Genomic DNA, 72,089 nt, shown 5'->3' with positions numbered 1-72,089 from the left:
AGAACGTGCCGACGATGCAGTTCTCAGCTGACGACGCAACACTCGAACGGCTGCCACTCTCAACGGCAACCGGCGATGGTCAAAAGCACAGAAATATTCACGTTTTCGGCACTGCGCATGGCGAAGAAAACGGAACCACGCAACTACGAGCAGACGAGCTGTCGGTGAGACCGGAAGTGCTAATATTAATGTTTGTTCGGTGTTTTTAACGCGATAACAGAATATAAACATACATATTATCTACTTATTGAACTCAAAATTAACAACGAAAGTAATAATGAGGGTGTTATCGTGATTATAACATCAGCCAATGGTGGAACTGCCGACAATCGCGTCATATTTTGCGGACTAATACATCATTTGTCGAGAGAAGAGGGAGCGATTTTCAGCTGACTTTGAGAATTTATTGTAAATTCCAGGCCGTGCACATCGCTATAATATTTGGCTCGCGTGTTCTCGGGAGCCTCGACTACCGATCGGCAGCGCTTTTTGAGCATGCTCAAAAAGTGTTGCAGGGCCCCTTTAAGTTGGGGAAGGTCATGCATAAGAAAAACCAGTCAGTGCTATAGGAATAGAGCCAGGCAACGCCTCCTCCGTGTTAAAAAGTGATTGGACAGCCTCATGGCAACGCATTCTGTGGTCTGTGGATTCTGCCCAGGTTTAGTGAATCGAAGTGGTTAGGGAGAGTTAGAGAAAAAACGGACAGAGAACTCGTAATAGGGTTTTACGTGCAGGCTTCAGCAAGTGTAGTCTCGCCGTGGTCCAGGAAATATGAACCGGACCAATTAGAACAGTGCCCTCCGTCTTATCTCAATGCTTGCGACAGGTCCTAGCAAGCCTCGCACGAAGGTTAAGAAAGCGTATACAAGCGCTGTGCGTCTCGGGGCTTCTCAATCATGACCAAGCGCTCAGGCTTAGAAACTTCAGGCATTTTAAAGTAAATTATGGTTGGAATTTACTGTTTTTCCGTAGAATGAATACAAGCCTTCTCACTTGGAGCAACGAGGATCACAACGCTGATCAGCGCTGCAAGGAAGGCGACGATTCCCAAGATGCATCCCACGATACACACCAACTGGTCCTGTTGGCTTTGGCTGCAAATCGAAGACAATGGATTGTGTGAGGCCAGGCCATTTCGCCGGGTAACTCCTAATTCTTTGTCGTGTCTGTATACGATGTTTTCTACGTTGGTACGCTACCATAGCTAATCGGAAGATCATAACATAGGTGAAGAGGCTTCAATGGAAAGTAGATATTTACAGAAGCGCATATTAGTACGCATTTATGTCTAAATCACATCAGATTCAACTGCCTACACTATCCAATGTAGGAAACACCCATCTGCAGCGACCCGGCGCAATTAGATGCAGTGATATTTTTTGTCGACACAGAAAGCAAATTACTTGCTGCGCATTGCTCCCAGGGCAGAAAAACTAGAAATCAGGCAAGAACTAAGGAGACAATACGCGCAACTTTCGCGAGAACCCTTCTTTGTATAGAATGAGGATGCTTTGTTTCAAGAAGTATATCTGGAAGGTTATCAGCTTTAGACATGCGATTCTCTTTCATAAGAATGTTAAGACTATCTTAAAGGCGTGCGTGTGGTATATTCGTTTGCGTACGTCGAACTGTGAATGTGGGCTAATACCAAGGAGGTTTAAAACATTTGCTGTGGACGGTGTGCCTCAAGTGCAAAGACCCCCCTCCCCTTTTTATGGCTGGCGCGGCAGCAGCAGCCATATCACGGGGGGGGGGGGGGGGGGGGTGATGAAACGTTAGCGTATGGCGAAGATAAAAAAATAAATGTGCCCGCCAAACGCCCGACATGCTTGATGTGGCAGAACCCTTCTATAACGCCAATTTATTGTGCACTAACCTTTTCGATGATTCCACTGCAAAAAAAAATAAAAATAAATAAATAATGAATAAGAGTTAATCAGCATTTTCCACAAGTATGAAACCAAAAATAGACTAGATGATCTTACACTCCTTTGTTGCAATCGAAGACGGTCCTGTTATGAGAAAAAAAAACGAAAAAAAAAGTAAATAAAACAAAAATAAAAACAGACATATGCATCAGTACACGTGTTCGCGATGCACCTATGAGATATTCGGCAGCAATACTATAAGTAGTGGATCGCCAATAACGAGTGTTTAGGGACTGCTTTACGCGTGGCTTTAGGTGCCGCCATATTGGGCTATTTAACCTTGCTCTTTTGTATTGTTAACAACTAAACGAATACTGCTACGGCAGACGTATACACATGGAAACGTTTGTGGTGGTGCATTCGACGTTTCATGACGTTATCAAATCACGTCACGATTTAGAAAAATACAACAAATATCCGTCCAGCAGCCCAAGGTCGCGGCACCCGTATGTTTTAGCTAAAATCGTCTGTAGCAGACTATCATCACACAGGCACATTGCCATAACGTGAGTGTTGTGAAGCACGTTGTGCCAACACATGTTTCCCACACCGGCGGTAAATCGGGCTAGGTGGTTGTTCATGATCAGCGCTCGTTTGCCTCTGTGTGTTCGTTCGTCCTTTTCTGTGCTGTTATTTCACGAACATGTTTCTCCAAGCCGGTAGGTTTCGGACTTCACTCTTATGGCGCATTCACACTTCAGAAGCGAAGAGAAAGCGAAAACGCCACAAGGGCCGCAAAACTCTGTTCGCACACGTCGAAACTGTTCGGCCCATCCGGCATATCGTCTCGCCGCCGCCTTCGCCACTTCGAGGATTCATTCTATTTTGCCCGTTTGCTGAGCACTTAAATTCTTACCGTATTCAAGAAATGCATGCAAAACACGGAAAAGAAATAGCTTTCACGTTTTCAAACCCTTGTTTCCGGAGATACACCAGCAGAAATTGCATAAGCGGGCACGCCAGCATCGGCGGCGGCGGCGGATTCACCCGGCTGTGCTAAAGACAGATACGTTGGGGCACACCGACTCGCCGGTGCTTTACCTTCTGCGAATTGCAGTCTTCTCGGGAATCTTAATCCAAAATGGCTCTCGAGGAACGCGTCCTCTTCGACGCTATAAGTTTTGTCGTGTTGCTCGGGTACTTTGCAGCTGAGCCGATGCGAGCCACCGCCGACGCCCTGGCCGCCATTTTGAATTTGCGGCCGGCCGCTGTTTACATCACGTGGTTTAAGCTATTGAAGCCAAAGCACGGCTTTCTGTGAAGCGAATAGGCGATAACGTTTCGCGTGGTGGAAAAATCGGTCTCGGACTAATTTCTTCGCGTCTGGCTGACCACCTGGTTTTCGAGGCGCTTAGGCGGCGAAGCGAGCAAATTTCCGGTGAGTTCTGCCGCTTTCGCCCCCTTCGAGGCCAAGTGTGAACGCGTCTTTACAATTGGCAGACCAGTAATAGGACCTCTCCCTGTCAGCGATGAAGACGCCCAGGACACACGCCTTCACAGTTTTGGAAGATTACGCTCCATGATAGACGCTATTTGGATTTCACACAACACAGCGTTCGTCCCATTCCCTGCAAGCATCTCAATTTTTTTCAAATGTAACCAAAGCATATTTAGTTACATTCGCGTTTGCTGCTAACAGTGCAATGTGCACTGCAGTGACGCAATGCTCCCTCCGAAGTTTTCCTTCCTTCATGCTGGGAATGGGGCCTTCATCCACGTGCTCAGCAGCGCGACACGTCAGTTGCTACAGGCAACAACGAGGATAACGCGTTCATATCCAGGCAACAATGAATGTGCTAACCGGAAATCACTAGTTACATCGACAAAAATTCATATTTGCATATCAGAAACGGCCGATCGCCGAGAAACTCCTGACCTGAGGAGCGTCAGTTATTGGAAAACGGTGCCTACAAGTGCAGACATCACTGGCGCACTTTCCAGGGCCGCCTTCTTGTGCTCTCCGGCGTGAAGTTTTGCGCGTACGACGCTGCAGCTAAAATCTATGGGTTAAAAAAGCTTGAATAGATTTCATTTCACTCACCCGCAAGAATTGACTCGGCAGACAATTCTTCATAGGAGGGCCTGCTTCCTAAGAAAAACATGAAGAAAACAAAATAAACGCGTTTTAGGTGCGTGCGTGTCCTTATATGGCGGTAGCAGAAGTGGCCAAAAAAAAAATGTTGCAGTGGCTTAGCTCGGCTATGCCAGGATATACGTAGCGTTAGTAAAGGTTCAGCTGATTATTCTTAGCTTTTCGTGTCTCCGCAGCACGTTTAGCCTTCTTATGTTCATTCTTCCTACGCTAAACCGCTAATTGTCAGGAAACTACTTCGGGATCCGATAAGTTAAGCTTCTCCGCTCTTCTGCGCCGTTGAGCAGCACTTGCGCTGTTCTTTTCCATGGCTATAACACACTGGCAAACGCCAGTCAGAGGCACTATCAAGCGGCTCTAGCGCAGTGTCAGACGGCGATTGCACAGCGAAGCCAAATAGCTGCGCGCGCGCCGGCGCCAGTGCGTCTGCCACGGCTATGACGTCACTGTCTCTGGAATGCGCAGACCGGCGGCGGCGGAGTGCGCGAGAGGTGCCGGCTCCGGTGCGCCAGCTGCGTGACATCACTGTCCTCGCGCATGCGCAACAGGGCTCTTGAGGAGGCGCGCTAAACTGGCTCGGCTAGGCCAGTGTAGCTAACAATACAATATTGGTTACTATAACCGTCATAACGCATTATCGCACTGAGATTTCAAACCGTTTGTCTGCTAATATCATGATATTGGTTTATATTCTCAAATTTACTGGAACTATCTTTCCTTCTTCACTTCCTCGCGCAAACATACAGGGACGAGAAGAGCCTTACGAAGACAGGCGCGACAAGGCCTTGCTCGTGGCATGGTTGACGTCCTTTACGCCGCGTCCACTGGCATTACCGTCATTTACAAGCATCTACATATCCCCAGCTAACCCCTGCCTGTACAGCTGCTTCTCCCGGCACCTTCGATTTTGGGCTTACGAGCTACCCAGTTGTCGAATCGATCAATCAATCGCTCTGTTTACACCAATCAATATTACAAAACTACAAGTAGACGTTGATTGTCAACAACGGATAATATAACATCAAGCTGAGTGGCCCCGTTAGGCTTATCTGTCGCTGCGTCGTCTTACCCACAGCATCACATACCGATTCAATGTACGCGTCCGGCGGAGCAGATTCTCAAGGCCCATGTAATACTTACGCCCAAGGGGAGACCCGACGCTGAGGATCGAGGGTGGGGAGAGCACCGGCGGGCTGGCCATAGTTCTTCCGTTGTTCTGGACACTGTGTCTGATCGTGCAACGTTCACACGAGAGCTCGGCACGCGGCAATGGCCATTGCCCACTACAGTTTATACTACCCGTTTAAGGTAAGCCATTTCATAAACTCCGGACGCCTCACTAAAACCACCGTTGTGTTGGTACATCACTTTATATTAAGATGAAAGCGTTAGATCCCTCATCAAACACGAAAATTGACCGTCGGCGTCATCGTCGCACGGTGTCGGAGATATATATATATATATATATATATGTTTTAATGAAAAGCTGGAGATGTTTGCCTGGCTATTTGCTGACATGCTACTCCAGGTGCTGGATGATGATCATGATATATACACTGATAACCACAGACACATACATAGACTACACTGTTCACAAAGTTTCGGTCAGGCTTGTGGCCCGCAAGAAAGTCAGCAGCGCTTTCGTGGCGCGTAACGCACAGGTATACTGTTTTGCCATGAGCCCAGTATGTGGCGCAGTTCTAAACACGAGCCCCGCTGTCATGTAACTCTACTAATCTCTGGTGTAAGAGAATACGGCCGCTCCGAGACGCTTTTTCTTCACAGTATATTCGCGTTGAGAGCGCAGCCGGCTTCTTGGCCAATCCCCCGTTGTGGGTGTGAGCCAAATGCAAGGAACAAGCAAGCAAGCACGTAGAAGTGTATACGAGCCGCTCGCTGATGGCTGCCGTAATAGCGCGCGCGTCCTTAGAATCACTGTTCAAAACTGCTGCTCGAGCCACATCCCCCCCTCGCGTCTTTTCATGCTCGTTCACGACGGGCACGACGTTTCCTCTCTGCTTCGACGGCAGGCCTCCCGAGCGGGCAGATGTTATCGCATGCGTCCTCCGAGCGACGGATATTGGCCGGTTCGTTTGATCTCTGCATCAGCCGCGTTCATCGCCCCCGCTCGTGCGCTTTTACCCTAGGTAGAACATACGTTGCGCGGGGGAATGTTATCAATTTGGACTTCACACGGGACATGACAGTGACGGCAACGGCGACGGCAAAAACCCGCGAAGAGTGTCCATATAATTGCTATCGCGATAAAAGAACCCTACGCAGGTGTCATGCAGTGCGAGAAGTCGCGTTAACACATGCACAACTGCGTGGCAGAAGCGTAAGGGTGCAGCAGGCATCACACCATGTGAAATGCTCAACGAATGGGGGTAGAGGCACACACACTACAAATCACTCAGGCATTATTCATCATCATGAGCAGCAGCAGCAGCAGCAGCAGCAGAAGCAGCAAAGTGTGCAGATGAGCAAGTGCACGTACTGCCTTACGGACACGTAGTCTGCTAATTTGCAGGATGGTGAATTTTGGCGCAGTGGGCACTTTGCAACTGTATTTGCAGTCGTTGTTGCTGTTGTTGTTGACCTCTCCTCATGGCACATACCCAATGGAGGGGATCGGCCGAGTAGATGGTGAATTCGTCCTATATTTTCTGGGTGTAGTGACTCCTTGTTACGCCATTTATTTTTAATTATTGAATTAAAGTGCCAGTTATGAGTAATGAAAAGTTAATGCCCATGGAATTTAGCAAGAGATTCTTTTGGTAGCAATGATGTATTCCTGAACAGCAAGGAAAACATCCCTGTGGCTGTACCCCAGGGTAGTGGCCCCAAAAGAAAAGAATGGGCTCTGATAATTCCAGGCCCAGTTTTCGAAGGGGTGGTACTAGTATTCGTTTCCTGAATGTGTTGAACCGGCGACATGATATGAAAAAATGACTAATCGTTTCTTCCTGATTACAGTAGAGGCTCAGAGAGGAGTTCACTAGACCTGATCGATGGAAGTAAAAATTGAGGGAAGTAACGCGGCAACAATTTTTAGATGCGAAGCATGATATAGCGGAGTTCAAACCGGTGGTGGTGGTGTGCGGCGTGACCACCCTTACTGCGCATGCGCATACCCTCTCCACACACCTCCTCTCCACTCCTCCTCACCATTTCCCCTCTCCCCTTTTCCCAGCCCCACTCACCCTCTCCACTTTCCCTCTCCCCTCTCCCTCTCCCCTCCTCCCTCTCCACTACCCCTCTCCGCTTCCCCTCTCCCCTCTCCACTCTTCCTCTGAAACGCGGGCTAGACATGCCGAAGTTCTCTCCTGTGCAACGCCGCGATGAGCGCCAGCGCATGCGCGTCCCCTCCACATCTCTCTCCTCTCCTACGCTGCCCCCCTCTCGCGCGCCTGTCGATCGCGTTCCACGCTCGCCCTGTGAGAATTAACGGCCAGGCTAGAGGGAAGACAAGACGCGCGTAGCGTTCCTCTTCGCGTTCCACGACGCGAGGTCGGTAGCATGCCCAACGAACGCCAACGGAACGCGATCGTGCAAGTGCTCCGGCTTCGCATCGCCTCATGGTCGCCTTTAGCGGGAAATGGTGTAATTTTTATTATGGCAACTTCCATCAACCTTGAATTAGCTAAATCGTTGTGCCAAGAGAACAGGAGGTGCTTGTACTCTGGAGAAGCTGTCAATGCCGAGTCTAATAAGCTTTTTCTAATTGTAAGTGCGCGGAAATGCGCCGTCGGCTGTTGGCCGACGGCGCGTGAGCTGTTGGCGGGAAAACAGGAATTATCGGTGCGGTCAGCGACGCCTTTGCAATACTGTCCGCCATTTCAGTGCGAAACAAACCCTTGTATCGAGGTATCCAAATTAAATGAATACACTGTAGATGCGCGGGGACCAGTATTTTAAAGAGCTTCGTTATATGCGTGCCACCGGATGTGGAAAGCGAAGAGCACACAGACAATGAATCTGTCATTACTGCCGCTACTGGAATAGAAGTACTTAACTTGCGTAAAGACAGAATTACTGCCATAAATTCAGCAAGGAAAACGGGAATAAAATCCAGCAATCGCAGTGAAAAAGACCAATCAAGTTCAGGGCAAAATATTCCGATAGTAGATCTTTCCCCAGAATGCGATGCATCCGTTGCAATAAAAACATTCGTTGACATAGTTCGTAGATGTTCTTGCAACAAACCATTTAAAATGCCGGAAGGTAACAATTTCGCGTGGTTCAGAAAAATATCATGATACACAATTTCGGGATAGTTACGTTGCGTAGTCAGAGGGAGCAAATGACGAATTTGTACATTTAGTGGATCAAGCAACGACTGAACAAATACAATTTGTGGTTTATGAAATTTAGGCCAATGCGCTGAGAAAAAGAAGTCAGGATCCGAGATAAAAATTATCTGATCGCGGATAGAGGGTGATTCGTATAATCTTAAGAAAGTTTGCACCGTGAGAAGGTTAAATCGGCATAAAAGGGTGGCGTGCGCGCTTCTAAGTATACCACTGCATTTTCAGCATATTTAGCAAGGCCTAAGCACAGCCGTAGAGCTTCTCTCTCAAGTAGAACCAGCGGCGGAAGCTTGTACGCTGGCGCGCCAGAAAATAGAACACAACCAAATTCTAACACCGGCCGGACATACATCTTATATAACATCAAACGTGTCTTCCTTGTCATCCCGGATCGACGGCTGCTCACCCTGCGCATAACACCCATAGCGCGTACTCCTTTTGTCACGACGTATTCAATATGGGGACCCCAACTGAGATGTTCATTATAAATAACTCCAAGATACTTTAATGATTCGACTTGCGGGATATCTTGGAGCTTATAATTAATAGATATGTGCACAGCGTCTTGAACAGGAAGAACGACTGGCATTGTAGGATGGATTAAAACGCTGAAAAACTTGCTTTCGCTTGCGACAAGATTGAGGTGTCGACCGAGAAGCCAATACAGCTGTAGACGTCCAGGGCGTTGGTTGCGCGATGATATTGCGTGTTCACAAGTAAAGAAAGACAAAGGCACGTCTACAATAAGAACTCGTATATTTAAGCAAAAGCGCTGCGAGGCGAACGAGGCAGCAGCGACGGGGCGACTAGCGCAGCTTCGGCCCGGCGGCTGTGTTTAAAACACCCGGCCGACCCGGCCGCCGTAACTCGAGTTCCCAGGCCACACTCCGTGCCCGCACAGTAAACACAACACAATGCGAAGGTGGACTCCGACCGCCGAGCAAGCTCGCTCGGCGCGGTTGCTATAAAGGCAAGCGAATGAGAAGTCGATGGAAACGGGGTCCGATTGCGCAATCGCTTTGAACCATCGAAGGCGAAGCTCAAGAGTCCTCCAAGTTTTTTTTATTAATGTGCAGAGAACTTCAGGGGCCCGGGCTGTCGTACGCTGTCATCGCTTGGCGTAACGTGGCCAAAACAACGCATAAAAATAGAAAAAAGGAAGCAAGCGGGAAATAGAACGATAGAGATCGACAAGGAAAAAAAAAATTGGAAGAAAAAGAGAAATAAATATAAATAAAGAGAATAAAAAAAAACAGAAAAGGAGAAAAAGAAAGAAAGGAAGGAGGAAGGAAAGAGAAAACCTAAGAGAAACAAAGAAGGCTGCCCAGTTCCGCACTTCCTTCAGGCTTGGCACCACTAGCGCGATGCTGCCTTAATTTTTTTTGTTTTACTATCAATAACTGACATGGCCGCATTGTTCTGACTAATATAGTGTGTTTTCTTACTGATACATTTACTCAGAAATATCGAAGGTGGATTTGGGGCCCTCTAAGCTCGTTCGATCATCGGCGAATAAAACACTTCGCTTTCTGAGGCGTCGCTTGCGTCATGCTCCTATGGACAGGACGTCAGACTTCGGTCGTGCAGATCACGAATCAGGCCCAAAATCGAATACGAAAAACCTTGTCATCGCGCTCGACTCTTTTAAAATCGCGCAGCAAAATATATTCATTCATCTTTTTCATGCGACGTAGGCATTTCAACTCGAAAAAAGATTCTTCAGTTACAGTCGCTCTCACACCACGCTTAAGATTGCCAGCCTTCAAATTTTTCGTGAGTTTTTTTTACAGTTCATATAAAGAGGGCATGAAACGGTCACCCAGCGATATGAGGTTATCAGCAAATAATAAAAGTGGTAGGTCTAATGTACATGTAAATGTATGAAAAATGTAAAGAATATTTAAGGGCAAAATCAGCCCTAGAGATCACCGGCTATAAACCGCGCCCACCGGCGGCTACCGCCACCTTGCCATGGAATCTATGACGTCGTGTGCTGCATGGAGTGGAGCCATCGTCTTCTACTAAAGTTTCAGCAGCTGCAAACAGTTCAGTTTCGATGCCATGTTGAAGAAAGCTTAAATGGCTCGATTGTATGCGCACCTGACCACGGAACAATGTCGGTCACCGTCAAGCGGACGCTCGCAAAACATGCCGCTTGTTACGTCATGTCTCGCGAGTTGGTCAATGTTGCCCGAGTCTCAGGATACTCGGGTGTTTATAAAAATATTCAAATATAGGTTACGTGCTCGACCAAATGCGCCAACATTTCACCAGCCTGTTTGTGATCGCACAAGAATAAAGGCACACATATTTTGGTCGAAAATTCGGTGTCATGGCCCCCTTAATCTCGTTGCCATACAGTAGCCCGCCTGTAAGAATCACCCTTATAAGCTTGAAAACCACTCTCACACATAACTGCCTTTTCTACTTCATTATTGGAATGCCCTTGCCCGCCACTTGTAGCTGCAGATAGTCAATTCCTGATGTGGGTTCTGTTTTGCCAAACTACTCTTTTTCTCTATAAGTCCAACACTTAACGCGTGTATTTATTGCTATAATCTACATACCTTTTTTTCTAGTGTTCCATTAATTATGCGTTCAGCGGAGGGCGTACCTAGGGGGTGGCACGCCGGGCACTGAACCCTCTCGAAAATCCTATCTTTTATGGGACACAAGGACGAAGGACGAATTGAAATTCTACCGCACTTTCCGCTCAGGCCCCCACGTCAGAATAAGGAAATTCCGCCACGGAAAAAAAATATATATATTCATATATATTGTGGCTACGGCACGGCGTTCAGTGGTCAACTGCTGCGGTTTTACCAAATGAATAACCCATTGTTGCACAAGTTCATCAGTTAACGTGCGTTTTTGTTGGCACAGTGCATGAATGTTCCGTAGCCAGGAAATTTTTTCGGGGGGGGGGGGGGGCACTTGCTGAAAACCTTAACTATTTGAGAAAAACACCTAATTTTATTATTTATTTTTCGTAGAAACACCTACTTCAAAATTTTGGGAGGGGGGGAGGGCGGGCCCCGAGGGCCCCACCCTGGCTACGGGCCTGATATATCGGCTTATGATTGTTAGAGCAGGTAGCCAACTACAAATATTTCGGCATAACAATAACTAAACACCTGTCTTGGAACTTGGAACACCTACGCGAAGACAACGCATGTTCCACCGCCTTCCGTAGGTTTCCTTTTCTAAAACAGAAACTTAGAAATTCTCCTTCTAATGTTTAACTACTCTTTATAATGTTTAACTACTCAGTTACATTACGTATATATGACCTAAACTGGAACACTCTTGTGTTGCATGGGACCCTTTTGCTAAAGCTCACATTAAAAAGCTTGAAGCAGCACAAAAAATTACAGCATATCCACGGGTGAATGATGAAGAGCTTGGGCGAAGCTCCTGAAGCAACCATGTGTACACCGTGAAATGTTCAGTGGTTTCGCCCAGCAGTAATCAAAGCGATACGCCGCTTTGATTATTTTTCCCTTTTCCTTTTTTTCTTCTTTATTTATTTATTTAATTATTTTCTTATTTTTTATTTCTTTCATTTTTTAGTTATTTTTCATTATTATTATTATTATTATTATTATTATTATTATTATTATTATTATTATTATTATTATTATTATTTTCTATCTATGGGACAGCGCCATCTATTGAATGATACGGGAGACGCGACGGCGGAGACACGCCGGATGGAGCGACGACCGACCAGGTGATACTATAAGGAGCTCGGCTCCTAATACAGGCTGTTGGGAGTGCTTATCTTAAATTTAAAGTTACAGACTTACTGACTGTACTCCTCGCTGCCTAAAGCTTTGAAAAATTTGAACTATGACGAAAAAAAAAAACCACCTGACCTTTCTCTGTCACCTTCTCAATCATTATTTAATCCTTGACCCACATGCGTATTTATATCTCCTGTGTACACTAGACACACACGACATCATGTCCATCCATTAACCCTGTATTTTGTTAAAAATACCGCGTTTCCGCTTTCTTTTCTTCCCGCGCACTTTATTAGAGTGGAAACGTCTGAGTTTGGCCAACTTGCTGTAACTTAGAGCCTTAATATGAACTGTTAATCTGTGTTATGTTTCTATTGTATGTAAGATTTTCCTATGTTATTATCTCTTGCCCTTTTCCTTATAACCTGCCTCTTGCGGCTGTCCTGCTTGGACTGACTGTTGTTCACCAGTATTCAATAAATAAAATAAACATAATAAATATATGGACTAGGGTGGAGGCGACGAACCATAAATGCCCCTAAGGGATATTTTTTATTGCGACATAGACTAGCCCTTAACTCTTTCACTGCCAATCCCGAGATAACTCGTCTTGCCTCTAAATCATTCACTGCCACTCACGAGAGCTCTCTTGTAAAAGAAATAATGCGGGTGCGTCCGCCCTCTATCGAGGGATCGTACAAATAAATATAACTTGTTGTGAAGTTCTGGACAATAGAGGGAGCGCATGCTTTCACATCAGTAGAGTCACTGTATTGTATATGCTACCTTTAGGTAGCACAGTTGCGCATAGGTCCGGCTAGCAACCACAGCTATGCGGTGAAGTCGCACTTCGTTTTTGCAGGCGACATGCCTACCGTGTCGCCGATTAGCCTGTCTGGCGTGTCGAAGACGGGCGATAAACATTGCCTGCCGATGGCTAGTGTTAATTCAGTTCGCTGCAGCGGCGGCGTCGAGAAATAAAAAAAAATTGGCGTAAGCGGCAGCTTCTCCGCAATGCATGGTTGCTAGCGGCGTTGGAAGACAGATGCGCAACTCTGCTACCTAAAGGTAGCATATACAGTGACTCTACATATCAGCGTCGGCTGGCGTCTCTGTCAGTAGTGAGTAATAGCTAAGCGGCTCAGCGGACCAGCGAGCCCAGCGGAAGAGCGGAGAGATCAGCGGAGCGCGAGAAGAAAGGAAGAGTAATAGCTAAGCGGCCTAGCGTCGCCCCGCTCGTTGAACGTAGAACGCACCTTGCGTTCCGCTGTGGAGTCAGTTGAGCGTAGCGTGAAGGTGCGTCCACTTGGTTTCGCCGTCGTTTTGCACCCAAGCTGACCACGTCTCGACAAGACGCGCTTGCGAAAAACGCGAAATGTATGCAGTTCTCTGCACGTCTGTGAACACGCGATCAAATGTAATCTGTGCGGAAAAGATGTCAAAGTAGCACCTATACTTTCTCAAGTTTATTGTGTCTTCTTGTCTCCAATTTCGAAATAACAGATCAACACGAGCTTTCGATGATCTGAATCCACTTTAGGTCATCTCCAAATGCCCTCGTCTTCAGAGGTCTTCTTATGTTGAAAATCAACGCCGGGACTTTTTCGCCTGGAGCAGAGCGAGCGCTATGTTGGCGGGTATCGCCGACAACATGCCGCTGCCGCTTGTGTTGGGGGTAGGCCTCTTGTCTCGCGAAAACGCTGGTCCGCTGGCCACGCTCCGCTGAGCAGAGGATACCAGCGGCTGAGCGGTCCGCTCCGTAAAAACGCTGATGGCCCCAGCGTGCCGCACATGCGCAGTTGGCATCTCCGCTCGTGCGCTGGGCCCGCTGGCCCGCTGAGGCGCTTAGCTATTACTCTCTAGTGTCTCAGCCGCTCTGAATAAAAGGTAATTATTTATTAATTTATGTTTTATTAAAACTAATTATTTCCGTAATTAATTCATTCCTTGTAGTGAGTGCTACTTGTATTTTGATGAGATAATCCTCTAAAAATATTTACGTGTCCTTAACAACATCCTACTACATTCGTAAGAGAAACTTTCTGCATAATGTGCGAAAAAAAAAGGAAATACGTGACATGGAGGTACAGCAGTGCCAGAAAACCGGGCAATGAAATGGTTAAGGCATACTATTTTGTGTGTAAATGTGTATTAGATGTACACCGTTAAGCCGGTGTTTTGTATGGAGAGAACTGGCGTCCTGTGGAATCTGTTATCATCTATCCAGCGGTCATAACCCGTTGTGTTAGTGTAGCGAAGACCGGCTTGCAGGAGATTACGGGAGCGTTCCGACTGCAACCCTTGGCATGTCCCTATAAGATAATATCCATCTACCTGCATTACTGGAATAGAAATTCCTCAACCATAGTAAGGTGAGCCCCTGGTAAAGGTGTTTTAGAGCGCAGCTTTCAGGCATCTGTTCCTGCTCTGAGTGCCGTCGGTGTAACCTATAGAGCAAACGAGGACGAAAGAGAGCGAACACGGAGTCTGTCGATATCACGAGCGCCTGGCCTCTAACCTCGCTTTCTTCCTCCGCCACGCGCGCTGGCCCCTCGGTCAGAGCTCGTTCACGTGCAGGGCTGGCACGTGCGCTTCGGCGTGCTTCGCTTGTCGTAACAAGGCTATCGGCGTTTCGCTTGGTTAGCGACGCCTGTAATGCACAGAGTGGTGTGCGTAGCACTCGAGCGCTGGCAGTTAATGGGGCAATATGTAACGGATGTTACATTGCTACGACTGCGGAAAGACAAAACTACAAGCACAGTTGGCGTTGCCCCAACACGAAGGTGCGCTCAGAATTCCCATTAGGCAGTATCGTAATAGTCGGTTAATTTTTTAAAATATAAACTGATCTGAAGTGACCACTTAACCTACGAAACTTTTTCAGCTTAAATCAGAATTTTTATTTGTAATATTTAGTGTACATACGGCATTGCGGTTTTAAAAGAGCTTGCGACCTTGTCAAAGAGGCGACCATTGCCAATCTGCGACTTCACTGGCATCTGTCATTCCGCTGATAGACATTGCTGGGAAATGCCTGATTACTAAGTTAGAAAACCCACTCACCAGTAACACGCTACAGCCACGTGCGTATATTTGAAGGAATGTATATCCCGGCGAAAAACATTAGCGTAGCTTGCACTCGAGATAGAATGCTAAAGAGGCAGCGGAGCTTACGTGCACCTAGGTAGTTCTGGCTGCTGCTGTTTTGCGAAGTTTTGGAAATTTTCTCTATCTTTCCTCGATTTGTTTCCTTTTCTCTGTTATGTTTGTTTTTTCTTGTATGTTCTTGGTGCCTATATACTTCTAATTCTTTCTTTCTATTTCTTTCTGTTTCTTGGTCTTGCTATTCTTCTTTCTCTTTCTGCCTCTCTCTCTCTCAGTATTTATCGGTTCATCTTTCCACCTCTTTCTCTCGCTCTATTTATTTCTCCCGTCCTCCATATCTCTTGCTCTTTATTTTTCTATGCTATGCCTTTCTCTCCCCTCCTCATTCACGCTCACCTCTTCACCCTCACACCTGTCCACTTCACACCCGCTTCCCTTTGCCACCCCCTTGGTATAAATACTATACAAGGCTATGCTATACAAGATATGTTATGCTCTGCAAGCGTGCCTGGACAGCCGAGTGGTTAAAGCGCTCGTGGTCGCGTCGTGGGTACGCGGATACAATTCATTTATTTCATTTATTTTCAATACTGTGAGCCCTTTCGGGCTGTTACGTGGTGGGAAAGTTTACAACACTGGAAGAATATATACAAACAGCATAGTACAAACAGCACAACGCGAACTCAAAAACAAATGTATAAACAGCGCATAAGGAAATACAAAACAGCAGCATAGAAATGATGTTGTGCAAATATACATAACAATAAGAATTTGGAAATTAGACACCGAGTGACTGAAGCTTTTCTTCGAAACTCGTGAGTCAATTCACACCATCAAACATTTCCGGGCTTCGTTTATTTCATTCTTGAATTATTTTGAACAGCAGAGAATGCTTGTGAACATCAACTCTAGACAGATAAGCTCTAGTAACGTACGGGTGGGAAGACCGAGTTGACACACTGCCTGGAGGCCGCAAGTTGAGTCCTGGATCAATGTTTAGCATACAATTATACAGATAGAAAAATTTTAGCCTGGATATTTTCCTGCGGGAGGCTAAACTTGGAGAGAGAGAAAAAAACTATTTTTAAAAGCAGTCAATGACGTCAGGCATTGCCTGTCGCCCCTAGCCGTCGGCCGGAATCCCTTGAGACACGGCAGCAAGGTGTGCCTTATCAACGCAGTGATATATTCAGTCCTTTTGTACTTTGAAAAAATAAAGCGTGCAGCAAGACGCTGCACTCGCATAATGATGATGATGATGATGACGATGATGCTGCTGAGATGGTTGGCACTTACCCACTCATCCAACATCATAGCTCCATCATTCTATTTTTCTCCCTTCTTCCCTGAACCACGTGCGGAGTAGCAGGCCATCAGCCCGCATTCCCTGCTTAGCTTCCAGCGCTTTCGTCAGAACGAGAAATGGAAGCAAACACAGCGTGGGCCATTTTTGCAACTCCGCTCGTACTGGACGTATTCTAAAAATTTTTGCGGCGGTCGATTCGTGAGCAAGTAGGTACCTTTAATGAAACCATTCCATTACTACTTGGAAAAGTGTTGCAGGGCCACTTTAAACATCTTCTTCGGGTTCGAGTCTCGCCTCGCGATGAATGAAATCCCCTCCCCCCCCCCCCCCCCTCGGAATTTCCCTCTATAGCTATCTTTATTTCTATTTCGTTCTCTCTCTCTCTCTCTCTCCGTACTCGTTGTCTCGCCATCAGTGTTACTGTATACCGCGTCGGAGAAATAGGGGCAAGTGGTTTAGGAGAGAAGCGGGAGATGAAGACGGCGAAGTTGAAGTGGACGAAGAGACCGCGTACCGGTTCATGATGTCACGTGATAATCGTTTCCTGTGCACAACAGACAAGTCACGGCCGGCCTAAACAGATCGGCTGTTAAAACGTGCGAAAACAAAACTGAAGAACAGAGGACAGCGGAGGGAACAGAGCGGGGCTCAAGTGTATACAGTCTCGCGGTCACGTGTGACCGCATGAGTGGTGCGATTCGCGTATAAATTGTTTTACCAGAATACATGTATTTCGACGCTGTCGACTTGGTATATATCATCCGTATTCAGGCTCAGCTTTGTGTGTCGAGTCGGGGCAACAGGGGTTCTGCACTTCTGCGTACACCTGCTTCATGCATTGCTCGTGTGAGTAACCTAAATCGTCATAAATGTACGGCGTGTAGCTGCTCATAAAACGGAGCGCCTTGACACGCCTGTAGGAGCCACGGCCAATGAACAGGCTACGGCACGGCGCGTCCTCTTGGTCGAAGTCGATGTCGTATGCGGCCATGCTAAACCGGAGGCCAGCGTGCTCGATCAGTGCGGCACACACCTACGACGGCAAAAGTAAACAAAAATAAATGCGAGGCCTGCGTGGAACGCGCAGTAAGTTCACAGCGAAAGCTGATGGAGCGCCCTTTGTAGAGACGCTTGTAAACTCTCTTGGCCCGACTACGGCAAGTACAGATGCAAGGCACCCACTACGCCATCAATCACCATAATTTTGCAAAGTAGGAAAATACCCAATATGAATTGATTCATCTTTCTCCCGAGAAGCGAGGTACTCTACTACGCGTCTGTAAGGCGTCAAGTGCACTTTGTTGATGCTGTAGCTGATAACGATGAAAAATTATGCTGGGCCCTCTGTAATGGGTGGATAGCTTTAAACCATCGACTCGTTACGCAATTCGCATTTAGTGACGCAATGGGTTATTTTACTCTTAGACAGTGCTATACTGCATCGGTTAACCGACGTGACGCCTGCATAGCATTACATAACCACGTACTTAGATTTTTAGATTTAGGTGCACGTTATAGAACCCCAGCTGGTCAAAATTTCCTGAGCCCTCCTCTACGGCGTCCGTGATATTCACATCGTTGTTTTGGGACGTAAAACCCCTACAGTTATTCTTATTATTGACGCCTCTATAGGATCTTTTCTGTGAAGAGATTTCGAGTACCATATGGGCTCAGTGGTTCAATACTCGACTGCAACGTAGAAGGTCCTGGTTCAATTCACGCGCGTTAGCGGATTATTTTTATGACTGTGCGCAACAGCCGTTATGGACGCCTACGGCCGCGGCCGAAAACTAAAAATCGGCTGTTGTTGTGATCCGATAACACCTTTCGCTGTGAATGAAATTCAAGCTGCTTTACTGGCATAACGCCGCGAAGTCTGGTTAAACAGCGGAGCAGGGGGCGTCATATGACTATTTCATTGCTTGACTTTGCTGTATAGCAGTTTTGCCACCATCTGCCTACATGAAAGCCCGGTATTCCTATCCAGTGTCACGAAACTATTTTTTGAACACACATAGCGTACTGATTCTCTACAGGCTGTTGAAAATTAAGCTTTATGGTCTTCCTAAAATTCAGCACTGCGAAGCACATGAAAATCACCTTTGCAGATAAGTTGTGCATCCAGGGAGACACAAAGTGAGACAATAATTATCGCTGTCCGCCACCCAAATAACTAAGACTGAATAATGAACTTTTTAATGAGTGCAGCTGCAGGCATACTTGTAATGAAAAGTTTGAGCCAGTCGCGTTTCTACACAGTTCCCCTTTGAAGAATTCTTCTACCATGTCTGTGCCCCCAGACATCCCGCAGCAAAATTTATTTGCGGCTTGCATCATTACGCATCCCCGTTTGTTTTTGCGCAAGTACCACAATGAAGTCGCCGAACGTTCTAGTCCTGTAGTGAACCGGAAGACAGTAGCGGAGCTTGCCAAATTTTTGTGGTACATACCCGCCGGGATTTGCGAACGACTGCATTATCAACGCAAGTTTAACCTCGCCCTGGAACAGCTCCACTTTTTAAAAAAATTTAAAGTGGCCATGAACCACCTCCCGGGCTTCTTGAGAAGACACGCCCTGCGAAACAGCAGACACTGTTATGCACCTCTCGCCCAAATCTTGAAGCCGTGCGCGGAAAAGAGTTCCGAAGCGGAATGGAAATTTGCCATTTTTTCAGGCACCCTCCTTTGATGCAGATGTCTCTGCTCACTTTCTTCGGAGCTGCCGGTGCCTCCTGTTTGGCTTCACACAAGAGACCAGCCTGCTATTGACCAATAGCTGCCATCAATTAAGAGCGGAGCGTTTGTATCAGCTGCGTTTCTTGCCACCGGTTGGCACCACCTACCTGCGACACGCTCCATAGTCTGTTGCCTTGTCACAGTCAAATGAATCCAGCAGAGAATTAGGCCACGAAAAGCGTAAGGGCCGTTAATTGCTACACTTAAATGTGGTGTAGTAACTGTGATGTAAATTGAAATGGACGAAAGTGGACGACAAATAGCATTCCCGTCAGTGAGATCCTAAATCGCTGCCTTCGTATGGCAAAAATTCAAATAAAGTGGATGAAAAATCACCTTTCCGTCAGCCAGAAATCGATCCCGCCACCTTCGGGTCAGCATTCTAGCAGCATAACCACTAGACCACTACGGCGGTGGGCATGCAGAGGAGCCAGCCAATGCAACTTAATTATGCACTCATAGCGCACACCATAGTTTCAGCAGTGCAAAGTCAGATTACCTTTTGTTTGATTCCTTTTTCGGAGTCGAACACCAAAATGCGATTTTCTTTCGGATCGAAGCTGTATTCAGCTCCAGCATCAGCATTGTAGCGGTAGTATTTTCCGTACTCTGTCGCACAAACCTGCGTGATAAAAGGCATATTTTATTACTCAGTAACACCTGCTGTCGGTGCATAGCTTGGAAAGGGAAGTTCATGCGCAAAACAGAAACACTAACCAGAGAAGAAAATTAAGACAAGAGCACAGTCAAAACAGAATTTTCTTATTCGGCTGCATCGCTTCGTAAACGATCAAATGAGCGCAATACCAGAAGAAAAGAAAACGTAGAAGACTCACAGGGTCTATGCATTCGCCTACGATGACTCGAAGACGAAAGCCATCTTGTTCTTTTTTTTCTTAGTCGATGTATTGAAGCTCCCCCTTCCCTCCCGAAAGCTTTCTACAGTTAACGTTGTGTTTCATGGCCTTCAGGATCAAATGTATTGCAAGCTTTGTGCCGCTCATTTTGCACTGCCTCCGTGATCGACCCACCAGTCACCAAGCGACAATGTAATTTGATGATGTCACCGTGTGGCGGCACATCAGGTGACGTCACAATGATGTCAAGGCGACTTCGCAAAATATTGGCGATATGTGACGTCGTGACGACGTAATATGGTGATGCCATTACGTGATCATGATTTTTTGCACGTGATCATGATTTTTTGCCTGACTGGTGTTGAGCCGACGCCGCAGGACGCTGACGCCACCAACGGTTAACTTTCCTGTTTCATTAGACATCTAAGTCAATCGCTTTAAAATGGACGCATAGATATAAACCACGCTTAATGACATCCTATGAAATAGAAAGAGAAACTCATTTTCAGAAAGTGACAATGACGGAACGCGTATACATTGGGCTCCAAATTTATTCGTTTCATAACATCTGCTAATTCCCTAGCCACCTTGTCTCTGCTTGCTCGGTAAGATGTGCGTGTTATGCAGCAAAGGTTCACACGTACAGCTCTTGCAGTGATACGGGAGATGCGAACCTGCGCCACTGCAAAGTGGCAACGCATGCTCTCGTAGGCGATCCTTCATGCAACGGCCAGAGTGGCCGCTGTAGAACACTGAGGAGCGTGGCCGCGTAGAGTAACTAGAAAATTTTCAGAGTATCGCATCTGTTTCCGCGCGCCGCCGCCTACGCGATTGGCTTACTCGCATCACGTGACCTTTCGCCGTTATATACCTTCCAAGCGCTTTGGGTGCACCCGCGTTGAATGAAGAGCTTGGCCAGACATTTAGCAGTACCAGAGTCCCTAGGTATGTATTTCGTCGCTTTTTTAAACGCGCCATGCAGATGCCAGGGAGTAGCTCACCAGCGACCGAACGTAACCTGGGAATCTCATTTATTGTTGCATTCCGCGTGGGAAAAATTTACGTCAAAAAGCGTCCTTCTACGTGGCAGCATAGTTGGCCGGTATGAATTGGGCCCCCTCGAAGAACACTCCTTTCGGCAGTGAACGACACAAACTGTGCTGGAAAAGCTTTCATGCGACAGGATACCCCACCTTTTCGGTTCGCTTTGTTCTGCGATATTGAAAACTGCATACCACATACCTTTCTACTTGCTTGGATGTTTATATCTCGAACTGTTGAACAAATTGTGCACGCATTTCGAGTTATTAGGGCGTCACGCACGAAAATGAAATCGAAGATTTATTAAAATAATAACTGCCTGCCGGTATACCTTGCAGGCCATTGTGGCATGATCATTTTCTATTGCGCAAAACAGAACCGTGGAACTGTGTTGATAAACTTGGTATAAAGCAATGTTATTGAAGGAGTGGTGAAGAAAATTTGTGAACCTCTGTTTTTTGCTCTTAATCAGTGGCTACCGACTCGTTAATAGCGGCAACGAAACTCATTTGCCGCAGCGCGGGACGAATGTTTAATTATATGCTCGTATGTTACGACCGGAGGCAGTTTGGATATCGAAGAGCACTCGGTGGCACCGTGATGTAGTCGGCCAACTCGTAAACAAGTACTATCAGGTGACCGCGAGAGCCAGTGACGTCATTGGCCAGCTTCTGCCATGTCAGCGCTGCTGTTTCGTCTGCTGTATTGAGCGTGCGAGTGCTTGTTTTCTCAATCGTAAAACAACGTTGCTTATATAGTGTGGCGATGGACGAAAGGGCTGGGATGACTGTAAAAATCAGTCAGAAAAGCTGGATTCACTTCGCGAATCTCGCCGGTGGCTGCGATTTTGTTCGTGTCGTTGTCGTCCACTTGAGACGACGTTTTCCGTGAGGCTTGGAGCAGCCGCAGCACTGGGTGTGCCAGAACATTTTTGCTTCGATCATGTGTAAAGTAGCAGGTTGAGAAATGACGAAGCAGTGAAATCACAACATTGACGATCTGTAACAGTGTTAATGTGTAACATGCAAGTGACGGGATGTACGCTTTACTGACGCGTATTTAGACTGGGCAACGTAGCGTTCTCAAGGTATACCAATCCTACGTACGCACGTCGGGACGCCGAAGCAGTTATCTGTCCACTACACAATATGATCCCGGCAGGAAAGAGCTTTAGCTTGTCAGTAGACTTCCTAACGTTTCCGGATATCTGGTTACCGGAGCCGTTGACGGCTGCAGCAATAGCAGCAGCCGCGGTGCCGGTACCGACATCTTGTGGCGTTTGTATAACTACAATAATTTTTTCTGTTTTCTCCGTAGTGCTGCTGTTCTTATCGCAAAAAGAACAATGAGAATACTGTACGTCAATAATTACCTCACTGCTAATGCTTTACGGAGAGTAAGTAATCGCGTAAGTCGCTGCAATGTTATTTTGTAGGTCTCTGGTTATGCTATGCATCATCGAGTGTCGCCACCAGCGTTGTCCGTCTCGTACACGCCTCCAGTAACCCGGCCAGAACTCGTGACGTACGTTGTTTACAAAAAGGCCCCACTCGATGATATCATCGCTTTTTGCTTTTATTTCCGATTCGGCGCTTTCACGAACTTCAAAAATCCATCAAAATACTTTATAAGCTGTATTTGTGGCTGGTATAGCACAGATGGCGCCTATATGCACCCATTAGTGCGATGCAACAGTCAAATTGTGTCCGAATTTTGTGTCACCACTCCTTTAAGCGTATTTTTAGAATTTTTTGCGAAAGAAATGTCGCTAATGCTGCATTCCACCGAGCGTACCCTTACAATGCTGTTTAGTGGGTGAAAAATTGCCACAGCAAAAAAAAAAAAAAAATACGGCAGGTTTTACGAATTGAGGGAATCGACTTCATGCGAGCCTTTGGTCTATATATATACTGTGCTGCAGTAGCATGCGCTTTAAAAATGTCCTATTTGTGCTAATTCTGATCAAAAGAACATCAAGCACTGTGCCGAGGAAGTTTTAATAAGAGTGAATTTAGAAAAACATTCGGCAGATCCTACGCGCTGTGGGAATCGGTTTCATGCGAAGCAGTTAGCGAGTACTTCTATGCTGGACTTTATGGTTTTGAGCCAAGTGTTACAAGGTGGATCGACGTGTGTTTGTAAGAGTAGTAGATGCGTGCACATCGTGGGCTTACGAGGCACGTCGACAACACTGGCGTTTAAAGAGTAACTTATGGTGCGATGTAACGTCAGCCCTCACGTTAGAGTGCATACGTCAGTATTATCGAAATTAAGTGCATTTTATGGTGCAGTCATCTGAATACCACACGAAACTTTCGTTAATGTATTCCAACGGGGTCGAGCAATGATTCAATATATCATGCTGAATCATAGGAATATAAATGTAATGTTTATTAGACTGCTATAAAAGCGGAGGCAACACTGGAACCACAGTCGTTAATGTGATATGACGTCTGTATCGTAGGAGTACATATGTAGCGTTTATTGCTTTCTTGTTAATTAGATAACCAGCACCACAAACACAATTGACGTTGCACCGCCATTACGCCTGCAAAGGCTGTTTTTTCCAAACCAGTTCACAGACATGGCGTAGCGCTGTGGTAGAATATCTGATTGCTAAGCCGAATGCTTGGGTTCGATTGCTGCTAGGATCCTAATTCTTATTTCTTCCATTCGTAGAGTCTGTCGAGCGCATCGGGCGATTAAGTGACACGACAGCCGAGTCTTCAAGCGGACAAGTGTCGTAAGGTTTATTGGCAGCCCTTATTATGGAATCATGGCGCGGTGCCATCTGACAGTACTGTTGTACACTACATAAATCGCACAGCCATCTAGTGGTACTGTCATACACTACATCCCCCCACGGTAAACTTGAACAAACACATGCACCAAAACTCATGGTCCAAAAGAAAACGATGTTCACAGGTCGAGTCTCTTCGGCCTGCGGATCCTCCTGCCATACCGCGACCGTGAGACGCGTTGCGTATAAGCAGAACCCTGAAGTTCCTCTGCAGTGCATGTGCTTTCCCGAGGCGACGCGGTTTGCTGGTCTTGTGCTGCTTGGTCAGTTCCAGGTGTTGTAGTCGTCTCGGGCTGATCCGCCACCGGGGTTCCAGGTGTGTTGGCACTGGGGGTTCCTGTCGTTGGCACCAGGTGCATCCGGTTACGCTCAAGTACACCCGTCGGAGTCTCCTCCACGTAGGAGCGCGGGCGTTGAGCTGGCCCTAAGACGGTTGCTGGAGAGTTGACATCCTGCACCCAGACCCACTCTCCGGCCTGAAGAGGCCGCAAGGTGTGAGCTGCATGCCTTCGGTTGAAGTCTGACGCTTGGCGCCTCCGGTTGTCTTGGTCAGGTTGAGTGATTGTGAAAGAAGGGGGCCAGGCTGGCTCCAGCAGGTGCGACGTTTTCGGCAGCCTGGTCTGTAGGCGCCTACCCATGAGCAGCTGAGCTGGACTCACTCCATTTACCCCAGGTGTGTACCAGTATGCTAAAAGTGCCAGGTAGGGATCGTCCGCCTTCCGCAGCAGGTCTTTGACTGTCCTCACCGTCCGTTCCACCTCCCCATTCGACTGTGGAAAATGGGGGCTGCTGGTGACGTGGCAGAAGCCGTAGGACTTGGCGAAGGCGGAGAACTCTTTCGCAGCAAAGTGAGGACCGTTGTCGTTGCGCACTAGTCTCGGAATCCCATGGCGTGCGAAAACGCTCTTGATGGCGTTGATGACCGCAAGTGCTGTGGTTGAACGTAGACTGATGACTTCCGGGAAGCGTGACCGGTAATCCACCAGAAGAACAAAGTCATGGCCGTTGAGATGAAAAAGATCGATGCCGACCTCTTCCCAGGGCCGACTTGGAGTGGTTGAGGGCAGCATGGGCTCCGAGCGCTGCACCCTGGTTTCGGCACACGTGTGAAAGTTAGACACCAGTTTTTTTATCTGGTTGTTGATGACCGGCCACCAGACAGACTCCCAAGCTAAAGACTCGCATCTGTTGATGCCTTGATGCCCGTCGTGGAGAAGCTCGAGCATCTGGCACTGAAGGGCAGACGGCACAAGGATGCGGGGCCCTTTCAGAAGCAGTCGCTCACAGACGCTGAAGTCTCCTTGGTACTGCCAGTACCTCTTTACATGGAGAGGCAAGTGGAACTACCGAGGCGAGCCGTTGGCGCAGTACTGAAGCAGCAGACTGCATTCGCCGTCGTTGGCTTGGGCCTGGCGCAGGTGCTCGAGCTGCGACGAGACGATGTCTGGGAAGGAGCGGACGACCTCTTGGGCAAAGAGCACTACTTGAATCACCCGGTTGGATGAAGGGGAATCCAGCAGTTCGCGCGAAAGCGTATCGGCTGTTGCCAACAGCTTCCCCGGTACGTAGAGTACTTGGTATTGGAAACGCTTGAGCTCAAGCGAGACCGCCGAATCCGTGGTGGCAGTAGGTCAACATCGATGGTACGCAAGAGCGCCACTAGCGGGTGATGGTCCATCTCGAGGAAGAACTGGAGTCCACGGACGTTTTCCTGGAACCTTTGCACCGCCCAGCTGGCCGCCAAAGCTTCTTTTAGATGTTAAGCATCTTACAGCGGAGTTCAATCCGGTGGTGATGGTGGTGGTGTGCGGCGTGACCACCCTTACTGCGCATGCGCAAGCCCTCTCCACAAACCTCTCTCTCCCTCTCTCCACTTCCCCTCTTCCGCTCGGATCGGCGCAATCACCTCCGAAACGTGTTGTAAGAAGCGTCCGATGTGGTTCACGAGGCTTAGCAGGCGACGGACCGCTGCGACATATTCGGGTGCATGCGTGGCTCGGATCGCTGCAACTTTGTCTGGGTCTGGAGAAATTCCTTCCGCGCTGACCACGGCGCCAAGGAACTTGACACTCGAAGTCGCAAACGAGCATGTCTCACGGTTGAGCGTGACTCCTGCATTTGCTAGCCGGTCCATGACTTGTCGGAGACGGCGGTCGTGCTCGGAACGTGTCTTCCCAAAGACGAGGATGTCGTCAGTCATGCTCACCACACCCGCTTGGCCTTCGAGGATCCGGGACATCTGCCGCTAAAAGTATTCCGGTGCCGACGTGATCCCAAACGGCAGCCGGAGAAAACAGGAGCGTCCAAACGGGTTATAAATGTGGTCAATTCTTGGGACTCGGGGGACAGCTTAACCTGGTGCAAGCTTGACGTGGCGTCTAACTTGGAGAAAGCTGTAGCCTCTCCAAGTAATGCGAGGCATTGTTCCACTGTAGGGAGCACGTGACGCTCTCGAAGAATCACCGTATTGATGCGAGTCAAGTCCACGCACAGCCGATAGCCGCCCGAGACCTTGGGGACGACAACCAACCCAGCACACCAGTCAGTGGGTGTGTCCACTGGACGAATCACGCCCTCCGATTCTAGCTTGTCTAGCTCAGTCTTGACGACGTTGCGGAGAGGGAGTGGAATGCGCCGTGGTACGCTCAACGAGAAAGGCGTAGCATTGGGTTGCAGCCTGATAGTGTAGGTTTTGGGGAGCGTCCCAATTCCTCGGAAGAGTCTGGCATCGAGACAAAAGCCGCCCGTGGGCTGTGAGGTCCTCGCGACCTCGTCGACAAACGTGCAGACGCCCAAGGCTTGAATTGCCTGGAAGCCTAGCAGCGGGACCGTCTTGGTTGCTAGGACGTAGAGAAGCTGCTTGGTTGACTTTCCGTGCCACGACAGGGTAGCGACGTAAGTGCCTGTGACAGGCAGGATGTTGTTGCCTGGGCCTTTCAGCTCGCTCTCGGGGTCATGAAGCTTCGACGGGACGCCGGAAAATGTACTGGGTACGACTGAAACCTCGGCGCTGGAGTCCACCTTGAAGGAAAATGGGCGCCCATCGACGAGTATCTCGACGAACTTCGCGTTCGGGCGCTCTCCCGCAACTGCATGCAACTCGATGGAGCTGGCCAAAGGTTTCCGTGTGTGCTTGCCGTTGACGCGCTTCTTTTGGCGGCACACGTTCTCGAAATGGCCACTCTTGCGACAAAAGTTGCACGACGCGTTGCGAGCGGGACAGTCGGCGCGAGGGTGTGACGCTCGTCCGCAGAATGTGCACAGCTCTTGCGTTGTCTTGTAGCGCCACCGACATCGACGGGATTGCACAGTGAAGAAAGAAGAGGTCGGACGTGACCTCGTGCGGCGCGGCAGCAAGGCTGGCGAGAGGGGCGCAGAAAACGATGCGCTGGTGGCCTGACGTGAGGTCGGAGGAGTCGTAGCCGGGGAAGGTAGGTCGTGGTCATGGGAGGGCTGCGGGCCGGGTGGTACCGCTCGCGTTGGCGGAGGGGAAACCCGGAACTCACGGGTCCCCGGTAGCGGGCGGTACGTCTCGCCGTAGCGGGCCAGCACCGCAGCGCAGAGGTCGTCATATGGCTGCGGGCTGGATGTCGTTGCGGCAGCAAGATGGTGTAGCTCAACCGGCAGCGCTTGGAGTAGGACGGCGTGCATCATCGGCTGTGCCGTGATGCCATTCAGTGCGAGAATAGCATCGAGCTGCATAAACCACGCTCGGGGGTAGGCCGGGTGGAACGGCTTCACTGGCGGGCAGAGTGACGGCAACATGGCAGCGCCACTCATCGAAGGGCGTGTTCTCCGGGTCACCTTATTTGTGGAGTCTTATTTGTGGAGCACGCATAAGAAAACGACTCGACACGTCCGTCTAGCGCCGAAGCCTAAAACTTCTTTATTTTTCTGCGCCCCTCGCGCCAGCCTTGCTGCCGCGTCGCACGAGGTCACGTCCGACCTCTTCTTTCTTCACTGTGCAATCCCGTCGATGTCGGTGGCGCTACAGTCTTATCAGCTGGCGCTCGCTTTCCCTTGCGAAGGCGAGCGGCGTCGACGGCGAACGAAGATGCCTCTGCCTAGTCACGTGTTCTGCGCTCTTTACCTGCGTCTTCGTGCTATTGAACGTACGTCAGCGCTTCGTGTAGAGTCATTTTCGGGTTCCGACAGAGCTAGTCGGAGAGTTCGCGGTCGAGCAAGCCCACGAGAAAACGGTCTCGGACGAGCAGCTCTTCGACGTCGGGCGACGGATAGTTGCAGGACTTGACAGTCATAACGTAGTTCAGCGCAAAAAACAGGCAACAGACGAGTGAGAGGACAAAGACACAGCGCATTCTTCCAACTAAAGTTTATTGGATTTGGACGCATGTATATACACACAGGGAAAGCAAGAAAAGAAAAAAGAAGAAAGAAAAAACCAGGAGGTAAAAACCGTGTCTATATACATGCGTCCCGATCCAATAAACTTTAGTTGGAAGAATGCGCTGTGTCCTTGTCCTCTCACTCGTCTGTTGCCTGTTTTTTGCGCTGAACTACGTTATGACTGACTCGTTCCAACTCGCCCAACAAGCAACGTTGCAGGACTTGACCACTGTGCGGAGCGCCGAAAAAAATGCGTCGGCCGTTTCACCTGGTTGCTGTGTACGGCGGTGGAAGCGCGCCGACTCGTACAGCTCGTTCGGCGGGTGCACGAAGTGGTCGGTGAACGCCTTCTTCACGCGGCGACGTCTTTCATATCCGCCTCGCCTATCGCGGTCGACGCGAGGTCAACCCTGTCTTGCGGGCCCATACAGTAGAGCATGGAGCGCACTTGTACCTCTGCCGGAGCGACGTAAAGTCCGGTAGCGAACGAGCAGTCCTCAAACAGCAGCCATGTAAGCCATGAGCTGGAGTTGTCGAAGTCGAACGGCGACGGTGGACGCAGCTGGGCCATGCCTTGCAAGAATGGAGCGGCCGACATCCCGGCGGAGCCCTAAACACCGGTAGTCGTCATGGCAGAGAAGCGGCGGCGGCGGCGGGGCCGTGTCACCAGGATGCAAGCACGGGATCAGGGGAGATAGATCCAGCCCACTTCTGACACCATGTCGAGCGCATTGGGCGAGTACGTGACACGGCAGTCGAGTCTCCGGGCGGACAAGTGACGTCAGGTTTATTGGCAGCCCTTATTATGGAATCCAGTACATGGCGCGCTGCCAGCTGGCAGTACTGTTGTACACTACATAAATCGTACAGCCATCTAGTGGTACTGCCGTACACTACAGGTTCAACGCTTGTCGGTTTTTCTTAACGCTCTCTCATTAAAATTACCAATGTCTCTTCTCATTCTAAAAAGGCAGGGCGTGCAAACACGGACACAAGAAAGAAGTCAGGACACCACAAACGCCGTTCCTGGGTAGATATAAACTGTCAATCACTTGTGGCGCATAACCGTACACAGCGGCCCATGGTAAACGGGTATGTGCCACACGTATCTGGAGTAAAGGGTTTGACGACGTACGCGACAGGATTTTCACGATATTCTTGTGATGACCCGACAGTCATATGCGTCAAATTCTCTTACCCTTCCATGCCAATTTTGGTCTACACCGAGCTAAGGCGACGATCCTGAGAGCAGCCAGACGTAGGTGGCTCTATAGATAGATACGTAGATAGAAACGCTCAAAGTGACAAATGTTCACTAAGAAAAGATTCGCATTTAATAATGTTGAAATGAAAAGCATTGCAGAAACCGAAGCCCAGATGTTTACGCGCTGGCAACACCAACAGAAAAAAAAGCTTTGTCGGAACAGAGCAAAATATTTGCAAATGCACTGCAACGTAAGGAATATTAAGGAAACAAAACATAGGAAATTAAACAATTAGTGATGTCAATCATTTTCTACGTATCTGCTAGGAAATGACGATGTATTCGTAAAATAAGATGCACCTTACCTACAGCACGCCGATTCGCCGGTGCGTTTGAAGATGGCGTTCCGAACCGAGACAAATACGTCACGCGCAACTTCCAGTTACCGTACACGCACCACTTCTGTTACACATAACGCCCAGTTGAAGAGCAAGCATGGTGCGCAAACGAGGCATGCGTCAGCGATCAGTCGAAGGACGCAATGATGAATGTTCTCGATGTTGCTCGATAATGTTCTCGAGTGCGCTATGAAGTGAGCCTGAACACCGACTTCAAAGCTAGCGCACACAGTCAACATTCACCAAGTGTCGAAGTAAATGGCATCTCGCTCGAAGTCACAGCGCTAATGCAACTATGCTTACAGCTCCGGTACTAGCGAACACACGAAAAGAGACCGCTGAAGTCATGAAGAGAGTTCGCTAGCACATTAGCACATGGCAACATTCGCGCACGTTTCATTAGTTACGGTGCTTACCGCGCAGTCGATTAATAAATTTCGATGACTCAAAATCACTTTAATATCCTCTTAAAGAAACGCACACGTACATTGCAGTTCCGCCGAGCGTAACACGGCATCGAGGCGTAAAAGTTGGTCAATTCTCAGCACACAAGCAACGCGCCGGACAAAATTGCCGCCGCCGCCCATTGTTGCTGGCGTGCAGCCTACCATTGCGGTACTCTGATATTTCCCAGTGATTATGGCCGCGCTGGCCGCGCTCCGCGCAGCGCCAGGGCGCCCTGCGCGGCCGCGCATGAAACATTCGTGGGTCCCTCAGTTCGTTGAGGGACCCACGTAACAACTCGACGCCACGGAAGATGCGCCGCGTTGTCTGCTACAGCGCTGGAGAGCCACCATGGTAGCCAAAGAGGAAAGAAAGCGACAGGAGGGAGCGTTGCGCAATGCGGCTCAAGTCCATTGTGTCGGCCCAACACGTGAACAAAACGGCAGGGCGTGCAGTAGGCTTTAGTACTCCCCGTTGACTCACCGCGCGCCATACCACAAAGTCTCTGCAAACCTCGTTTACTGCGCGATATTATCGCAAAAGCTCACTTGCTGAGCGGACTGCTGGCTTGAGAAAATAAAAAAAAATTGGCCGCGTATCTACGTTATCCGCTGCAAATGCCGTATAAAGACGATGGAGGAGGCGCTGCGTGAGATATGGACGCCATCTGGCAATACGTCGGGAAACATGAGCTTGTGCAGAGGGTTTCCTTCCGCCGTGGCAGAGGGCGTTCGTCGGCGCGCATATGGCATTTTCAGAGCAGCTGCATTTTCAGCGCAGCTTAAGAAACTAGGGTCTTTAGAATTATGTATCTATGTATTTTCTATTAAAGGAACACACCACCTAATGCTTACCGAGTTATATGTTGCGCCTGAGATATGCGTAATATTTACTTTTTGATCGTCAACGTTCACAACTATGAACAGCCGTACCAGTTCACGATGGGTACCAGTTCAAGTGGTTCAACTTTGGCCGGATCGCTGAATCGGGTGACAGACAGACAGACAGACAGACAGACAGACAGACAGACAGACAGACAGACAGACAGACAGACAGACAGACAGACAGACAGACAGACAGACAGACAGACAGACAGACAGACAGACAGACCAAAATTTCTGCGTTTAAGTTTCCCAAGAAAGACTACCGTCTTTAAAAAAGCGTTGGCTTGCCATTGCTGGCTGCGTGACATGACGGTAGTCGCGCCGCTCTTGCTTGGCTGTAGTACAGAGAGAGTGGCGCACTCGTGTGCGCATGTGCCGCTTCGATTCGATGCACGGCTGGGCCGGATCAATGCGCGGCCTAGCTCAGCGTGTCTGCGTCGCACGCTCCCAGCCACGCTGAGCCGTGTTCACCTTAAGATTGGACGGCAATCTACATGTTGCCACGACTTAAGGCTCATTCACACCTTCGACTACCGGTGGCGCGCGACTCTTTGCGACTAGCGACCAAAAAGCGACGCTACGCCACCGACGTTCACACCTGCGTGCGAATTATAGCCATCGACACACATAATTCATGTCTGATTGCATTTCTATTAGCTGGTCAATACGCCGCCACCCTCTTCCAACGCACCTGATTTGTTCAGAGGTCTCGTGCGAGTGAAGTATTCAACAGGGAGCGACTTAGACAAGGTTGTCGCTTTGCTACCAAAGCGGCCGATTGCGACCATTCGCGACCAGTGGCTTTGTGACTAACTTGGTTGCGTGAACGGTGCAAGTCGCAGGTGTGTGAGCTTACTACTCAACACCTAGTGAACATTTAAAAAGCTATTTTGTCCGCTGCTTGACACACTCGGCACTTGGTGCGCAACACAAACGAGCACAAATACGCGAAAGTTTCTGATGAGCCGGGAACAGAGCAGGAACTGCAAATCTAGAGGCCACATTGTTTAAACGGGCCCTGCAACCCTTTTCTAAGTAATTATCGAAGGAGTTTATTAAATGAGTTTGTTGCACCCCGAATAAACTGTCGTAAAAGATTTTTAGAATCAGTCAAGTAAGAGTGGAGTTGCCCGAATTTCTCGGACGCTTTAAGCACTCTCTCTGCTTTTGTACAAGCGAGCGCGAAGAAGGGGACAAGAAGTTACGTTCGTTGGTCCGCACGCGTCATTACTTGAACACTTTCTTTCATATTTTTTTTTTCTTTAGAGACGTGGTTTACTTTCATTATGCAGTGCGGGTACGTCACGTGAAACTATTGCTGCCGCCGGAATGATTTAGCTCACGTTGCTCAAACCAGACAATGGCCGTGAACTTTGTTCATCGCGCGGCCATTTCGGAAGAGCGAGTGACCACTAGCTAATTTTGAAAATTAATTGTAAGTTCCGCGTCGCGTATTGCGCTGTTATGTTTGGCCCACATGTTCGCAGAAGCCTCGACCAGCGACCGACCGCGTTCTCTGAGCACGCCAAAAGAGAGTAGCAGAGCCCCTTTAATAAAGTGACGCTTATTTACGAGTACAATCCCGTCTGGTCGATTAAGGGGAGAAGGGCACTTAAGAGCTGGGGTAGTTGCCTCGCAAAGAAAGAGGGTCACGGGGAGCGAACTACACCGACCCCAAAATAGCAGGCTCGTCGTGCTAAGGCTTGATCATCACTTGACCATTAAGATTAAGGGCGGAAAGACTGACGGGAAGTAGCCACATTATCTTACTTGTTTTGGGTCACGTTCTCCCTGATCTTTACCGTAGGAAGAGTCATTGCACGGTCTGAACAGCTCGAAGTGTGCCTCTGCGTCGGCTCTTGATGCGCTTTCAATTGTGGCGTCTGAAGGATACAGCGTGTAGTAAATAGACCGCATCGAAAAAGATATGAACAATGACACTGACAGGCCTTCTCTCCTCCACCTCACATACGCCAGGTTTTTCAGCGCAGACTCCTGTGAACGTTACAGAAGAAAAGGCACAGCTTCAGCGTAGGGGCGACGCAACGAATGCGACAACAATAACTTGGTAAATTATGCAAAGTAAGACAAGCGGATAACTGTTTTGGACCTGATCTGGCGTAACTAACCCTTATGAAAATGAGTCTTGAGTGTCTAATGTCGACTAAGTGCGCTCCTAATGCGCCACTAGACAGACATTAGACATGCAAAGCCTAATGTCGTTTAACATTAAGTGTACATGACAGAGTCAAATGACCATGTGCATTTTAATTTCTGGTAACTGAAGTGTTCAGACTTTCAGTTGCCGTTCCTAATGTCAAAACGCGCATCACAACAAAGAAATTAAATAGCCTTAATTGTCACCGTAATATCAGTTTATCACAATAGAGAAGTTCGTCTTTCAGAGACTACACGCAATAAACAAGTTGTGTTGCAATGTACACAAATATCGTGTTTCAGTAGAATGCGTAAATATTTTACATACATCGCCCATGCACCGGCGATCGAAGAATTGCTGACGACCGCAGCAAGGTTCATTATATTACCTGCAGTATATATAGAAGTAAGCATTTCCTTATTTTTAAAAAGCATGAGTCGATCGCATATGCAAATATGAACAGATATGATCAAGTGACACTGCGAACACTCGCTCAGGGGCCCGTGTTGCCCATTTGTCCAGAAGAAATTAACGGAGGAGAGTGGGGATTACCCGCACGGCGTCGCGAAGGATTTTGGGGGGCGGAGAAGAATTGGAACTGTGGACAATGTGTGACGTACAGAAAAAAAAGTTCGTTATTGTTGTGATAAAAATTAGGGACCGTTCTTATGCATGGTTCGTATTCATGGTGCACTTACATATATGTCCAAAAGAGAATGTTGTTGGTTGCAAAGATACGCAGACAAGCGTTTTTCCCAACCTCAAACTACTGCCTCTATCTCTCCTCGCTGTTGCAACGCTGGTCAGATGCAGCCCACAAGCGAAGTTCGATTTGGCCCAACGTCGCGTACATCCTCCTCCCGCCCCGCCCCTCTCGCAATGTCGTCTCCACGGGACTCTCTTCCGTTCTCCACGGCGTCAACTCCTCTCTCCCTTCGCTCCTTCCTTGTCCCATTCACCTCCTCTGTGTGCAATGTTGGGTGTCGCCTATCCCACCCTACCCATTTCCTCCTCCTCATCCTAATCCCTACCTCTTTCTATCTACGGGAGAGGGCAGTAACTTGAAACAAAAAAGCGTTTCTTTTGAGTAAGGACTCAGAGATGACCGTCGTCTGGGATGCGAGTTTGAAAACTGCCCATTTCTAACTTCTTTCATTTCCGGAAAACAATATGTATAATTGTATAACAAAATTGAACAGTCATAACACATTCCCAACATGCACACACAGGTGTAAAAAAAGCCATAAATACACTTTTTTTATGTACAATGACACGACACTACTGCCACCTATGGAGTTATCTTAGTGTAAGCACGCAGTTGCAACAGGTCTTGTAGTACTTGGGGGCGCTTTAGTTGTTTGCCGGGTGCGCGGTGCGCGCTGTTTGTGTGTGTGTGCCATGCTGTGTTCTACAATGCTTCGTTACCACGTTTATCTATTATGCACGTTGGTTACCTGATTCAATATCAAGTGTACCTTCCAAGACGATCTAGGTCCTAGTGTCGTGACTGACGGCGAGTGCGGACGTACAGCAGCCTTTTGACAAGACTGTCGCCGAGTGTACGGTACATTGTGGACTGTAAAGCTAAAGAGTGCACAGTGGATGCCTGATTTTGATAAGTTCTAGAATATTTCTGAATTACACAGCTAGGTTACTTCATTACATGACGTCTTTTACGCAGGAACCGAGTGTGATCGTCTGGGCGGTGTGTTCACTCTGCGGGTATGATGGCCAGAGGAAGGATGATAGACAGGTATGTTTTACGCTATGCTCAATGCTTTCGGTGCACTTTATACGGTTGTATGAAGCATTCACCATGTGCGTTCACTACTTACAACTGCAACGGGTGGATGAAGGCACGTTGCTTTGCGCGATACTCCGCTCGCTTCTGTAACGCAAGCGTTTCTTGTCATGGCGCTCTTCTTCCTTGGCTGTTTTTCGATTCCAAGAATGCCTGTCGCTCGGCCCGCCCACTGCCCGCTGCCGCTTCTCTACCTGGGAGCTGGGTGACCGTGGGGACGCCTGCGCGATGTATGTGCCGCAGGGAGGGAGGGCCACACTCGCGTTGCGCTTTTGGGCGCAGGGGACCGGAGGGGGGCGGTGAGGTAGGAGGGGAGGACTGAGAGCATGGCTCTTTCCCGGAGAGGGGACGGGGCCACGACCGAGGAGAGAGAGAAAGTTGCCCGTTCTAGGCATTCCGCCACTCAGAAGCGATCGTAAACCAAAGGAAGAATAATTTGCAAGATTTTTTGTAGTCCAGTTATGATTCTGTAAATAAACTTCTTGGCGTCGTCGAAAGTTATTGAAATCGACTACAGCTGTATACTGCACGAGATCATCGCCTGAAGCTATTTGTACGATGGCTTATCACTTCGGAAGTAGAACTGCTTTAAACATAACGTTCATCGCCTAGCCTTCTCATGATGCAGACAAATGAAGTAACTCTTCAGGAAACTCAGAAATAATGGGCATGTAGTACGCGGGGAGGAAGATATAAAAACACGGTGTGGCTGCACATGCGCATAATTATCAATTCTAGACAAATATGCCAGTTAGTTGCGTTTGGCAAGGCGCCTTTTGTTGCGATATTTGTGTTTGAGAAAAATGATGTGAAATATTTGCCCCGTCGTTATATTGTTTCCTGAAGCATACTGGTTTATATTAACAGAAGTTGTTTTAATGGTTAAGCAGCACTGTTCCAAGAGCTTTTTATCCACTGTGCTGGGGTGGCAAAAGCACACCTCAATTATGTGCTTATCTAAAGTTCATGTTTCTTTTGTGAGCTTTTCTTAAGGCAGCATGAAACTGAAAAAGCGCTCTTATTTGCAGGTTGTGCGACTAAGATGTAGCATTCATTGTGAGAGTGCTACATCAATTTTATGAAGTAATTATTAGGGGAAACAAATCTAAATTCTCATATGTAACTATGTGTGCAGAAGTTTACAGAAGGCTGGCAAAAGTGGTTAACGGTTTTTTTTTTTGGATGGAATTCAGCACTACATATTCAAATCGATATTCCAGGCATTCATTGGCTTTAACACAACTAGAATTACTTTCCCGAATGGCTCAAATTCATTATATTATAAAATATGTAAAGCTCGGCATTATGGAGTGTGCACATGGGCCACACATACTCTTATTTTATCAATTTATGCATTTTATATTGTGTAGCAGAGCTGACGTAATTTTCGTCCTTTAATTGACCTATATGGCAATCTGCGTTCTCCAACCACATAGTGTTTACTAAGTACAAAAGTTTCTGAAAGTTCGGCTTTCAATGGCACCATTACAGTTGTCTGCCATGAGCCGTTGCTCCGGTTATACCTGTTCTTATAGCGCAATCTGAGTCCATCATTCAAGGCCCTTGCTGGTATATAAGCATAGACTTGCCTAAATACAGTGTATGTATTGTGTGTGAGCTGTAAGGTCTGTGTGGTGCGCCAAGTCATGAATGTTTTCTGGTATCCTTTACATATGTACCCGGTGATCTCACCTGTTCGTGGAACTGAAGCAGACGACAGCTTGCAGAAGAAGGGAGCGTTCTACCTGTGAGCCTGGTCGAGTCTATATTTTATGGTAGGCATTTGTTTCAATCGTTACAGAAAGCTTGGACATGTTGCGCCTGCTCATGAACCTATTGCACCTTTTTTTAGGGAATTCCAAGATCAAAGAAACAAGACCCTAGACGTAACTCTATTAATGTATACTTGATGCTGGACTTGGCCTTCTGGGTTGTTTTCCTGTTTTCTAACAGGATTTGCTGAAAGTTTTGATTGGAAATGCGATATAAGATGCAATTTTGACTAACTTTAACTTCACAAAAGTGTTTTATGTCAGCCTGCACCGGGCCTTGGCAGTACATCTAAGTGTTCTAAGGTGCATGATGTGTAGGATAAAGTTATCTTTGCAACTTTTATATTTTTACTGCAATCTTTTGTGCAGGATACACATGCATGGATACACATACATGGATTTCCTACAAGGACCTTGCGCATCAAAAGCAATCTACCGTCAATGTTAAGTAGGGAGATTAAATGAAAGGAAGATATGGCAGGTGTACACCATATTTTCTTTCATTTAACCTCTGCATGTTTCCCAGCCAATAAATATTTTTATTCATTTTCTTTTGTTGAGAAATGTCTTTGTAGAGTACAAGTGTGTAGAAGGTGCATGCATGCACTTTTGTATGATGCTTGGCTGCGTGTGTATCAACCAGCAAACACATGGTTCTGATGTGTCCTTATGAGCGACTTTCTTGTGAGTATGAAATATCCCGTTTGCAGTGACCCTCGGTTTGGCTTCGTGGCCAATGACATCGATAACATTTCTGAAACAGAACTATTACAGTGCATGACAACACTTATGCTATATCCGTACTATCATCCGGACAAAACATAAATGTTGTCATGCACTGTAATAGTTCTGTTTCAGGAATGTTATCAATGTCATTGGCCACGAAGCACAAGCTTGGCCGAGGGTCACTGCAAATAGGATATTTCATACTCACAAGAAAGTCACTCATAAGGACACATCAGAATGACGGTGGCCAATATGTTTTTGAATGACATTACAGGTACATTTAAAAAATTCTGAAGGAATACATTAGAGAATCAAATGAGTATTGATGTCAAAGGTCGTTTCATGCTCACTAGACTATCACTTGTTAGTACGCATCAGAATGACGGTGGCCAATATGTTTTTGAATGATATTTCAAGTACATTAGAAAATTCTAAAGGGACACATTAGAGCGTCAAATGACTGATATGTCAAACTCGTCTGTCTCACATTTTAATAAGGGAAAGGCGACCGGCGTAGGGGAATGCGGCCGCTCCAGGGAGCGAAGCTGCTTTCGTACTGTCTAAGTATGCGCTGAGGGCACACCGAGTGGAATGCTATATACGAGCCGTCTAGTAATGCCGGTCGAGTTGGTGAGCGCGAGCGCAAGCGAGCATGCCCTTATGGTCAAAGTTCGCAGTTGTTCCTCAAAGGACGCTATGGATTTTAGGCGGAACGTAGGTTTGGGCTTCATGTGGAAAATGACGGCGACATCAAAAAACGTGCCGAAGCTGTTCATATAATTTCGGGCGCAATAAAATTTTATAGGTATGCGCGGAACACGCAGGGCAGTCAACGTCTAAACTGGGGCAGCAGCCATATGAATGGCGGTTGCAACCTTTCTTAAGGCTCTGAGCACAAGTACACTTGCGAAGTATTCGCTACGGCATGATCCATCACCACTTTGTGAAGTGTTGAAATACTCACTACACGTCCGTAAGACAATATTTTACACCTATTTGGCTGGATGTTTTTTTTTTATGCTGGGAGAGATAGTGACGATAAAATGTGGGTGAACACTCTTTAAAGGGATTGTCTGCCGCTCGGAAAAAATTTTCTGATTGTGGTGAAAATGAGAAGATCGCTCGTCACATCGGTGGCAACGAGCACGCTTTTGCCCCATAAAAAAGGAATTATATTTTTAATTTGATGTTGAAAATCGTGAAAGAACGACCGCTAGCGTCACGCAACAGCGATGTGGTCAATCTACTGGTAGGACAAGAAATCCTCGCATGTAGACTAATTTTGCTTAAAAACAAACATGTATAACTTGAAATTGTATTTTACGCACTTGAGGCAGCTTTCGGTTGCGTCAGAGAATAATTTCTTGCTTTTTTTTTTCTCACGCATCCAAAAAGACGCCCGTTGGCGTTGCTTGCGGCGCCATCCTCGATTTTGTCTGCTTTAACTCATGCGCTATGCCATGCGGCCCTCCGCGCTGGTCGTACTGTGCCGCTGTATTGTTGCTAGTATGTCTCACATGTGCTGCGCTGTGAAGGCGCGCATTTATCGTCTTTTTTTTTTTTGATGAATCAACTTGGCTTGGATTGCGGCAGTAGTGCTAAAATAAACACATAGACTACGATTACAAAAACAGGTGTTCCGTAATCGCATAATAAGGCTTCCTTTAACCGCTAGGGCGCTGAAAACGACTGTTACATTCATTACATTAATGTTCAGCTAAAATAACGTAATCCTACAGAAATCACTCGTGGTTTCGGTTTTAATTTTTACCGGCACTACAATCATCATCGCGTCGACCAACCAGTGTTGTGGGCATGTTTCACGCCAATGGAAGAAGACCGAACGCAGATGGAAAAATTCTGTTGTAAAAATTTCTACTCACTTTCCAGAGAAACCGCTGCAAGGTTGGACTTTTTAGACGGTACGCTTTCTATTGCGGTACTAAACAGAAAAGCGATGACGGACGGTAGGCAGTCCCTTTAATGGTTGGGCAGCTTCAAACCACCCACTCGTTGCGCAATTTACCTGGTGCGACACCTCGAGTGATTTTAACTCTGCAACGCAATCGCTCTCCACTCTCCTCTCCAACTCAGCCAATCGCTCGCCTGCTCTCGCCCCATTTTCACACCACCTGCTCCCCTGCTGCCATAGCTTCGCTTTTGCTCTCCTCCTCTCAACAGAGCTTCACCCTCTACCCATCGCTGCCATTTCTCTTCTTCGCTATACAAGGCTTCCCTCTCACCCACTTAGCTTTGCCCATGCTCTACCTCCATTGTTAAAGGAGTCGAGGCCGTATAGGACCATTGTTCAGCCGAAGCGGCACCGGCACACGTCCACGCGAAATACTAAATTTCTCACTGTACACTGCACGGTAAATTGCAACGTAAGAGACCACAGCATCAACGAAAAGGCAAATGAAATTGCTATAGGCATGTAAATATAAGTGAATAAGCAATATTCTCAGTGTCGAGGAGTTTCTTTAGGTACTTTCACGCTACGCAATGATTGTGCACATTTTTTTTTCAAGAAAAAGCACATTCACAAACAGTCGCATTCAAAACTCGTCGCATAACTACAGGAAAACTTTTGACTAGGCTTGCACGTAAACTTTAAACTTATGTTAAGGTTGTTGTATCAAAATATTTTTTATTGGGCATATGTATTCCTAATTATTTTGCACGAACAGTTTAAAATGTGTACGATGACGGTGTAATATACCGAGGTGTTAGAATGAGACGACGTAGATTGTCCAAACAATTGGTACTTTTAACTCAGGCACCTTTCCTTTTAAAGTTGCTCAATTGAACCCTGCTTTTAAGTGCTGTAGGTATTAAGCGGTTAAGGTTCTCTTATGTAACATTCGGTAAGGCAGTTATAGATGAAGATTACATTGTGATAATTTCCTGGAACTCAAACGTGCATATTCCAAGTATGTGCGGCAGATGTACTTTTATGGTACTTAAGATTAGACGTGAATAAATTAAAGACGAAAACATCTAACCTTGCTTGCTGTACGACACAGTTCAAAAGCAAGCGTTATATCTTCGTGCAGAATGTTTCCAATACCGACAAGAGTGGGACTAACATTGCGAATGTGCTTAACACAACCAACGGTTACAGTTGCCAGGCTAAAATGACCGAAAGCATGTTGTACCCCTGCCACGCTGGCCAACTTAAGTGCACTTTGATGTTGTGCACTTTCAGGGAGTCGCACAGGCGTTCCACTCGCTGGAAAGCGCACTTGCAGGCGAGTGCGTTCACGAAACTTACTTCGCTACGTCGGGGTGTCTAGTTTCGGTGGCAGCCTAAAGAAAATAATTACGTTATTATCAAAAGCGGTGTTCATAGTTTTTTTAAACTATTTTTTTCATTATTTGAAATGTTGTTATGCATTAGAACCTGCTACACCACAAAAAACGAGTTCGCCATTCTCGCTATCACGCAGTTTACGGCCACGACCGCCAGGGCTTTGCCCAGCACAGTCCGTGCAATGGCCGCATCTGCAATGTTTGCACCTAAAGCTCGTTCTAAGGAGTGCTCACAGCTGTAACATGTTATTTAAGAGATATTGCCTGAAATAACAAATATTTGTTTTGCTACTGAAATGCTCATCACCATCACCATCATTCTGGAAGTACACTCCTCTTTCTTGTGTAGCAAAGTGACATTCTGGGGGCGTAAGTGCACTCGCTCAAAACGACACTAAATATGCCAGTGTGATAGGGGTATTAATGAGTTAAGTTACAAGCAAAGCTTCGCTCTGCATAAATGTACCGGCAATGCGGAAGAATTGTTCGGAAGTTCTTTTCTTTAACCACGGTTCCGCACTCCCCAAAAAAGTGCTTTCGCAAACACCTAAAATCACCATCTTGAATATTGTTTTCTTTTCTTTTCAACATGCATGCACCGCAAAAAGTATCAGGTAAACTGAAAAGCGAGGGGTGGGAAATTGTAGGTTTTGAGTAGGGACCTGTTGGTCAGATGAGGGGGAAGGGCAAAAGATAGTATAGTGAGGAGGTGAGAAAGGGTAGTGGTGGTGAGGAGGAGGAAAAGAAGGGGATAGGGTAAAGCAGAGCATTGCCATGTATAGTTTCCACTACTTGCTATACTACCAAGCGCTGGAAAAGGGAAGCGATGTTGAGGAGGTATGGTATAGCATTGTTCAGCGGAGGCGAATGGAGGAGGCAAGCGAGTTGGATACATGCCGGTGGTGAAGCGGAGAGAATGGGGTGAGCGGAGAGGAGGTGCAATGACGCAGGTGGTAGGGCCGAGTCGGGTATGGCAGAAGGCAATCTGCAGGCAAGCCGAGCGCAGATGGTGTGACCCTATTGATGACGTCATCACTTGTCCCTCAGCTCCACTGTACATTGGTCTTTACGGCTTTGTGCCAGCTAAAGCTAAACAGTTTTTTTCTATTCTTTTCAACTTACTTATATGTACCGCGAAAAGTATAAAAGTATCAGGTAAACTTACGATGGGGTAAAGTTGCACGGAAGCACCAAGGTTTAGTAAACTCTTGGCATCCTTCATCATAGACATCGGATAAACCGTACATTCTTCTACGAAATAGTTATGGCTCAATAGGTGGGTAATATCGATAAAGTGCGTAGGCCAGATGATATTGCTGAAATAGAGAACGTTGCGGATGAGCACTTTATTATCACGCTTTTGTATAACAGTTCTCACCAAAGCATTATTCTACTACGCAATCGCCAGTTCATTCTTATGTATCGCATGAAGTTCTAGATATAGCCGGGAAACCTGACCAAAGTCTACATGCCTGGCTGCATCTAGCACTTTATCTCGGACATGATTAAGATTGTATAGGCGCAACGTTAGCAATCGGTGTACCCGCTAATTCCGCTTAGCCATATATGTGCACACTTCTTGTAGGTAACCGCTTAACGGAGATTCTAAACTACATTTATTTCCAGGCTAGGAGTGGCTGTAAGCTTCTGTACAAGTTTTCCTACCGATTTGAGCACGACTGCGAGTGAAAGCAACATTTTTTTTTGACTGGTAATAAGAATGAAAGCTCAATACCAATAGCCCGTTCGACTGTGGACAGAAATAATAAACCCCAATAGGCCACTAGTGTGATCTTCGAAATATCTCGAAATATCTCTTATATAAACTTTGAGAATGACGGACGCATGCACAGCAACGTTCATTCCTTCCAATCGGCCCGTGCTTACCCGGCGAATGCGAGACCCCGGCATACACGTTGGAAGGAATGAACATTGTCGCACGTTCGTCAGTGATCTTCAAAGTTTGTATGCTTAGGTGGCCTTGTTCAGTTGGTCGATCAAAAGAAGTAGACAATTTATGGTGGTGAAGATTTCAGCATTGATATCTTGGGTAACGTACACTGTAATTTGGCTTTGATAACACGTTGTCCTCTCCGCATGCGCGTACAAATGTGATTAATTTGCCAACTCGTGTTACACAGTAGTCAGCAACACTTCTTGATGCATTTATAACTAACGTTGGGTTGTCGATGACTGATTCAGGTGTTGTTTGTTGTAGCCTCATTGATCAAATGGGAGTATATTCTTGTGCGCTGAAACGACTAAACGTCCGTTACTGCATGCTCAATACTGAAAGCCAATACTTGAAAACAACCTTCAATCAGTTCATGATCCATTATAAAATGTGTCATGCAATGACGTCTACTGCGGAGTTGAAGCAGAAACTGCCTATATAACGTAAATAAATAATTTAGAGCATTTACACTCTGAGCGTTTCCCAATGAAGAAAGAATCACGAAGCTGGAAAATTTTGGGAGCCCTGGCTTAGCCCTTTGCTTTATCCCATGAGTGTTGAGGAGCAGCTTTATAAAATACTTGTCAAAACTAGAGACCTTTCAACTGTATGATGATTGAACGCCTCCAGAAATAGACAAAGACATCAGAGTTGCCAAAACTCAGTAGTATGCGCACATTTCTAGCGTAGCAGTGGCCGCAGTGACATTGTCCTGCGGCATCTATCTAATCTTTTTATCCTGGTTGTACAAGTGAAATACACGAGAAAATGTTTATACATGGAATCAAACGTGTGGTCCTTCACTCCCCGAAAAATTCCCTCAAGAACACTTTCCTTATGCATTCCCACTCCAGTGGTAGTCTATAGAAACATTGATATTTCCTTCACCGCGTATCTATGACAGCGTTTTTCTTTCTACTGTTGATAGTCAAGAAGTTGTCACCATACTTCGTAGCCTTAAAAAGAGCAGTTCATCAGATGTGGACGACAGACAAATATTTCCTGTTAAACATGTCAGCTTTGGACTGCACATCCACTGACCCATGTTTTTAACCTTTGCTTACGACATCGAATTTATCTTTTCGAATGCAAGTCACTAGGGTCATCCCGGTCTTTAATAACTGTTATAACAGTGTTGCCAAGTTTGGGCTGATATCTATATTTCCTGTTTTTCCTAAGAGCCTAGCAAAAGTTGTTTTAACACGTCTATCCAGTTTCGTTGAGCGACATAACATTCTAACACCATTCCAACATGGTTTCAGGAAAAATGACATTTAAAACACTCGGTGTTCCGTTTGCAGAAAAGGCGCTGTGGGATGTGCATTGCAGCCACGTGTGTTTAACCCTCTCGCATTTTAGTGGTCTCTTATACCCCAAAAATTAGTTCTTCCCACTAATATCAAATTGCTGCTCTCGAAATCTTTAGGCCACAGGCGACTTACTGCCAAAGCGTATAGGTCACTGGTACCCACACAGCCTTAAAAAAGTTGTAAGTCCTTTAGAAGAAAGCTTCACGCATCATTTACGACTTAGCTAGATATCATCCTTCTACGCAGCTCTTTTAAGGTATGAGACCACGTGAAAAAAGCAAATTTTTTTTTTCCAAATGTGATTTTTTTCGTTTTTGTTCATGTGAAATGCGCAATTTATCACCCATCATTTTGCTGCATAAAGCTTCTGTCTACGCAGTTTCTTTCAAAAGATGCAAGCAAAAATGTTATACCACCCATCATCTACGAAACCGACACTTAAAGTGCCAGTTTTGTGCGCATAATAAAATTACCTTGATATGTAGTATTTTGTTGGTTATTTTAGAATCATATCAAGTGCGGACATGTAATAATGCTCTAATAGGATTGTAAGCCCATCATTTTTATTTATAAAGGTCATAAACTTTTCACCAGGTAGACGTGCAACAGAATAGCGAGTTGGGCTAGTTGGTGGATGTTCATCGTAAAATAATTGACAGCGCAACGGGTTAAACACGGACAGAAAGAAGATTTTACTATGAACATCCTCCAACTAGCCCATCAGCGCTGTGTCCTTTTCTTCTTTCTGTGCGTGTTTAACACGTTGCGCTGTCAATTATTTTACGAAGACTTGCAACGTCGTACATTTCAAGGACACGTATTTGAGCCTGTCCATCATACATTTTGCCTTGTATGGCGTTTTGTGTCATTGCAGTAGTGGACACAGAAGCATATTTGATATTTTGAAGAAAGTTCGCATCGAGCCTGGCCTCTGCACTGCAAAAACTTGCCTCACAAATGATCGGCACCGCATCGCGAAAGCATCCCATCACGGCACTTATGCTGCACAGCAAGCTAGAAAAAAAGGGGAGTTTTCGCTCGAGCAAAGGCACACAAGAGTAAGGCCCAAAATGGAACTAACTACAAATTTTGAGGATTTTACGGCTTTTGGTGACCTTGTGTAAGCGCTGCACCTGTGTCAAATCTTTTTCGTTGATTTTCTCAAAACTTACATTTTTGGTACTTTTCCGCACGCGAACATTCTAACGCTTTTGCTAATCAAGATTTTTCATTAAAATTGGCACACTTCCTTATGACATGCGTATGTGTGCAATGAACCTCAATGCGCAAAATCGTGCCACAAGATTTTTATATTGCTCCCTGTTATACGAAGGTGCCCCTAGTGTCAGTGCATAATTTTTTGGTTATTTATTCACTGTAATTTTAATATTCATCTGACCTCACGTGTTTTCGTTCATTGCACTGCCCAAAGCTTCTTTTATGTTCCTACAAGCAATGAGGTTTTTTGTTATCGAGTGGAATTTGAGTTATGACTGTTCGCGTAAGGCCCACTTTTAATGAAAATTTTAATTAATAAAAATAACAAAAAGCAGGACTTGCTTTATAATGCTCACATGCTCCCAAAAAGGTGTGCTTTGTAATGTAGATTAATAATATCTAATGATTACCGCTTTCTAACAAAAATGACCGAAAATTGGCCTCATACCTTAAACTGCCGAAATTCTAAAGAGATTTAATACTGATAACTTACGCCTACTTCTTAACTATACATAATAAATAAAGAACAATATATCAATGCATACAGATATAGCAGAGTTAGCCGAATACATTTCTCTATCCCTGGCCTGCTGCAAGAGCCGACCAGCGGTTAGCCTTGTGCGGAGCGGATATGTCGAACCGCAGGCCCATGGACGTCCAGAGCAGAGAGTGACGAGCTAGCAGAGAGTGACTCCTGATGAAGAAACTTAACAGAAGTTTTATTACGTGTTGTAAGACGACAGAAAAATGTGTAGAGCGTGAGCTCGGCGGCTCGTTTATAACTGTTGGTATCCCTGGTTGGGGAAATGGCTTAATTATGAATGTTCAATCACTGTACGAGTGACCGTTTCAAGGTAACGTCCCTCCAACGCCCACGGTCGCGCCTACCGCAGGCGACCACTTAATTCGCGCTCCAGATCCGCCACGAGTGAAGGGAGAGGGGTGTTTGTCTATTCTTGAAGCTGTCAGGCTTGACGAACATTGTCATTAGTGCACACCTGTCGACCACAAACGCATTTCTAATTTAACGCGAAAGCATAAAATGGCCAATACAAGGAGCTCTGAAATATGGGAACTACCGAGGTCTAGAACGAACTATACCTATCAGATGCTACGTTATAGACTACCCTATCACTTAAAATACAAAAAATGTAATATAACTCTTCATAATGTCAAAAAAAAAAAACATGTATGCAACTGCAATGCCTATGTTTATGTACTATGTTTATTTACTGCAATGCCAATGTTTTATGTATTAGTGCTTATAATACTGGTTACTTCTTGTGTTATTCTTGCATTCCAGTTATATGTTTCGGTGTATTGATAGCGTAATTCTTGTGTATTTTTTGTGTATTTCTTGTGTTTCATGTAATTCTTGTATTCTTGTAATATCATGCGATATATTTATAGTTTAATTCTGGTGTATTTCTTGTTTCTCCCGTTTTGTCACTGCCTGAAAAATGGGCAATGGACCCTGTCAAGCCTTGCTGGCTTTTAGTTCATTGTCCACGACATCGCTTGTATGTTGAAATAAATTTTGATTTTGATTTTTTTTTTTTTGATTTTGAAAACAGGTACCACGACAGACGCGCCGGCAGAAGCGCTCAATTGAAGATCGCCCTTTCGCGCAAAACCGCATTCCTCATACTCTTGAAATACGAGGAAGACGTCGTTCTCGGGCATCACTGCTTCGCCGCCGCGCCTGCAGGTAGAGGCACCCAGTCCAACCATCGACGGCGGGTGTAGGTGAGGAATACGTTCTGCGTAGTGGGGGAGGGGGGTTGCCCCAGTGTCCGAGAAGCCTGAAAGGTTTTTGTAGCGTTAGCTGCATTTGCCTAGCCGGAGCCTATTTCACGTAAATCGTCATGAGCCGTGCTGCGCAAGCGCGGAGATCAGTGATGTCACACAGCTAGCTCACCGGAGCCGCATCTCACGCGCTCTCCGGCACCGCTGCGCGCGGCTCGCCCGCTGCTTGTCTGCGCGTTCGGGAGGAGTGGCGTCGTAGCCGCGGCAGATAAACTGGCGCCGGCGTGCGCGCAGGCTCCGCCACCGCCGCGCGCGACTCGCCGCCGCCGGTCTGCGCTTTCCAGAGGAGTGACGTCGTAGCCTTGGCAAACGTATGGGCGCCAACGCGCGCGCAGTTATTCGCCTTCGCTGTGCAGTCGCCGTCTGACACTGTGCTGGAGCCGCTTGATAGCGCCTCTGACAGGCGTTTGCAGGTGAGTAACGCCATGGAGAAGGAGAGCGCAAATGCTGCAAATCCCGAAGTAGTTGCCTGGCAATTAGCGGTTCAGCGTACGAAGAATGAACAGAAGTAGGCCTAGACAATCTGAAAAGCTCCTAGACAATCTGAAAAGCTGAGAATAATAAGCTGAACCTTTGCTAACGCTACGTATATCCTGGCATAGCCGAGCTAAGCCACTGCAAATTTTTCTACACACAGTTGGTACGAAGTGTTGCAATGGCTTCGTCACAGGCCCACGAAAAAATAGGAGACAGGGACACCACGCGCAGATTTGCCGGGGTCCAGATGCTGACAATACCTTTACCATCTGTATTAAATCGTAACGCGAAATTTATTTATTTATTTATTTATTTACAATACTGCCAGTCTACTGAGACCATAGCAGGTGGGCACTATGTACAGATACTATGAATACCCATCATATTGACCAGTCAGCAATACATAAAAAAAGATAAAAAAAGAGTAACATCAACTTTGATCTCTATACATATGCAATTTACGCTACATAATATATAAACAAAATACGAGTAGATGTAAATGACAGATAAACATTACAAGCTGCATACACGACTACATGCACAATGTACAAGTACATATGCTTGTTGCATGAATGATGCTACTGACGAATTGAACATATTATAGGATTTTTTCAATGTCTGACTCAAACTGAGACAGTGACTCAGTGTTAGTGACGAGAGGCGCTAACATATTCCATTCACGGATGGCAACCGGAAAAAAAGAGTATTTAAACACATCATTGTTGCATTTGTACTGTACTAATGTGTTTGTATGTTTGTGCCTGGTAGCTCGAGTTTGTGAGTAGGAAATATAATTTGAAATGTCTATTTTATAATAATTGTGTAGGAGTTGATAAAGAAATTTTAAACGTGCCTGTTTCACTCGTGCTTCTAGTGTAAGAAGTCCGGAAATATCTAGAAGGTTAGTGGGCGAGTCGTCACGTTTAAATTTGTTGTGGATGAATCGTATGGCCTTCCTTTGTACTGCTTCTATTTTCTTTATGTTAGTCCGGGTATGAGGAAACCATACGGTATTTCCGTATTCGAGGATCGGCCTGACAAATGTTTTGTAAGCTAGGAGTTTTGTTGACAAGGGTGCCAGTTGAATTGATCTGCGAATAAAAAATAATTTTGGCATGGCATATGAAGTAATGTGATTAATATGCTCATCCCACCTTAAGTCTGACGTTATCGTTAAACCTAGATATTTATGTTTGGGCACTCTGGTCAAAGCTGTGCCATTTATAGTGTAGCAAAAATTTGAAGGGTCCCTTTTCCTCGTTATCATCATGCAAGCTGATTTTTTTACGTTGTCATCTGCCAGTCGGAGCACCATTCGGCAATAGTATTAAGGGATTTGTTGAGCGAGTAGTGATCTTGGTCATTTTTAATTTCTCTATAAATGATCCAGTCATCCGCGAATAACTTTATTTTACAGTTTATATTAGTAGTTATATCATTATATACACGAGTAATAACAAGGGTCCGAGCACGGAACCCTGGGGCACTCCTGATGTAACTGGCATTCTATTTGACGCGATATGTTCGAAAATAACAAACTGAGACCTAATAAACAAAGACCCACGCACCCAAGCAAGGATTTCTCCGTCTCCAATAATGTTTTCTAGTTTAGTTATTAGCTTGTTGTGACAAACTCAGTCAAAGGCTTTAGAAAAATCGAGTAGAATTATGTCCGTTTGGCTATGATTGTCAATACCTAGCGCGAGATCGTGTACGACTTCAGTTAACTGCGTTACGGTCGATAAACCCCTGCGAAAACCGTGCTGGTTAGGGGACAGGATGCCTTCGTTTTCAAAAAAAAAAGTGTCAAATGTTTTAAAATAATATGTTCGAGTAGTTTGCATGCCGTGCTCGTTAACGATATTGGTCGGAAATTTGATTCATTGGATTTGTCTCCCGATTTGTAGATGACAATAATTTTAGCTATTTTCCAATCTTCGGGTAGTTTTGACGTTGAAAGGGATTTACGGAAAATACAGCCGAGGTATCTGCTGCACCACTGTGCGTACCTTTTAAAAAATTGGTTGGGTATATTGACCGGGCCACACGCTTTTTTAGTATCTAGGCCAAGAAGAAGATTAAAGGACCCCTGACACCTAAATTGAAACCTCGAGATGTTTTTGTTGTTTGACTTTCCTGTATACGGGGACACATCTGACTGATTATTACTGACGAACGTTGCCTTTAGGATATCTTAATTTGGTTTTAAAAGTAAGCGTGAGTGCTCATTTGAGTTGGCTGCACCTCGCGACATCCTGGTATGACGTGGCCCCGTGTGACGTTCCACGAGTAAAGCAAGTATTGTGGACGTCACGGAATGTTTGCGGGGTGCACGTGCACAATACGACGACTGGCACCCGGCGAGGCCTATTGTTCCCCACCCCTCTCGCTTTGTTGTCGGGCTGCTCTCGAGGTAGTTTTCGTGAGGGGACACGCGCTTAACAGGTTTAACCCATACCGAGGCACCCACATACTTTTAATCTCTACCGCGCGCAGGGCCCCGATTTGAAAACCGCGCTTTCAACGTCACCACAGCTTGAGTGCACGTGGTCTCTCACGCTCCCCCGCATGGGGGGCTAGTTTCTTGAGGTTTTTAGGCGGGCGTTTTGAAGTGACGCTAAAATGGTCACAATTAACCACGCTAGAATTAGTTATATGATACGCTAGAGCATTTACGATTTAACTTAGGGATTACCAGACACAAGCTACAAATTAGTCAAAAAGTCACCAACAAAAATTTTGCTGTCAGGGGCCCTTTAAGAACACCAGCGTCTGTGATAACGAGTGGCTCGATAGTAGAAACACTCCATGGAACTAAGTCCCGCATGACGTCATTATCTTTCGCGAAGACCGAATGAAAGTATTGGCTATATCTATTGGCTTTATCAGCTTTTTCAAGTGATGATAGTTGAGTTGTGAGTATGTTTTTTCGGCGAAAGTGGTTCCAGAATCTGTGTGGGTTATCTTTTATAAAGCTCGGCAGTAGTATTAACACGAAATGGTTTCGTGTTTCGTGGTGGGGGTCAGCGCTTCATGCTTTCTTCGTGAGCTCATATATAGAACGTCAGATATAAAGGCTGGCCTTGGTGTAGCTTTTTTCTCTTTTAGTGTGGTTTTCATTCTCGTTTTTCTCCTTCTTTCCTCAAAACTGAGTGAATTTGTCCCATTCCTTTGGTGGCCACGTAGGGAACGCTTCTTGATTGTTAGATCTGTGCCTCGGGTGTGGTTGCCATGACGCTTAGACTCCTGCAGACTGATTCATATCCAAATCTGGCCTTATTTCACAAAATTTACCCGGATACTTACACTAGCAGCTCGTGTCCCCTTTGTGGGGAAATAGCTAACTTAGAGCATATGCTCTGGCGATGCCCCTCGTTACTGGGCAGTGAACAAGCCGACCCAGCCAAGTGGAGCTCCGCCATCAGATGCCCCAACAAGGGGGATCAGCTTTGGGCCGTCCAGAGAGCCCACGATGCGGCGGTCAAGCTAAGCCTGCCCGTCCCAACGTGGGAGAAGCCTACTGCGCGCTAGTCGCGTCTCTCAGGACTATATTTAATAAAGTTCCACCATCCATCCATCCAACCATTGCGTCACAGGTAGTGGAGGTGCGGGGTACAGGACTGCGTCCTGTACCGCCATGTCTACCATCCTGACGGTCAACGCTGGGTGCCCGTTCTCCCTCGCTCTCTTCGAGCTCAAGTCGTCAAGGCATACCACGACGACATGACCGCTGGACACTTGGGATTTCAAAAAACGTACGATCTCATCAGATGTCACTACTACTGGCCGGGCTTGACCACTAGTGTAGCGAAGTACGTAGCTTCGGGCGCGCTTTGTCAGCGTCGAAAGCTCCCACATCAGCTCAAAGCGGACAACTACAACAACCTCCCGTGTCCGCTGAATCATTTGAGGTAGTTGGCATCGATCTGTACGGTCCGCTTCCTATGACCGTCACCGGTTATCTATGGATAGTTACAGCTCTCGGCCATTGGCACGCTATGCCGCAATAGCTTCCGTGGCTTCTGCATCAGCTTCCAAAGTTGCTGATTTTATACTCCGAGCCCTAACCCTTCGTCACGGTGCTCCTTGTGTCATCCTGAGCGACCGTGATAAGGAATTTCTTTCACAACTCGTTGATGAAGTGCTCAAGGAATCCGGCACCACCCACAAAACAAGCTCCAGTTACCATCCGCAAACGAACGGGCTGACTGAACGCTTTCATCGCACGCTGTCAGACATGACCACAGAAACTGGGACGCAATTTTTCCATTCGTGACTTTCGCGTACAATACCTCCGTAAAGCGTACAACCGGTTACTCGCCATCCTATCTCGTCCATGGTCGTTTCCTCTCTTCTTTCCTCGACGCTTCCTTCTTCTCTGCGCCTGTTAAACTATCTCCATCCACCAGTGAAGAAAACGTGTCCTGGCTGCTTCATTGCCGCCAGCTGGCCCGCGTCAACACTGAAGCAAGGCAACAGGACTGCAAGCTTGACTATGACGCATCTCATCGCGCCGTGTCCTTCAGCCCTGGTGATGAAGTGCTGCTTCTTACACCCATTCGCACTCCTGGCTTGTGCGACAAAGTTCAATTTCGCTTTATTCGCCCCTACACGGTCTTGGAGCAAACGTCTCCCGTCAACTATCGCGTGGCACCCGTTGTTCTCCCAGCGGACCGCCGCTGCTGGGCCTCATTGATAGTCCACATATTGCGCATCAAGCCTTTCACAAGGCGTTCTTCTTCGCTTTAAACTGCGGTCAGGATGCCCGCTCTCGCGTGGGGGAAGGGGGGGGGGTGTTAGTGTGGGCGTTCACTAGACACATCTACCCTTTTCATGCATGTTCATCATCGTGGGTGTTCGTCGTCTTCATCGGTGGTGGGAGCGCTGCTTGATTGTGGGATCGATGCCTCGGGCGTGGTCGCTTCAACCGTGCCTTTGGGGCCTAATAAAGGTCGCGTTAGTGCGTCACAATACTATATATATATATATATATATATATATATATATATATATATATATATATATATATATATATATATATATATATATATATATATATATATATATATATATATATATATATATATATATACGTACGTACTCGAAGGACGGAACTCTTTAATTATTTTGCAAGCAATACCTACCATCGTGAAATCTATTCAAGTGGCCGTGAACGGCTGCCTTTTTTCAAACATGGAACCTCAGTTCATACCAGTGAAGTGAGGCAATCTTGAATGCCACTCCTCTTACACAGCAGTGAAAAGAATGCTACTCGCCTGCGCTCTTCATATGTAGAATACGTGGAGAACCCAGGGAACAACGAGCCGACTACCATGTTCACGCCAGGGACTGTTCCATTAGAGATATGGCGCCTTTGCTGTACGTGTGACACAATGCGCTGCGTTTGAAAAAAAAATTTTAATTTAGGTAAACGTGCTTGACTCGTACAGATCTAAATCAGCAGAAAATAATTTTTTGAGGGGCTCGTTTTGTTGTTATACACAACCCAATGAATCCCACAGACAATTATTCCATGGAAAGCTTACGGCACATTACTTGTTTTTAAACTGGTTGGATTCCCCTACGCAAAACCATCCTTTCCGTCGGTGGGATCCGAGCCGACAGCCTTCGATGTACGCGTCCGATGCTCTACGAATTTTGTCGAAGAGAAAACTTTAATTAATTCCACTTTAATTCGTATCAATCTATGCCCCAATTATTACACTGCAGTAAAAGAAATAATGTCCCCTAGACTTTCCGTGGATGAATTGTCTATTGAATTCACGTTGTTTGATCTGCATGTAAACGATGACAAAGCGCAGCATCTTATGAAAAACTTGGACGACGCTTAGCTTCGCCTTCAAGAGTGGAACGCGATGGCGTATTCGGGCTGCCTTCTCACTCGCTTGCCACGCATCGCTTCTCGCTGGACGCCTAAAAGTTGCTGCTAGGAAACGAAATGAACGTCTGTGCACGCGACGTTGCTCGCTTTAAACTATTCCAGAATATTTATTGCAAACACAGCTGCGAAGTGTACACTACGCCTCAGTTCATCATTTGGCGAAGCGGCGTAGCGGCACTACACATCCGTAAGGCAATATGCGCGCCTGCGCAGCTGCACTGCGCAGTTGTGGATGTTTTGGCAGAAGGCGGTGATTAATAACGCCTGAGCGCCCTGTAATCGGTGCGCCGGTAGATCACTCACTCGTTATATGTAATAAACCATAGTTTTCAACTCGTCAAATTTCACTGCAGGTTCGCAAGAAGAGTTCTGTAATTACATGAGAGCGCTACGGATAACACAGGAATCAAAGTTGTAACGATACCGAAAATCGTAAAGCCAATATGGCCACCATTGCTGTTTATTCTAATTATATATATATATATATATATATATATATATATATATATGTGACTACGCCACGTCGAAGAATTCGTGTGTTGGTGCCCGGTAGAGCCCTCCACACAAGCACGAGATCGTTCAGTGCAATATGAGGCCTGCGTCTTCGGTGTCCAGTCGAATTCCAGCTTCATCGCCTTTCTGTACCTAATTTATTGCTGGCTGGTTTTCCGGTGTTCAGACAGTGGCAGTTTTTCATCTATTCCAAGTTTTTTTGTCAGCTGGCAATGAACTTAGCCATAAGCCGCAAAAAATATGCTGCGGCCATGACTCGTATGTGTGTTTTATTGCCTGGAGCCACAGCCGATTCTAAGGAGCAGTTCCATTCGCGCTTAAAAGCTTTAAATCTTGGTTAATTACACTTGAATTGCTTAATATCACGGTTGACCCTTCGGCAATTACATTTGCCTGCGCTGAAATGGAGCTCAACGTCGTAGCGTAATACAATGGCTGCCTGCCCACTGCTGAAGCTTCTTGCGTAAAAATTCGGTGTCCATCGTGTTGTGTCACAACTTATAGCTGCGAGAATATCGCTCGGTCAAGCAAAGCCATAACGCTGTTCGCGTCTTCGCGTCCAGGATGGTCTACTACTATGCTGTTGCACTGACCCATTTTAACCGCCTTGCGGACTCCGGAACTGTTTTTTTCGGATTCCGCAATGCTCACGCGCACTACTACCTTAGTAGTAGTGCGAGCACGTTGGATCGAGGTCGGTATTCGGCATTGTTACCTTGACACAAGTGGCAGGACTTCGTATTGTTTTCGATCTCTCTTTTATGTTTTCTATGTGAGCATTGGAGAAGTTTCTTATACGTTCGCCATACACCATCATGACCACCTACCAGTCGTCGGGTCGTCATGCAGAGCCTGCAGAGTTTCTGGTCGCAGTGCCGAAGGTACAAATACGAGGTAGTTGTCTCGGGCTGGCGAGAACCTGTTTACCAGGGTGTCGTTCTGCAAGGAAAATGACGCCAATCATCTTCTTAATACCTAGGGTTCAATGGTGGTCTTGCCTTCCAAGTGCTCTGCCATGCGTCTCAGTTGCGGATCGCATCGCCGTTTGGTCAAGTCGTCGCCATTTCAAGAAACTGTGTTCGCTGAGATCGTCATACGGCAGCGGATCAATTGGTGCGCCGGAAAAGCAGTCGGCGTCAGAGTACTTAAGTCCGTACTTTAAATTACGGTAACGTCAAATTCTTGAAGTCTCAGACTCCATCGTGTAAAGCGAACTGAAGGGTCCTTCAAGTTAACCAGCCAACAAAAGGCGTGGTGGGCGCTCACAAATCTTAAGGCCTGCCGTAGAGGTGAAGGCGAAACTCTGACGTACCCTAAATATGGCAAGGCACTCCTTTTCTGTAGTGGAGTAGTTGGCTTCCGCCTTCGATAGCGACAGGCTAGCATAAGTGATAACCCTTTCCAGTCCGTCAGTCCTCTGCTCAAGGACGGCTCCAAGTCCTGCACTGCTTGTGTCGGTGTGGATCTTCGTAATCAGCGTGTTAGTTGAAATGCGCAAGTTTAGCTGGCGTTTGCAGGCGTCGTTACAGTTCTCGAAATGCTTCGACTTGCGCCGTTTCCCACTTAAACTCGACGTTGGTCTTGGTCAGTTTGGCAAGTGGCTTGGCGATGCGTGCAAAGTTTTTACAAACCACCTGTAACAGGCACACGGGCCGAGAATTCAATGCACAGCCTTCTTGGGCGGCTGGCGGCAATGTAGCGATGGCGGGTGTTTTCTGCTGGTCAGGCTGGACTCTAGAGTTCCTAAGAGGAGCTCTTCGTACGCGAATAGGAACTCTTCCAGTTTGAGTGTTAAGCCAGATTACCTGATTGCTTGAATCGCTGTTCCAAGGCGTCGCAGGTGTTCGTCAAAGGTGGGAGCGAAGAAGACGAGGTCAACCAGGTAGAATATAGACAAGCCTGCCACTTTAATCCAGCCAGCACTGTGTCCATAACGCGCCGGAACGTCGCAGGCGTCGAGCAAAGACGAATTTGCATGGCCTTGAAATCGAACAGGCCGTCCGGTGTCATAAATGCCGTCTTCTCGCGGTCTCTGTCATCAACTTCAACATGCCAGTAGGCCGTCTCGAGGTCCATCGAAGAATAGTACTTTGCGTTACAAGGTCGATCCAAGCCGTCGTCTATCCGTGGTAGCGGATATGTCCTTCTTCATTAGTTTGCTCGGGCGACGGTAATCGACACAAAAACGCAGATTTCCTACCCTATTCTTCGCCAAGACAATTGGTGGCGCCCACAGACTCTTCGAAGGCTGCATTATGTCATCGTGCAGCATTTCGTCGACTTCTTGCTTTATAAAGTCTCGTTCTCGCGTTGAAACCCGGTAGGGACCCCGACTTAGTGGTCGAGAGTTTTCTTCCGTTATGATGCGGTTCTTAGCAAGCGGCCTCTGTCGAACTCTTCATACCGACAAGAAACAATCCTTGTACTGCTGCAGAAGGCGTCGGAGCTGTTATTCGCTACCGGGAAGGCGTGGGTTGACGTCGAAGGTTGGTTGAGGCATCGGGGTCGTCTTTGTAGCTTCGTCAGAATCTGAACTGGGGAACGCACAGTTGACGGCCACGATTTCCTCGATGTATGCAACCGTTGTGCCCCTGCTGAGGTTGTGTGTATTCTAGGCTGAAGTTTGTTATACATCACACATCCTTTTTGTTCATTCAACCGAGCAATGCCTCTTACAATGCAATGTAGGGGCTGAACAGCAAACCTGGATCGCTCTCTATGAAGACTTCGAGGTCTTCAGATTTTTCTGTGCCAACGTAAATTAAGACGCTCGAGCAAGGCGGAACGGCGACTTGACCCTCGAGGACGTGCAAGGCACGGTGACATGGCTTCGTATCCGGCGGTGTCGATTTGTCCGACGATAGAGTTATCAAACTTGTTTCTGCAGTCCATGAGGGTGCCGTGAAGGTTTAAGTAATCCATGCTAAGAATGTCATCCCTGGAGCAGTGTTGCACTGTTACGAAGTTCGCAGGATCAGTCCAATTATTGATGGTGACTCTTGCTGTGCAGACTCTAGACGGCGTTATTAGAGGGCCTCCAGTGGTCTGGATTTCGGTGCCTTCCAGGAGGTCCTAACTTTCTTCTACTTCGCGGCTAACGGCCCACTAATGACGGAATAGTCGGCTCCAGTGTTGACGAGAGCGGTACCGTTGCGGCCGTAGATGGGAACGTCGACGTCGCTAGTTCGTCCATCTTGCGTTGCGATTAGGCGGCGGCGTCGGATCACGGCTACGTTGCCTTGTTCCACTGTTCTATGTGGTGGAGTCAGGTCTGATTTCGGTGGTGAAATGTCGGCGTCAGGTTTCCGTGCGCCTTGCGGTGTGTGCCGTGTGTTCTTGCGGTGTGTCTTTGCCGACGAAACACCTTGCTGTGTGTTCTTCGGCAACGGAGGTTCTTCGGTACTTCGTCATGCAGCAGCCGCCACCTTCATTGGTTGTTGCGCTTAGTTTTCCGGATAAGAGCTAGCGGATTGACCCCGACGTAGCGCCAGTGTACTTCCGGCGTTGCGGCGAGATCTAGCGGCGTGGCGACGGCAACCAGGAGGGTCGTCGGGGTGTTCACTGCGCTCCTTCGAGGTAGCGTGCGAGGTAGGATGTGAAATCACGCAGTCCCATCTGTCGTAGTGGCAGCGGCGGTAGGTGTGGCCAGCTTCTCTGCAGTGGTAGCAGAGTGTGCGGTGGTCGGGGGCCCGCCAAACGTCGGTCTTTTTCGTGGTGTAGCGCTGGCCAACAGGTGGGTGATACAGTGTCGGAGGCGGCGGCGGCGGCGGCGGTGTCTGGCGGCGGAACTGCTATGCTGCAGCGTCTTCACGTGGGCCCGAAGGGGGAGCGTTACGATCCTCTGCAGCAGCGTACCTCACAGCTTCCGGATGAGGCTGTGGCGGTTCGCATATTTCCAGCGATTGCCGGACTTCATCACGATCAATGTCGGTCAAAAGTCCACTCGAGGAAACATCTCAAACAGATCTTCACGCACGACCGCTCGATGGTTTCGCGCAGGTCGTTGGTGCTGAGGGCTTGAGTTTCGGCGTTGTAGGTTGCCGGTGATCGGCGGTTGTACTTCCTTGTCCGCATCTCAAGCGCCCTCGTCTATTGTCATGACCTGCGATAGTAATTCGTTGAGAGTCTCGGGCGGGTTACCAACAAGTCCTGCAAAAAGCTCTTGCTTAACTCCTTATTAATCATATCTGGGTTTAACGCCCCAAACCCACGATATGGGTATGATAGACGCCGCAGTGAGGGCTCCGGAAAATTTCGACCACCTGGGGTTCTTTAACGTGCACCTAAATCTAAGTACACGGGCCTCAAACATTTACACCTATATAGAAAATGCAGCCGCCGCAGCCGCATTCGATCCCGCAACCTTCGGGCCAGCAGTCGAGCACCATAACCACTAGACGAACCGTGGCGAGGCTGCTTCACTCCTTGTATTAGGAAGGGGATCTTCTCCTGAGACGTAGCGGGATCGGCATGACGGAATAGGCGAGACACTAATTCGGGGTGCATCCCGACGTTCTCATTTAGGAGCTGTACACCATCTCCGGCAGGGTTTCGGCCTTTTTCCTTACGTACGACACTTGTGAATGTGTCGAGGAATACGGCGCGAAATAAGTCCCAGGGTGTTACTGTGGCTCTGTTTTCGAACCATGTGCTGGCGCATCTTCAAGGGCGAATTATACGCGGTGAAGCTTTCTCATCGCCGTCCCAGTTACTGAATTGCGCAACCGGTCGTATATTTTCCACCAGCCCTCTGGGTCTTACATAGGAATCCGCGGAAGTCGGCGGATTCCTCGGCTGATTCATGACGACTGTTTGAGGTGAACACAGCGGCCGTCATGGTGCTTTTCCTCTTCGTCATCGTGGCGCTTGGCTTGTAATGCAGCGATCCGTATAGTGCTGGCAGTCCTTGTCTGCGTCTTGCTCGACTTTCTATGGTGGTGTCGGTTTCTTCTCCGCAACTTGGGTTGGGTTCACGGCTGGGTTGACGGCTGGACAGGGACGTCCAGAATGTGAAGAATAGCAACCTGTACCAGATGTCACGTGGTCGTGACTTATCGGCGTGTTCAAGACAAAACTCTTGATCTGAGCGATTTTCGCCTGGGAAACAAAAAGTCAAACTACAGGCAATAATAATAATAACATCGGGGTTTAACGTCCCAAAACCACGATATGATTATGAGAGACGCCGTAGTGGAGGGCTCCGGAAATTTCGACCACCTGGGTTCTTTAACGTGCACCTAAACCTAAGTACACGGGCCTCAAACATTTTCGCCTCCATCGAAAATGCAGCCGCCGCGGCCGGGATTCGATCCCGCGACCTGCGGGTCAGCAGTCGAGCGCCATAACCACTAATCACCGTGGCGGGGCTAAACTACAGGCAATAGACGCTGACCACTGATAGCGGCGAACAGAGCTTCAGCCTTAGGTAATCTTATCTGCGGTTAGGCGCATCGGCATTGATACATGCTGCATGGAACACTCGAGTCCTATCGCTAGTGGCCGCGTAGTTCCAAAAGAGACTCAACTGTTCCCGTTTGCGCGCTCAAGCCTATCACAAGGTTCTAAAATAATGTGGAAGGTTCCCAGACATTCGGGCGCCGTATGCGAAAAGCAAAGGTTATAAGTCTGATGTACCAATTAACATAGAAATAAAAAAGCAGCGCGCGTGGCAGTATGATCACATAAGAACGCAAGAATTTAAGTCTTCTTACACACGTAACGTAATGGTTCTCATATAATCACACTTGAATAACACATAAGTACACGAAGCGTCGCGTTACATTCTTTCGAAGTTTGCGTTATTAGACGCGAAATGTAACTGTCCGTACACAATCATACGAGGGTAATAAGTATATATGCCTGATGCCATCATCATCACTGTCAAGCCGCATAAGTTCTCTGCAGGACGAACGCGTCTCCGAATGATCTCCAGTTTACTCTATCCTGTGCGAGCTGTTTGCATTTTATCCCTGCGAACTTCTTAATTTCATCACCCCACCTGTCCATTGGCCTTTCTAGACAGCGTGTCCCATCCCTTGGTAACCGTTCTGTTGCTCTTACTGTCCGCCGGTTGTCTGTCGTACGCATTACGTGGATAGCCCTGGTCAATTTCTTTCGATGATGTCAACTAGAATGTCCGCTACCCTGTTTGTTCTTTTGCCCATTCTGCCACCCTCTAATCCGTTGACGTGAACATGTGATAACTAATGGCAGTTCCACAAGTGTTCTCACAAATGAAACGCACAGTTCAAGCATAAAGGTATGAATTTACAGGCTATGTGCCGCGTGAGATTGACGGCTTAGATGTACCTTCAGTGCCCTCAAGCATTTTCCCACCAGCCGCTGCTTATAACTGTAGTCGCCGTACATCTTCAGCATGCCAAAGTGCTGGACACCTCTGCTGAACAGGTTGTCGAGATCGCGATACAGGACGCCCGAGGCTTCATCGTCGAAGAACTGGCCAGTTCTGCACAGAAGTAAATGTATTTCTGAGGCGTAGTACATTTAGAAGTAATACCAAGGCTGGCGCTCGGAAGTATCCTTCAGACAGCGTTACAGTCGTTTTTCTTCGCTTTCAGTAGAGAGCAGTCGGTTGCCTCGAGACAGCTGCAGACCAATACATACCCAAATCTCAGTGTACTTAACAAAATCTATCCGGCTACATACGACAACAAATTGCCCGCTATGCGGGGAACTGCAACACTTTATAACGTTACATGGGCCTGCCAACACTCAAGGCTGTGCCAATAAACAACACACCAACATCGGAGCAGTGGGAGGCCTGCGCTGTCCTGCTCGAAGCCTGAAGAACAGCTCAAGCTGATCGACAGAGCTCGCAAGATGGCAAAGGCCACAGGGGCCCTGGACTGAGGGCTCCACCTTCGCCGGAAGAATTTCTTTGCACTAATAATGTTTTTCATTCATTCATTCATTCATTCATTCATTCATTCATTCATTCATTCATTCATTCATTCATTCATTCATTCATTCATCTTCTTCCTCAGCCTCCTATGACCTTGGTATGAGCGTCTCGTCGCCGTATGGGTGAACCCTTGTTATAATTTCTCTTTGAATACAGCCATAGGTGTGCGCAGGATTCCCCATTAACGGGCCCAAGTTTCACAACAGCCCCCCCCCCTTCTCCAATCGGTCGATTCAAGAGGAAAAGAAGCTTCGCAATGGATACAAATATGAAAATGAAGATATTACGTCATTCTCAAAACGGCCTGCCTTTGGTCCTTGGCCTTCTGCGGATTAAAGGTGGGAGTAACGAGTTTTTGCAATGTAACATCAGAGGTCTTCGGCTGCCATTACCGTCAACAACCTGCACGGTCATTACCCTGCACATTGAACATTGACGAGACAGGTTCGTGTGCGTAAAGATATAGGGCTAACTTGGCGCCCCCCTTGGATGAGTAGGGAGCCGGTCAACCCATCTCCCCTCTGCTCCACCGCGATCACGGCCATAACTACAGCTGAGGCGCTGCGTAATTGATTACAAAATCACTTTTGTATAACTGAACAATGTGTCGCAAGATGTCGCTACAAGCTTCGCTGGCGTATAACATACTGTATATGCTACCTAAAGGCAGTGGCGCAGCCAGGGGATGGGTCCACCAATCCCGTACCCCTCCCCCCCCCTCTTTCCCACATTTCTTCTTCCCGTGGGATACAGAGCAGAAAATGACACTTGACCACACGCCTGACCGTACTCAATGACCGTTCAATGAGGTGCCCCCTCTTACCACGAAAGAAGTTCTGCCTATGCCCCTGCCTAAAGGTAACATACACAGTAACTCTACGCTGGCACGCACTGCAGCTCCAGTAACCTGATCATACGTAAACGCCTTCTCTGTCATGCTAATGTACTTATTACTACTGTGTCCTTAGACTTGCTCTTGGAATTAAGGGGCCCTGATGCTAGTACGACGCATTCAGGGCTACCATGCTTTCAAAGCTTGTAGCTTTGTACCGGAAACGCTGTAACAGGTTAACGAAATTCGCACGCAATTGATAATATTCAATCATACCATTGTTTTTCAACTCAGGTTGAGAGAACGAGGCACCGATGCTAGTACGGCTGCATGCCGGACCCGAGCTCGAAGAAGTGGTCCAGGCCCTTATCGTTCCAACGGACGGACTGTGCTTCACGTAGAACGACTCGTAGAAGATCATGTCGCAGAGGCCGTCTTCCGGCAGCGAGCTGGACTCCGAGAAGTGCACGCTCACCGTACAGAGGAACGGATTTTGGGGGATTTGAGGCAACTCTGGGGAAACCGAAGAAGGGTCGCCAAATGGGCTACATTCACCCAAATATATTGACTCAATTTCAATCCACCGATTGGAGGAGTGCACCTAACTGTGCTGGTTGGCAGTATCGTGAGCACTATGACGGGGAACAAGCGAGCGCGTGGCGAATTGCCTTAAACCCCAATTCGACAGATACTCGGGTCGCGCTGTCGAAACTAAAGTAGAAAGGGTGCCAGTTTTCCGAAAACTGTTGTCACTCCCAACGCGCGAAATATGTCACAAATAACAGCTTGATATAGGCTTCCAAAGCAAAGTCGAGCAGCGCCACTGCGCTTATCGCAACTGGGGCATCCGCGGTCACAACACTGCCGCCCCCGCTTCCGCGAACGCGCAGACCTCTCGGATTGCATTTACGGTGCGTCACAATGTAACTATTGCTGACTAGCAGTGCTCAAGGCCCAATGAGAAGCGCATGCACGCACGTGTGCTTGCCGCCGTCGCTGACCAATCCGGCGACAAACCGCCTTCGTGGGCAACGTCTGCCCCCAGGAAAGCATAGCGGAGCCGCGCGAGCGTCGCGCCCAAGCTTGATCTTGGGTTTTCTGTTGTAGCACTTGTTGTGGCGCACACACTCTGCAAAGACCAGTACCGTTTCTTTTTAATCATACGTTGCTCCATCTGAATTTTATCTCACCAGCGCATACATATACGCGAGTGAAAAGCGGTGTTTTGCGCCCTGCCATGCTTTGCTTGGCACACACCCCTTATACTCGCAAGTGGTCCGTGATACGTAATCGGCCACATTCTTTTTAATCAGCAATAGCGAAGCGGGCGTTCTGACATTTAGCGTGACCGCGGCGCCCTAACCAATTTGTTTCCGACAGCGGCCGCCGTCAATTCCCTTCGCCGGGTTTGAGGCTATTTGCCACGGGCTCGTGTGTTTCCTCTCACACCGCTCGCGACAGAACATTATTAAGCCGGGAATGAACGGAGCTAGATACGGGATGGTGTAATAACGGAAGACAGGGCGCCGAACTAACATCTACGGGTTCATTGCTGGAAAATGCAATATACGCAGAAGCTTTGCGCAGATGAGAAATAAAAAAAAACAGTTTCTCTGCAGAGATAGAAGAGGAATCGTCACGTTACATGCGTCGACAAAAAGCAGTCTGTCACGTTTTGAACAACTGTTTTGACATTTATGCAGGGAGTCTCGGGCACACTGACGCAGCACATTCCGCGTGTACGAGTTTGGTGCACTGCTCCAAGATTGGCTAGCAAGCGCATGTATTGCAGTGTTGAGCTAATTGGTTTGGCCTAGAGTTCTGTAGGTATGTCTTGGCATTTTTCATTGACGTAGGCTCCCCCGTAACCAGAACGCTTGTTGCGGTTGAACAACGCATCCCCGTGCGTCACTGACCAGCGTTTTTGCATTTCGTACCTCCTTAAAGGGGTGGTGCCACCAAATTTGTGGCTTGCGCGTTCTTTGCTGTAAGCGTTTCCTATAGCTCCAGGAAGCATGATGCACGCACCAAGATTCGTGTATTCTCGCTAAATAATTTAATATCGCCTTTTGATGAGGACAGCTTTCGGTTTCGGTTTCTGGGCGCCGAGGTTGGGCAGTGACGTAGAAGTGTAGGAGGCGTGGTCACGTGACCACACAAGGCTGTGACGCACGTAGCCAGGAATCGATCGAAACTCGGCGAGTGATGTAGCAACCGATGCTTTGCCTGTACTATAGTGAACTGGAATATATTCTAGTTCACTACAGCCGGTACGTACGTTGCGGAAGTGGCGGAGGTCCGGAGGCCACTCACGTTACTACAGCAGATATGGTGTGACGTCACTACAACTTTCGTTGCCTGTCCTACAGATCTACGTCAGTGTTGGCGCGCTAGCGATGGGTTTCAATCGGGAGAATGGGCATTTAGGTACACTTTGGAAGTGAATTAAAATATATTCTAAACGTTTGCTGTGTCCAACCCTTCGTGTGGAGTGTCCTTGCATACAGAGGAAACCCACAACAGGCTTGTTATAGCCTCGAAATTTGATGGCACCACCCCTTTAACGTGGCACTCCAGGTGTGTTGACATATTTGGCGATGGGATAAAAATCTCCGATATGTTCTTTACCAGAGTGCATGGGATTCTACTAACAGGAATCGTATCTGGTATCCTGGTTGGTAAATTCTGCCTAGACAGCATCAATCCTGATTTTATCATTATTTTGACGAAGAATTGAATCCCGCTAGGAATTCAGTTGCGCAGTATTGTTTGACCATCGCAAAATTTTTTTAAGCACCCAAGTAAAATATTGATGCATTTTGGTAAGTGGATTGAATTACATCAAAATTTTCCCGACCCACAAAAGAACAAATATTTATTATCATGATGGCTACAGAAGCCACGTATGTATGTATCTCCAATACCTATTGAATATTTTAAACAGCGTAGCTGTTCTTGGTCGAGGCTTTCATGTCCGGGGTCGGCGTAGAACTGATCACGTGGCCTCTGGCCTTGCAGTGTGGCGAGAGTTATGCTCGCTAGGAAGGGGAGGGCTGCGACGTGTTGGGAGAGGCGAGGGCGGAGGATGTCGGGGGGTGAAGCTTCGAGAAACGTGCCAAGATGGGGTGACGGTGAGGCGCAGGGCAGTGTAAAATAGTGTCAGTGTCTGTGTTCAGGAGTATGCGCTTTCAGAATGGCGAACACTTCTCGTTCTCCCCATGAAGAAGCCACCCGACGTGAGCGTCAGCGAGAATGGGCATGTTGTCCCCGGCATCCGCGATGTTCATGCAAGGGAGGCCAAAGCTAAGCGCCAGCGAAAGGAAGACTTGAAAAGTAAGGAAGTACAATATGGCGTGGCGAATGACGGGCATAAGCTTCGTTGTTTGGACAGCGTTCTCGAAGTGGAGCTGGCTGGATTTTTTATCATTTGCGATCTCTATCAAATACCTAAGCGAATGCCAAATATCTCAGTTTTGCGATCTTTATCAAATACCTAAGCGAATGCCGAACACCTTTTATTCGCAAATTATCCAAGATAGCCGAGGTGTTCATGCAGGCCGTGAAGAAGGGACAGACACAATTTTTTGTTTATACAGCAAGCTATGTGCTATTTGCTGCAAGGGTGAAACAATGAATTTGATAAGCAGCTAGCTGCTTTAGCATCTGATCTGGCGTAAGGAAGCGTTACTGCTGGGGCGAAGGAAGCGAGGTTCTTGTTATCACTTCAACGCAAACTCAGCAATGAGTACGCAGCACGTACGAAGGTATGAGCAATCTGTTAATCCCTGTCGTTAAGACTGGGCGCGCTCGACTGTGCCCTACCGTTGAAGTCGAAATTACGCAGTTACTAGGGGCACGCATCATCCCCTCTAGGACACGGGAGCCCTTCTGGGGCATCGCCCTTTTTCTTGACGGAGGACAGCCGGCACGTTTCATGCCCGCATGGGCCGAGATCATCGGTACCTATCAAGCTTTCACTCACACCATGAACATAGTGCTCGCGGGGGGATGTTATCGCTCTTGCATAACGGCGACGGCGACGTCCAAAGTGTGCTGGAGTGTTCATTTATTTGCTATCGCAAATAAACGCCAAAGCATACCACGGAACTGAAATACAAAAAGACGCGTACATCGAGGAAGAATTTAAGACAGAACCCTTCGAAATTCTTCCTCGATGGTACGCGTTTTTGTATATCAGTAAGCATGTACAAAGTAGCACAACAACAAGTTTACTAAGATACCACGGAAAGTTGCAAGCATTGCGGTACACTTACCCGTTGTCACGTCCGTGCTCACTGGACGCTCATCCGTAACGTGCCCGCTGTTTGTGGCTCCTCACTCATCGTCGTGTCCGGTGACATCGGTCGTACAGCCGTCGACAGTGTCTCCGTTTTTCTTTCCGTTTCTGTCAACTCTGGTTTGGTGGTCTCTGGTTTTGTCGTTGGCACGTGTGGTCTGACAGTTTCCCGAGGTACGACCATGGTGTTCTTCCGCGTGCGTTCCACCACTGCTGCTATCCTGCGGGGCTACCGTGGCGGTGGTTCTCACCTCGTCTTCAGCTACACCTGAACACATAAGTAAATAACATACCACCTTTGTCTAAGAAATTTCAATGGAGTCCCGACACAAAAATTCGAACACAAACACAATGTGATTGTTGCATCACATGGCTCGCTGGGAGCATATGGGTGTCTTCCGTAAAATATAGTCTCGTCGTTGCGCCGGTGAAGTTCGCAGGAATGCATGCTGGTACAGATGAAAACTCTTTATTGGGCTAACTTGCGCCCACTAAACGATAAACTGAAAATACAAGTGATACTCGCTGAACAATGATAGCGGCGAGCATGGACGTCGGGTGTCCACTAATCGGATCGTCGGTGGTGCGCGTCGTCTTTTATACATGAATGATCGAAATTCGAACGCTGTCGCTGGGGCTCGCATTAGCTCCAGCATAAGCTCGACTACTCGTGTAGTGCGCGAAATCTTATCACGGCTGTTTAAGACAGTCTCGTTTCACAAACACCACGACGGCGCCTGCGTGGACCGTAATTTCAGCTTTTTTACTGGTGTAGACCGATCACGTAACGATCAACCGATCAGCGCACGTGGCAATGCGAGCACAAATGCAGCCTAAAATATATTGAATTGAGCTTTGAAGCTATTGAATGCATCGAATCGGAAAGCGAAGCGCGTAGCGATGTAGTCACCAGCGCGGGTAATGTTTGTGAACAATGCACGTAACGATTTTTGGCGGCTGCTCTAGTGACATCTAAGGCCATCACGTCCTTCGCAGATGTTTTGGACAGCGCACCTATCAGCATCTTGTACTACCGGCAGACTAGCGATTCTCAGTTTGCTCGCAGACATCTTACCGGTTGCGCATTACGGGTTAACGCAGACATATACGTGATGGGCAACGCTTGTGGCTGTACCTGATGATGCAGAGAATGACCAGAGACCCACAAATATAACACTTCAGCGACTTAACCACTTTATCTAATGTGTATAAAACACGGTAGTGAGAATCATCAACTCACGGTACTTTCGTTATTTTCTTTTGATGAGAATACTAAATCAATTGGAATAGGCAATTTCAAATGTATTATGGTCGGACAAAAGATGTCGTCACCGGCTTCATTCACGTTCCGGCAAACCCGGTATCCGCAAACGTTAGGAAGTCTAGAGACAAACTAAAGCTCTCTGTTTCATGTGTTATACTGCCAGGAATTCCGATGTCGAAGACCTTCGATGGGGCAGCCATCACCGGCGGCAACAATTGTGCGATGTGCGTGTAATAACGGCAAGGTGAAGATTGACTACATTATGCTGATGCATATATCAGCGAAATTTCTTTAAGGGCTCGACCACGCAGAGGTGAAGGTTTGTTGTGGTGTTGCAATTGTGCACGAGTTCACAAAGAACACGTGCCGTGAGAACGTTTGAAATGGTGCCGTAATGGCGATGTTACACATGCTTGATTATAGAAACGCGGTCCTCGCTTTTTTTGCTCTTTCCTTCTTTATGCTGCATTCGTCGGTTCGTCTCTCTTTCTCGTAGAGTGCTTCTCCTCGCCCTGCGAGGAGGGAAAGCAGGAAGCGCCCGTATATCTAGCACAGAACAGTTCACGTCGTGCTGACATGAGCTGACGTTGACAGTGCTGACGTCACCGACCAACGCCGAGGAAACCGAAAGGCCCGATGGAGACCACGAGATTGCTTTTTCTAATTTGTGACGCGTCCGAAACTTGCAGTGCTGCTGCGTTTTGCATTGTTGGTAATGACGGCATTCAGAACTCGATGTGGGGGTTTACTTGAAATGTTAAAAGATACCGGAGATGGTTTAGGAGCACTTCCTTTTCTAACAAACGATGCCGTATTTTTATGTCATAAAGCATTGCTCCTATTGACGTCATTGGAGAGGGGGGGGGCGGCTGAGGCTAATCTTGCTTCTATCCCCTGCGCACGCTTATGCCTTAAGGAATTGAGGAACAAAACGTGTCATTAATGGCAGCTTTCTCACTTGGAGAAACGAGGGCCAGAACGCTGATCAATGCTCCGAGGAAGGCGATGATTCCCAAAATGGACCCGACGATACACAGGAACTCGTTCTGTTGCTTCGGCTGCGAATCGAAAACATGTATGCTTTGTGAGGCCAGAAAATTCTGCAGGACAATTCATATCTTTTCGTGTCTCATTAAACGTTTCTCATGTCGGCACGCTTTCAACCCAAGTAGACAATCATCGTACAGGTAAAGACGCATCCCGTGAAGGCGTGTTCAACATAACTCCGTATTAGTACCACATTTCATCTAAAACACATCAAATTCAACCGCCTACAACACAAAACGGAGGAAACAACGATGGGTGGCTATCCTGCGCGACACATCCAGTGATATTTTTGTATACCATAAAAAGCGAATTACATGCTGCACATCGCCACTGCATCAGAAAACTGGAGAGCGTGCAGATCTAACCGTACAATATAGTAGTTTTCGGCACCCTTTTTGTACTATATATGGTTCACAGGAAAACTAAAAATTGGGCAAGTTGGTTACTATTCATGGCGAAATTTCGGCATGCACAAAAGACAAAGACACGGTGTAGGGGACGGGGAAACGAGCGCTTGCCGCGGTTTTCCTGGTAGGGGAAGAGCTCCTGAATTTTTTTTTAAGTTTACCAATATTAAATACAACCGAAACGACCTAAATTTAACAGGAATACGCTACGGAACACCTCGCTACGTTGCGATTTCCAAACGTTACAGTCACAACGGTAATTTCGAATATTCTACTATGGCACTTCCTTTGCCCTGCACCCCGACATTCGAAAACTGAGCAGTCGTGTGGCGTGACCGTATTTATGGGGTGTACTGACCTTTTGGATAATTCCACTGCAAAAAAAATGCCAAAACGTTAACGAGCATTCTTGACAAGTATCAAACCGAAAGTATACAACGGGATCTTACACTCATTTGTTGCAATCGAAGAGGGTCCTGGGAGGAAAAAAAAAAGGTCATATCCATCTGTAAATGGGTCCTTGATGCTCCTTGATGCAACTATGGGCAATTCGCTTGCATTTCGTATACGTAGTATCACAGGTCATCAACGTGTACAGAATAATTTCCGGATTGGATTCGGTGCCGCCATATCGGGCTATTTGACCCTGCCGTTAAATATCGATAACAACTAAACGAAGACTGCTATGGTAGACGTATACGCATGAAAACGGTTGGGTTGGTGAATTCAACGTTTCATGACCTTATCATTCACGTCACGATTTACAAAAATGAGAAAACGTCCGTTTAACAGCCCAAGGTGGCGGTGCATGTAACGTCTTACCTAAATCGCCTATAGGCACCCGTCACTGACCAGAGGGCGCGATGGAGCTCTTATCGAACGCCTGAGTGTTGAGGGCACCAGCCGCCAGGGATACCAAGAAAATGAAACGCTCGCTGGACACATCGACGCGCTCAAGTGTCTCCCTTCTGGGCGCCTCTTTCAACGAACGCTTCCTACGTGCGTTCGTAATCACCTCAGGGATGTTGCCACCGCCTTCAATGCAGCACAAACGCGTTTAGAACGCGCTCTTTCAGGCTGTGCCAAGGCAGCAGAAACGCTACAAACGCGTTTCAAACTCACTGCATTGAGGCGATGGCAAGTCACGTTCAAGTCAAGGACGTTTCTGAACATAGAGGATGCGGAGGATAGACACTCGATTTTGCTGCGTCCACTCGCTAGGCTGTGTTTTTTGGCGCTATCATCGTATCTCGGAAACTGCATTGCAGGGTGCCTATAGAAGTCTTTTGTCAGACAGACACATTGTCATAACCTTAGTACGGCAAACACGCTCCGCCAGTAGATGTTTAGACAAGCCGGTAGGCTGTGGACTTCACTCTTACACTTATATTAGTGAAGTGAGGAGACTGCTATAGAACACACGTCCTCAAAGTTATTCAAACATTGGGCTCCATCCTAGACGCTATTTGGTTGTCAACATCATAGCATCGGTGGCATCCACTTCAAGCACCTCGTTCTCCTAGTAAGTAGCGATAAGGTATTAGTTACAATCGCGTTTCGTGCTAAAAGGAAAGTGTGCAGCGAAGTTCCCCAATCCCCAGCCTCCCTAAAAAACAAGCAGTCTTGTGGAATACTTGTGCATATTTGATCGCACCTCTTCTGTTTTATAGATAACAGCAGGCCCATAGCCTGGGCGAGAAACCCTAGCCCCCCCCCCCCCTCGTGAAATTTTGATGCAGGGGGTTTTACCGAATATACATAATGAAAGTAGGTATTTTTGTCAATTGTCAAGGCCTTCAGCAAGCGCCCCCTCTCCCCGCCCCCGAAAATATTCCTGGCTACGGGCCTGGATAACAGGCTTGCTTGTACTTACTCGTGAAAACTGAGTCAGCGGACAATGCTTCTTAGGGAGCCCTATTTTTAAACCAAAAAGAAAACAACGAAGATGTGCTTTAAATGGGTGCATCTTGTGACATGGCGGCATCAGAGGCGTGAAAAATATTCCAGCGTGACCATTATCATGCATTATCCCAGTGAGTATCCGCCCTTTTGTCGACTGATATCCTATTCGATGCACAGAACTGCCAAAGCTATTACATTTTATTCATTTTCTAAGGATCCTATAGTGAAAACACCTTACGCGATCTCTACTCATTTCGTAATCATCATCACTTATCTGAATATTCACAGCTATCTGCCATCGTACAGTCAGCCGCAAAATACGCACAACGCGATCGGGTGGCAAAATTGCCGTCTGCGCCGTCTAGTGGCGAGCCGTTTCCTTGCGAGAGTGGCCATTCCGCGGCCGCAGCCGATCTCGCGGCACCTTCAGACTTGGCTGATAAGCTACCCAGCTGTAGAATCCATCCATCAATCAATGGTGAGTTAACTTCAATCAATAGTACAATGCTAAGAAAGCGTTCATTGTCAACATCTGCTAATGTAATACCAAGGCTGAGCGGCAGAGTCGCCGCGTCATCCTTACCGACAGTATCACGTTGTAGCGCAAATTTAAGGTTTGAATCCTGCAAAGCAGATTTTCTAGGCCCGTGTAATACTTACGCGCTTGCCGAGCTCCAAGGGGAGACGCGACGCTGAGGAGAGAAGGCGGGGAGAGTACCAACGGGTTTGTCATTGCTGTTTCGTTGCTCTGGACACTGGGTTTGGTTTTGCAGCGTGCCCACGAGAGCTAGGCACGCGGCAATGGTCATTACCCACTGCAGGTTATGCTGCCTGCAGAAGAGGACAGGTACGACGAAGCATCTCAGAGAGACAGGGACTATACCACAGAACTGTGGCAACCTCAACGAAAAAACTGTGGCAGCTACGCACTAGTGGCGCGCAGACGAAGCTGATGGCCTTGTCCTCCTCCTCTGTCTCATCCTCACCCTCACTTGCCTTTCCCACCGCCTTGCAATAAAGCAGTATACATGGCCATGCTAGGCTTTGTCCCTTTCACTCTCTTTTCCTTCTCTTTCTACGTTTCTCTTCCTTCTGTCCTTCATTCTTTCTATATTGCTTTCTATCGTTCCTTCGTTCTCTCGCCCACAGCAACGCAATCAGATGGTCCCCATAAGTGCTTGCTTTGCTACCGTGCCCGGATAGCCGAGTGGTTACAACGGTCACCGTCGGACCGTGGGTACGCGAGTTCGAAACTAGCCTCGGCAAGAAATTTTGTT

At 47.3% G+C, this 72,089-nt stretch overlaps 2 protein-coding genes across 2 annotated transcripts; both read right to left on the bottom strand.

Annotated features, from left to right (window-relative positions):
• Positions 1–24,037: 24,037 nt before the first annotated feature.
• LOC119399193 (uncharacterized protein K02A2.6-like) lies at positions 24,038–24,988 on the bottom strand. Its single transcript, XM_037666006.1, has one exon. It carries the CDS (start codon positions 24,986–24,988, stop codon positions 24,038–24,040), a length of 951 nt encoding a protein of 316 aa, XP_037521934.1.
• Positions 24,989–26,120: 1,132 nt separating this feature from the next.
• On the bottom strand, positions 26,121–28,863 carry LOC119399192 (uncharacterized). The gene is made up of 2 exons (XM_037666005.1): positions 28,720–28,863; positions 26,121–27,101 (listed from the first exon to the last, which is right to left on the bottom strand). Exons 1-2 carry the CDS (start codon positions 28,861–28,863, stop codon positions 26,121–26,123), a joined length of 1,125 nt encoding a protein of 374 aa, XP_037521933.1.
• Between the last annotated feature and the right edge of the window lie 43,226 nt (positions 28,864–72,089).

Source organism: Rhipicephalus sanguineus, chromosome 7 (assembly GCF_013339695.2).
Source record: "Rhipicephalus sanguineus isolate Rsan-2018 chromosome 7, BIME_Rsan_1.4, whole genome shotgun sequence".
In the NCBI taxonomy this organism is placed as follows: domain Eukaryota; kingdom Metazoa; phylum Arthropoda; class Arachnida; order Ixodida; family Ixodidae; genus Rhipicephalus; species Rhipicephalus sanguineus.
Note: the sequence above shows the minus strand (reverse complement) of the source record. Positions and strands in the feature narration are given on the sequence as shown.

Coding starts and splice junctions, on each gene's coding strand:
- LOC119399193 (XM_037666006.1), bottom strand. CDS start 24,988: ATGCTGCCCTCAACCACTCCAAGTCGGCCCTGGGAAGAGGTCGGCATC.
- LOC119399192 (XM_037666005.1), bottom strand. CDS start 28,863: ATGTCGGCCGCTCCATTCTTGCAAGGCATGGCCCAGCTGCGTCCACCG. Junction 27,102..28,719: donor TTTACGTCGCTCCGGCAGAG/GTACAAGTGCGC, acceptor TTTTGTCGCAAG/AGTGGCCATTTCGAGAACGT.